We start from the raw sequence: 72,089 nt of genomic DNA, 5'->3' as shown, positions 1-72,089 counted from the left end.
CAATAAATGGAAGAGGCATTTCATGCCAAATTTTTCCAATTGGAGCCAAAAGTTTCCATGGCAGACTTGGCAAGGTTGAGTCAAAGGCCTGAAAAAAAGGCTACTTAGTTTATTGCCAGATTTAAAAGGGCTCAAAATAAATGTAGAATCATTTTGCCAGAGCTAGAATTCGTAAGATTGGCTCAAAATGGCTTAGAATTTAGGCTTCGAAAGAAGTTTGACTCAACAGAGTTCAAGGACTTAGTGGAACTGACTTACAAAGTATCTAGATATGAAACATTACTAGAAGAAGAGCAAGATCGAAATAATGCATCATATAAGACATACTACAAAGATCCTAACTATGAGATTGATGCAGCAGAGATTGTGGGGAAAGAGCCTATGATCTGTGAAGCATTAATTCATAAGGATACGACAATTGACCAGCAATTTAAAAAGAAAGATCTCCACAAGAAATATTCTTTCGATTTAACTAAGGCAGATGACATTTTTGATCCTTTGCTTACGGCCAACTTCCTTAAGTTACCAAAAGGGGTTAAAATTCCATCTCTTGATGAACTTAAAGGAAAAGTATATTGTAAATGGCATAATTCTTGGTCACACTCGACTAAAAACTGTGTTGTTTTTTGAGACAGGATCCAAGAACAAATTCGGAAAGGGAGTTTGAAATTCCCAGCCAAAGCTGAAAAGGCCATAGGGATCGATAGTAATCCATTTCCAGAAAATTGGAGAGGTGGCAGCCAATGTCATTATGCCAGATTTTCAGAACTTGTCTTTGAAAGAATTGGAAGAAGTCAATGAACAGATACATGTGGCCAACCAGACAGCAATCAAGAAAGACACTAGAGATCTACCAGCTATTGGACAAGGTTTCTCACAGCAGAGGGAAGACTTTGAGAAAGAAGCATTGGATGACGATTTCATAAAAGCAGCTGTAATGCAAAGGATGTGTCCTAGGTGCAGACTAAGCTACAAATGGCTGAAAGGACTCTCGACTGATGGGAAGCAGTACTACAAGGATGTGCAGAGACGTCCTAAACCAACCAATGCTTACAATAAAAGGCCATATCCATCTAGCGTCAGGCAGCAGCCCTTGAGGGTTGAACCAACAGTTGATAGGATGCATTTCAAAGGCAAGAAGCCCTTACATGAATCCAGGCCAGCTAATTATTACAAAACGGAAAGCAGTCATTTTGGGAGGAGATTGGAGAGAAGTCCAGTTTATGGGATTAAAACCAGAGATTGGTCCCCTAAACTAGCCTCACGCAAGACAGAAAGTGGACACCTTCATCGAAGGCCGGAGTTAGACCCAAAGCATGAAGTCAGGACCAAGCAGTGGCCTTCATGGCTAGCTTCGAGGAAAGCTTCGAAGGAAAAAGGAAATAGTTCCACGGCAGGGTCAATAAGTTCATGGGTACCTGGGTTCCCAGACTGGTTTGTAATGTAGAACAAACCTAGGAAAGTGTTTACCTAGAGAGAGGTTGCTGGAAACCAAGGTAGGATGGTCAGACCTCCTTTGGTGGCTCCGAACAATTGGGTCTTGCTTAAGCACCCAAAAACAAAGGAACCAGATATGGTCCCCGTGATTTCTAGATCACAAAGGAGAAAAATTCAGCGTAGATACACTCAGTACCAACGAGACTTCAAAGAAAATGAAGAAAATTCTTTATTGGCACAGACAGAAGGAAAGAAGAATTCAAAGTCAGACCCTACTCCAAAACCAACTCTACAAGGCAAAATGGGTTGCAACAGAAAACAGTTGGCCAAAGTTCATTCTGAACTAAGAGCCAGGGAGAAGTCCAGTTTAGCGGGATTAGAGAAGGCACTAATAGAAAATGACAGCGAACTAGAGACGGAAGTTGGTTTAAGCCAAAAGAAAGAAATGGTTGAGGAAGAAATGTTCGAAGCCTTTATGGCTGAACAAACGTTCCTGGTTAAAAAAACAGTCGTGACAAACCATTCAAAGGATAAAGTACTAGAAAGCGGCGCGGAGGATGCTTTTGGAGTGACTGAATAAGGTGACCAAAAGGAGAAGCAGACATAGCCGGCCATCCAATTTGGCTCGGTGTCAGTGAACATGGTACACATACTACCGCATGAATTCCAAGCTGGAGATGAGAATCAAGAGGGGCAAGAAATTGACCCAATTCCAATCTCTAGTGAAGACTCACAAGTGAGTATGGTATAAGATAATTCTGGAATGATTACCCCAATGGAAACTGAGTATGAGAGTGAAGAAGTGGTAAGTATTAACTTCTCATATCCTTTTGAATATCCCTCGAATTCTATGACACAGCATGTTAAGCCTTTGTATATTAAGGCCTTCTTCGATTGGATACAGTTGAACCGAGTCTTAGTGGATAATGGGGCAGCGGTGAACTTACTACCGAAATCTTCCTTGAAGAAATTAGGGAAAAAAAATCTCAGGTTAATCCCAACCAGTACAACCATTGCTGGTTTTGCTGGGGACAAACAGATGGCCCAGGGAATTCTACCTATCAACTTGAGTGTGGGAACTAGGGATTGCATGACGGCGTTTTTCGTCATTGACAGCAATGCGAAGTACAATGCTTTACTTGGTAGAGATTGGATCCACACTAACAAATGTGTGCCTTCCTCTTTGCATCAAAAAATGATAATGGCTCTAAGCAATGGGGAGACGGAGGAAATTGATGTAGATCCTCAACCTTTCGTAGCTTGCGCAGACTTCGCAGAAGCCAAGTTGTATATTGAGGGAGTGACACTGCTCAGTATACTGATAAAATCTGATGGCTCAGCCAAAGTAACAGCTGATGAGGAAGTGACACACCTGAAGTACTTAGTCTAGGAGAGTGCTGATGAAGAGGTGGTCGTTAAAGATGACAATGATGCCTGGTTATAGGCAGCAAGATGAAGCACAAGAAGCCAAGTCTTTGGCTTTAATTAAGTTTTTAATATTGGATGTAAAGTCAATAGTCCAGAAAGTACGGGAGCAAGAGAAAGAAGTCATGATAATTGGCTACAAGCAGGAGCAGCAACAAGCCAGAGTTTTGACCCTTGATAAATACTGTGCATTGGACATAGAGACAAAAGTCCAAGAAATACAGGAAGAAGAAGCCTTGTGAACAGACTTCGTCTATGAGGAGGAGGGTAAAGAGGTTGAATCAAAGAACCTAGGAACAGAACGCAGCAAGGAGATTGCATCGAAGTCAAAAGGAATCAAAAAAGGAGTTCCAGTAAGTACTCAGATACAAGACCCTTTAGAATAAATAAATTTAGGGAAAGGTTCTGTACAACAACCCATTTATATAAGTGCTCGGTTGAATACTCTTGACAGGAGCCAGTTGTTAGTTATACTGAGGAGATATAAAGATTGCTTTGTATGGTCTTATAATGAACTACCAGGATTGGATAGGTTATTAGTGGAACATAGACTTCCTATGAAGCCTAACTTCAAGCCATACAAACAAAAACCAAGAAGAATGGGTCCAGAAGTGATCCAGAAAGTTAAAGAAGAAATTCTTAGATTACTCAAGGCAAGCTTTATCAGGACAGCCAGGTATGTTGAATGGCTATCTAATATTGTGCCTATAGTTAAGAAGAATGGCAAAATGAGGGTATGCATCGATTTTAGAAACCTAAATCTAGCAACTCCAAAAGATGAATATCCTATGCCTATAGTAGATTTGCTAGTGGACAGTTCAGCAGGGTATCAAATTTTATCAATGATGGATGGGCACTCTGGTTACAACTAGATCTGCATTGCGGAGGAGGATGTTCACAAGACAGCATTCAGGTGTCCTGGGAAAATTGGGACCTTCGAATGGGTTAAAATGCCATTTGGCCTAAAAAATGCTGAGGCCACATATCAGAGGGCTATGAACACTATCTTTTATGACCTTATTGGAGGGTATTTGGAGTGTTATATTGATGACATTGTAGTTAAATCTCAATCTATGGAGGAACATCAGTTTCACCTAGAAGCAGCCTTTGAAAGAATGAGAAAGTTCAAATTGAAGCTTAATCCTCTTAAGTGTGTTTTTGGCGTATCATCTGGAAACTTCTTGGGCTATGTAGTACACAAGAAAGGAATACAGATTGACCAGAATAAAGCCAAAGCCATCATTGAAGCCAGACCTCCATCAAGTAAGAAAGAATTACAAAAGTTCCTTGGACAGGTTAATTTTCTTCGAAGATTCATTTCTAACACTGCAGGGAAAACTGAAGTATTTTCTTCCTTATTAAGGCTGAAGATGAAGAGGAATTTCTGTGGACAGCGGAGCATCAAATTGCTTTCGAAGGAATCAAAGCCTACTTGGCCAACCCTCCAGTACTAATGCCACCAAATAGCGATAAGCCATTGAAGTTATATATAGCTGCAGCAGAAGATTCATTGGGAGCTTTCTTAGCCCAAGACAATGAAAAAGGCAAGGAGTAAGCTGTTTATTACCTTAGTAGGTTTTTAAATTCTTATGAATGTAAATATTCAGCTGTAGAAAAGCTTTGCCTTGCGCTGTATTTTGCTGCAATGAAATTAAGATATTACCTTTTGCCTACAACTGTCTTGGTAATTGCAACCACAGATTTGGTTAAATATATGTTATCTAGACCTATGTTGAGGGGAAGAATTGGCAAATGGGTATTAGCCTTGTCAGAATTTCACTTAGAATATGTTCCCCAAAAGGCAGTGAAAGGACAAGTTTTAGCCAATTTTTTGGCAGACCATCTGTCACGACCCAAACCTGCCCCTATGGGTTTAGTACCATAACCGGCCAGTAATCCAAGATTACCGAAGGCCTGCTTAACAGTAATACAGTAATACAGAGTACAGGGGCTGGCGGAAGCCAATACAGTAATTAAACAATGTCCAATGAGCTGTGATAGTCTGTATGCCAAAAAGACTTTTCATTCATATATATACAGTCGGACAAAACAGTATGTACATATATACAATCATTCAGTTCAGGGACCTAATCCTTATTAACCAGTACAGTATAGTAAACAAAATAGTTACATAGACAGAAGGGGGAACTAAAACACCCCCAAGCCGTAACTGATAGGCTCGGAACCTCGCAGTGAGGCACAGTGGTTGGCTTGACAAAATTGGAGTTTACCCTGACGCTTCTAACCACGGTCTGGTGCCTGTACGCCTACATATATATATAAGCAGTGAGCAAAAGCCCAGTGAATAACACAATGTATAAAGGGGTTAAGAATGAATGTCCTTACAGTAATGAAAACTGTTCGTTTATTCAGTATATCAGTCATTCAGTCATATGTGGTACATCCATTAGCATAACAGTACAGTAAACAGTAGGTCTTAAAAGACCGAACAGTAAATGATGGCCATCAATCAGTAAACAGTAGTGGTTCCAACAAGGGAACCGACAGAGATCTCTGTAACAGTAACAGTCAGTAACAGTAGTTGCTAAGGATGCCACAATACAGTCAGAATAGAGGACATACATTCATTCCATTAACAGTATCAATTTAGAAACAGTACAGTTCAATTGTTCGGAAGATAATCATTTTTGAACATATCTTTACACAGTTGTTACTCACAGAGTTCTGGGCTACAGTAAAGCTAGAGCACGTTCCCAGTCGCCAACCCTACACAGTTACAGATTGAACACACACTAAGCTACACAGTTGGGAAAGATAATAACTTAATCCCTAATTTGCCTCGGTGTGGTTCTACTTCTATATCCTCATTAAGATGCCTTAAACTAGGCCTAATAATGCCTAGGATGAGATGAGGATAAAAAGATGTACTTTAAAAGCATTTTCAGAATTTTTAGAAAACAGGGGTTACGCTCGAGCGTAGGTTTCTCAGCTTGAGCGGACATGCAGATAAGGGTTTCCGCTCGAGTGTAGACTTACCCGCTCGAGCGTTATGCAAAATAGTCAAAAGTGTTGGATAGGTGAAAATCACGCTCGATTGGGCGCTCGACACCCACTTGAGCATGTGACACAATGTCCCGCTCGAGCGTCAATTATTCCACTCGAGCGAACTTCAAAACAGAACAAAATGCTGGGAGCACGATTTCCACGCTCGAGCGCCAGTCACCCCGCTCGAGCGTGAGTCCAAATTCTGAAAATTCTAGGTTTGAACCTCAAGCTCAAAACCAAGTTTTAAAACATAAATTTCGATCCTCTTGGGCCAATTTTCCAGAAAACATCCCAAAACTCATAGTTTAACATGATTCCAAAGCTCAATTGTAAAATCAAAGCCCAACGGTGTTTCAAACAACTCAATTTCAAACCAATCTTCAAGAATATGAAAAACATGCAACATGCATGAACTTAAATCATTCCAAAACTTAAATACAAGCTCAAATGAGCTAACTCTTACAAAAACAAGATGAAATCAGGGTTTATGATCAAAACATGGACATGCATGTGACAATTTGCCATGAAAACAACTTAAAATTCATCAATACAACCATGCATGCATGAAGTAAGTTATAATTCAACATGTGAAGCTATTTCATGACTTAATCCACTAAATTTGACAAGAATCATGTAAGAACAAGTTCAATTCACAAACAAGAGGGTAATTACACTACCTTAGGTCTTGAATTAGAGGTATGGAGGCTCAATGTTGCAAGTTTCCTACAATATCCTCAAGATTCTAAGCAAATCCCTCAAGAATACATCAACTCTCTCTCACTCTCTATCTTGGTCGGTTGGCTTCTCAAACGTGGTTGAACAAATGTGTGTCTAAGTGTAATAAGGCTCAACATGTTGAGGTAGTGGCCACTAGAGATGGCAAAATAGTAATTAAGTCTAAGTTGTGCAATTATCAATAATTAACCTAATTTAATAATACCAAATCACATTTTAAATAAATATGCCATAAAATCACATTAATTCTAAGGATCACAAATCATCAATCAATTTCAGACTCGGCCGCCGATAAGGCCTTCAATTCGCAATTTAAACACAAAGGCATGAACAGATAATTATACAGTCAACAGATAGACATACAATTAAACAGATATACTTAATCAATTTAGTTCTAGATTTCAGTCAATCAGTTTAGTACTTCAATCAATTCAGTTACCAATCATAATCGGTCATAGTTTAGCAAACAGTGACGAAGGTTGTTACACCATCCATCTCAAACAGAGAGTCAAAAGATAATGGAACTTGGTATGGCTAGTGTCGAGCCATGACAAATGTGGTTCGATGGATCGAAAGCCAATGGCCTAACTGGAATTGGTATAGTGATTAAGTCACCACAAGGAATAGAAACCACACACGGTTTCAGAGTGGATGAAACTACTTGTTCTAATAATCAAGCTGAATATGAGGCCTTGATAGTGGGATTGGAAATTCTTATTGGATTACAAGTACATGCAGTTGACATATTTAGAGATTCTCAATTGGTGGTTAACCAAGTGAAAGGGATTTTTAAATGTCAAAGTATAAGCATGTTGCCATATTGTGTTGTCGCATTACATTTGCTCTCTCAATTTCAAATAGCAAATGTAACCCATGTTCCAAGATTCTTGAATAATAGAGCTAATGATGTGGCTCAGAAAGCCTCGAATTTCAAGAGGAATGATGGTACCCAACGAGACATAAGCCAAACAACATACTAGAAATCTATACCACCCTTAAATAAAAGGAATATGGTCCTGGAAGTCAATCATAATGATTTACAGGAACAAGATTGGAGGCATCCAATAATACAGTACATGGCTGGCCCATCCTCAAAGGCCAGCAGAAGAATCAAATTGCAATCTATGTAATACATCATATATAACAATGATCTCTACAAAAGGGGGGGTGATGGTCTATTGTTGGAATGTTTAAGACCAAAAGAAGCATTAACAGCTATGACTGAGGTTCATGAAGGCATCTGTGGTACACATCAGCCTGGTGTAAAAATGAGATGGATGCTTCGAAGACATTCCTATTATTGGCCAACTATCCTTAAAGACTGCATAGAATACGCAAAGGGTTGCCAGGCATGTCAAAAGCATGGTACAATAAGGCTTGTGCCCATAACTGACCTGCATGCAGTAGTAAAGCCTTGGCCATTCAGAGGATGGGCCATGGATATGATGGAAAAAATACATACACCCTCTTCGAAGCATCATTGTTTCATTTTGGTGGCTATTGATTATTTCACCAAATGGGTCGAAGCTAAGCCATACAAGGCTGTAGACCAAACTAAGGTCATTGGGTTCATCAGGGATTTGATCCATAGGTTTGGCATCCCGCAAACCATAACTGTTGATAATGGGACTGTGTTTGATGGAAAAATGGTGAGGTCTTTTGTGGCTGAGTTTGGAATTAGCCTTATTAATTCCACCCCCTATTATGCACAAGCTAACGGCCAGGCTGAATCATCCAATAAATCCTTGAAGAAAGGAATACAAAAGGTTGTGGAAGACAATCCTAGGGATTGGCATAACTTGTTGTTGGATGTATTGTGGGCTTATAGAACTTCTCCAAGGTCAAGCGCAGGAGTTACTCCTTATGCCTTGGTGTATGGGCATGATGTTGTATTGCCTGTGGAAATTAATGTTAAGTCTTTGAGGGTAAGATGCCAAGACCAGCTAGATTCTGAGCAATACCATCAGAGTATGTGCTTAGAATTAGGAGGAATAGATGAGGCCAGAATTCTGGCATTAAATAGCATTCTCTTGCAAAAGAAGAAAGGAGCCAAAATTTACAATAAGAAAGTCAAGCACATTGGCTTTGATGAAGGTGATTTGGTGTGGAAAACTATACTCCCAATAGGTATTAAAAGCCATAAGTTTGGTAAATAGTCACCTAACTAGGAAGGACCATATCAAATTCATAGAGTCCGGCCTTTTGGGGCATACCATTTAAGAAATTTGAATGGATACGTACATCCCAAAAAGATCAATGGCAGATATTTGAAGCCTTATTTTCCAACTATCTGGGAAACACAAGGAGTAGAATGAATGTCAAGCAAAAGAACACAAGAGTACTCAAATGATAAATCAGAATTTGTTTTTCTTCATAAAGAGTCAAATACATTCTGCCATAAATTGGCCCAAAAATCATTACAATGCCTTAATTGTTCTTTTACAACAGACTTCCTATTCTTAAATGAGGGAGCCAATTGAATGGCCGTGGTCATTTCTTGCTTTCGATCGGCCAATCCTTGGTTGGTGATCTGCAATTTTGTGTCAGTTCGAATTAAGGCTTGATTCACTACAGACAGCTCCTCCTCAAGTTGAGCTTTCTTCTCCAGTGGTTGAGTTCGAAAATGAGAGACAGAGGAATGTTGTTCCTTCAGCACTGAGACTTCAAAATGTACTGCGGAAACAAAGCTCTGATCCCTCGCTAATCTCTCCTCTGCAACCTTGGCAGTATGACAAATGTTGATATAAAAGTCAATAGTAGCTGCTGCCTGAGATAGATGACTTGAGATAGTCATGCTGGATAGCTCAACAGCTTTGCAGCACTGCAGGAAGCCATTTCTTATTATAGACCTTTGTAAAGCCTCGAAAAGAATCCTTGAAAAAGATATCAGTAATTCCAGACAGCTGTCTAAATCCATCAGAGGTGCAGAAGGCTTCCTACTGGAGGAAGAGGAGCCCTCAAGAATTTCTAACAGGGATTCAACTAGTACCAACGGCTCAGCCTCATCATTAGTTATTGGAGAGGTCGAGGCTATGTCGAAGAGACTAGCTAGTCTTGCTTCAAAGACATCTACTTCGTCCATGAGCATGAGGGGTGCAGAAAGAGTAGTGGTAGAAGACATAGAGGATTGCATAGGGATGGAGGAAATGGATGGAACATTTTCAGCAGTCTCTATGGTCCTAGCCACCAATATGTCAAGGGAAGAAGGGCTGGAAGTAGATAAAGGTAATAAACCATGGGTTGGAGAGCCACCAGCACCCTCTTTTGGGGAATCAACTATCATCTGAGATAGAGTAATAGTTGGAATTTCCTTAGGGGGGGAAAGAGCAAGGCTCGGAAAAGAATCGAATAAAGGTAGATCGAAAGATAAGAAAGTGAGATATGGATTCAATCCAAAAGAAAGAGATGCAGGAATGCTTGACCTCAAGGAGGATACATTGAATGTAGGCCTAGAGAGTGGGAGTATTATCTGAATGGTCTTCACATTTTGCATCTGATCAGCCTCAATTGAAACTGAGAGAGTTCTCATTGAAAGAGTAAGCTCAGGATTTGTTGCTGCAAAAGAAGAGAAGGACAAAGTGATGTCAAAGCTCAATACCCACAAGATTAACAAGGAAAAACAGTAGAGGCTTTAAAGAAGTTACTTGTTTCAGAAGTGACAGTAGCAGTAGGAGAGCTTCGAAGAGAGTAGTGATCAGCAACGTGTTGTCTTCTTGCAGCATCTCTTTGAAGTGCATTAGCAGTAGCAGCTTTGTTTCTTAAAATTGCTGCTGCTGTCTCTTCTCAGCTCTCTCAAAGACAATTATGGCCTTGGAATGCTCTCGTTCCACTGCCTTAGCAGCTGCCTCATGTATAGGGTCTTCAACAAAATCAGAAGGAGAGATAGTCATCTTCCTTCTCCTTTTTCTTTGTGCAGGCATTGAATGTTCTTCCTCAACTTCTTTCTCTCCAGTTTGGGATTCAGATTCTTCAGAAGTGAGTTCCTTCACTCTGACCATTGTCTCATGCATGGGGTCTTGAACCAAGCCAGAAGAAGGGACAACTACTCTTTTTATTCTTTTTAGGGGAGACTCTTGCTCTTGGGTTAACTCTTCTTTTGCTTTTTCTTCTTCTTCTACTTGCACCTCAAAGACTTCCTTCTCAGGCTCAAGTAAAAGTCTCATTTTCTTTTGTTGCTTTGCTTTTGAGGAGATTTAGAGCTTGAATCTTTTGAGGAGAGTCTCCCTATGAGGTACCTACACCACATTGACAAAAGGAAGAACTAAAGATAAGACTGAAAGCATTATAAAGAAGGTAAAAGAGAAGAGATGAGAGTATATACCTTTCTTCGAGGTGGCCCGAGTAACTCTAAGAGTGGAGGCAGACACAGGAACTAGAGTGGTCAGAACAGTGGAAAAAGTAGCAGCTTCAGCTCCTTTACGCTTGGGTACATCTAACACCGTCAGTAGGTCTTGAGGGGGAATGGCCAGGTGCACTTCCATATTGGTCACCCACCAATTTTGGTATCTCTTCAAACTGTTACCTTGGGAAAAGAAGGGGATATACTCAAAATCGATCAAGTCCTGTATAAATTTGGAAGTTGCCTCTTCTAGTCTGGAACTTCGAACTTTCACATCCCTTGTGGTAAGACTTAGATTGGTGTTACTACAGAGAGGTATTGGGACCCCTTGAGTGAAGCCAAATTGTCTAGCAAATTGTGCAGGACAATAGGGCTCAGCAATGCATTTGTAAGCTCTGGGGTTCATGGTCCCAATGAATAATTTTCTGAAAATTAAAATGGAGGCCCATATATCCTTGTGAACAGGTGAAGTACAGAGCCTATCACTTAGGAAATTCTTCAACCAAAGTGGGCCGATAGTAGTGGGTTCGAAGGGACGAAAACAGTAGGAAAGACGAGAAGTTGAAAGTTGGTGGAAGAAAGAGAAGTAAAAAACAAAAGTAGAAGGATAAAGAGAAGCATTGGGTAGCCTCATGCCATGAGTAGGAGGATCTGGTTCAAAAAATTTAAGGCATTTGGATTGTAACTCGGGGAAATAAACAAAAAGCCAAAGCTGAAGAATCCAAATCGGTCCCCCTTGATTGACATCTAAGGGTTTCTCACAAAAAAGAGAGTATGCTCTGTATACGTGACCTAGAACGTATGGGGCTAAAGCCACTCTCTTCTGTAAAACAAGGGCTTTGGCAAGAGGGGTAAATTCAGGCATAATTCTTTGAGAAGAAGTGCAGAGAAGGAACTTGCAAAGCCAATATAATAAGAAAAAAAAGAATTCCCTATCGGTCACAAGACCCTCCCTTCTATTCTCAGCCTTGACAAAGTCACTATAGGATGAGTTAAGAGAGGGGAGGAAAAAAGGGACTGCTAGGTCAGGATAATCTGGTCCAATGAGAGTTCCAATGGGAGATAATCCTAAAAGATGGCAAATGTCAAGAACAGTAGGGGCCATCATCCAATATCTGAATTGGAAGAAATTAAAAATAGAATTCCAAAAGCACAGAGCAGCAAGAACTAAAAAGGGGTCCTCTGAAATGGTTAACCTGGATAATCGAAGGGCATCGAGGAGGTAGAGTTCTTGAAGGTCCAGGTCCTACTAGGGACAACTCGATCATACCATTCTTGCCACTCCAGTCTCACCGTGGGCCAGCATTGGTGGGGGCGATTCGTTTTCCAATTCCTCCAGTCAAGGCCACCTTCGTAAAGAAGACAATGGTCTTCCAGACGAGGGTATAGAGCTAGAAGCTCAATAGGAATCTCCTTGAATATGGGACCAAGCACATAGTCTTGTTGCACATGACGACGAGGAATGAAGATGCGTCCGTCGATGGCACTTTTCGCCCTAGCTTTGTACTTTTCACATTCTGCATCAATGAGCCTTTTCAGGGCTACAAATGGGCTCGCGCGCTCTACAACTGGCACTTTCAATGAGGAGGAAGCCATTGATAAAACACTTTTTCAAAGGATGAAGCTGGAAAAGGGAGTAGAAAGAAGTGGGAGACGAATAGAGGTGAAGGGTTTTGTATGTTGAGCGAGCAAGTGATTTCAGAATGTGGAATAAAAGGATTTCAAAAGCCTTTATATCTGAAAGATATATCGCGTAAATTCGTTAAGTACTAAAAGTACGATTACGAAGAATTTCCTTCAATATTGATACTCTTGGAGGGAAAAAACATATCCCAGATGTTGATACCAGCTTCGAAGTAAAATGTTTGGCTTCGAAGCCAGATTTTGGCGCCAAAAGTAAAAAAACAGCTACTTCGAAACTAAGAAGCCAGCTTCGATGCACATTCCATGCTTAAGAATGTAAGAATACTCAAATATTCATTTACTTAGAAGGGGATTAAAGACCTATTTTTGGGCTTCTTAATGAAAACAATGACCTTCGAAGTGAAACTTAAGAACCCGTGAGGATGGAAATTGGTGTTCAAAACATAACACACTAGATTTTGGCGCCAAAAGTCCAATAACAACGGCTTTGAAACTAAGAGCCGGCTTCGAAGCGAATTCCGTACTCAATGGATACAAGAATGCTCAAGTATTCGCTTACTTCAAAAGGACTAAAGACCTGTTTCAGATTTCTCAATGACAGTGATGTTCTTCGAAGTAAAATTAGAAATTCCTTGGAAAGAGAAATTGGCATTCGAAACATCGAAACCCATAGTTGGTTTATATATATATTCAGAAAAGTTGACTTTTTGAACTAAAACAGTGCAGCCCTCAAAAGGAGCTCCCGTATTTTTGAAAATATGGACTGTTGTTCAAAATGAAAAGATCAATTTAGAACTGATTAATCTGCATTCCCTAAATTGGAAAAGTTCATGGTCGTGTTGTTAGTATTCATTTTAAACGATCGAATCCAGGTTCGAAGGAAAAGATTGTTCAGTTCGAAGCTCTGAAATTGCTTTTAAAGACAAATAAAGACAAGATCAAACCATATCAAATAAAGAGAAGTCTTGTATTAAAGCAAAAGCAGTTACATCGAATGACCCTATTTGGGTACAAACTTAAGCTCATAAAAATAAGGAATGGAATAAATAACAAGATCATGAAATTTAGTCCAGCTATAATCAATGAATTTCTATTCTTTCTTTATTCTGTCCTCTATGTCTTCTAACATTGGCTGCATGAGTTGATGAGCTCTCACTTCATAAAAGAGTTCTTCAGCCTTTATTTCGAAAGCTGTTTCTCTCAATCCTTGTTCCAATTCGTCCATCTCTAAGTCATCCCAGTACGCAGAATCTTTGTTCTTAAAATCATCGAATTCTTCAATGAAGTTTTTTGCTTCGTACTGGGCGTGAATTCGAAGGGACGAAAGTTGGTCTAAAGATCGTGTAGTGGCCATAGAGGTCCGATGCCAGTGGAGAAGCAACAGAAGTTGGTCCAAAAATATGTAAAGTTCTACTTGGGCAAGAGGATTGAGAACATGACCCCGAGTCAGAATATCACAAGCCCATCGAAGGTTCTTGAGAGGAACTTCGTCCTCAAGAACATTGAAGGGCAAATGAGATAAAGCTGCAAGTAGAAGTAGAGCTTATTTCCGTTCAGCAGGAGTGGGGGAAGGTGGAGGCTTGTAAGGTGGAAAGATCTTATCTATAGAGAGGACAAGCCTTAATCTCTCTATCCAACAAGGATTGGGCAGAGGAGAAGGTGTGGATGCTTCTATTTCAGGAGGTAGAACAAGGGTAGAAGGAACAAGGGCATTAATATAATCAAGCCAGTTAGAAGAACAAATCTTCGCCTTCTGGGCTAAGAATGATGGATTGTACCCTTGTGCCTCTTCTAGGCGTCGGGTGGCGTGCACTATCTTTGTAGGCATGGAGGATGTATACCATGCCACAAGCATATTCTCCTCCAAATTGCGTCGATGATCAATGGGCACGTAAGGATAGACCACCGAGCTTCGTGCATAAGAAGGGAACTCTAAAGGGTCAGTAAATTCGACAAAGTGATGGTTAATTCGTTTCCTCAAATCACAACACTCAGGTTTTGACCAACTTGTCCAGTCGGAAGCACCAGAAGAGGAAGAAGTCACAACCTTGTCCTATGTAGAGGATTGTGAAGAAGAATTTCCCATGTCCATATTTGCAACTTTTTGAATTAAAGGATTGAGAGCAATTTGTTCGTAGTCCAAGGGTGAGACAGAAGAAGAACCTCCCATGTCCATATTTGTGAGTTTCTGGATCGAAGGGTTAAGGGCAATATGTTCGAAGTCCAAGGATTGAAAATTTGCAAAGGCATCCATGACTTGAATATAGAAAGGTGGGTAAAGGTGGCTAATAAATGCATGGGCGTTCTTTCGAGGAGGAACAGCATCGACATATGACTCTTCGTGTGCTCGATTGTTGGAGGAAAAAATTAATTCGGCCATGAAATGTATCAGTCTGTTCGAATGCTAAGACGGTGGAAGTGTTCAAAGGATTAAACGAGAGTTTAATACAGATGGTGAGTGACAGTTGCATTTCTGGAAAGATGCAAAATCCATGCACGTTCTAAGACGTGGGAAAAAGACCCTGCTCCACTAATATCACCAAGTATTGGGTATATTAGTGCGAGGGGTAATGTTGGCTGCATATTTTATACAAGCCAGTTACAATTTGACGCGTGGCAAAGTAAGGGTAATATGGGGACACCATTCAAGTCTTTGATCTTGATCGTACACGTGACAGTTGATATTGGTTGTTATGAGATCTGAGTAGCAGTGAATCAACAAAGAGATGCAAAGTGATGTGGCATCAGCGGTTATTCTTATTTAAATTCAAATTTAGGAGGGAAGCTTAATTACAAATGATGGCATAGTGGAGCTAATTTTGAGGCTACATAATCAGCGATCATGGGGGAGCAGTTTGACGGTTGGAAATACAGTTCAACTGTCATCTTTGAGCAATATAAATAGCAGAGAAGGCCCTGGAAAAAGCTCCCGGGACTCAGATCTAAAAAACCAGTCTTATTCTACTTTACTTTTACATACCCTGTTCTTTACATTACAGTACTTCAAATTCCGCACCGCATTTTCATTCATAGGAGTAGTTTCAAATAGATTGTCGCTTCGAATCATTGTAAGTTTTTCCTTGATTTTCTTTATTTGATTGGTATTCTGTTTAAATTCTCTTAAATCAAGCCACCAGTAAAAGTCCTCTTCATTGAGGCTAAGAGAACTAAAACACAGTCATCTGATAATTGGTTGGCAATTAAATTTCTGTAAGGACTAAATTAATCCTTACTGGCACGCTCGCAATCACAATAATAATCTTCGAAAGCCAAAAAGCCAACAATATCACTCCCTGATGTTTGATAAATTACACTAACCCCCTTGTTATTGTAATTATTTAGACAAAATGAAAATATTGAACTCATATACTTTCTCTTTTCTTACTTTGCTTAGTTTTTTTTTTCTTTACCTTTTCTTTTGCTCTACTTTTTTTTTCAATGTAATTTTTTCTGTTCTTCTACTTGGAGTTGTTGCATTTTTATATAAGTTGGGGGTTTGTGAAATGAGAGTATTAACCATAGAGATAAAAATGTAATTGTTAAAACGTCAGGGAGTGAGATGTAATTGAACCGAATTTCAAAAACTGTTAGTGTACTTTACCCAAAAAAAAAAAAAAAAAAAAAAAATCGCCTAAAAGGAACTTTTGAAAAATCTAAAACCAACCTTTCATTTTGAGGACAAGTTTTGAAAATTATAAAAATAGTTAAAAAATTAAAAAAATTATTCAAAAAGTTAAAAAATTATTTAAAAAATAATAATAAAAAGATTCTATTTCCTATATATTTTTTGCAAGTTTTTTTTTATAAAAAATAAAAAAATATTCAAAATATATTATTTTTTCATTTTATATATTTAGGATAAATTATAAATATACCCTTGAGATTTGATTAAAATACGAATCATCCATATAGTTTTAGAAATTACATTCTACCCCAGAGGTTTTTAATTTCATAACAAATCACCCTTTTTATTCATAAATTATCAAGTCAATTAACAATTTTTAATAATATTAGAAACATGTTTCAATTAATAATTTAAGTAATTTTATTAATGTATATGAGAGCAATTATGAATTTTATTTTTTTAAAATTAATTTTGTTAAATAAAAATTTTTGATAATGAGATATTTATAATTTTTTTTCAAATCATTAGAGGTAATATATATTTTAAATAAATCTCAAATAATATATTTATAATTTATCTTATATTTTAATTAATTTTTTTTAAAAAAATAATCTATTTTCAAACCAAACTATGTTGGAAAAGTTGTTAAAAAATAAAAAAAAAGTTACTAAAAGGTGAAAAATTCATTTAAAAAAAAAAATCATAAAAAAGTCGCATCCCAAGCCAGCGTAATAAACAAGCGCAGCAGTGATTTAGAACCCTCAACAAGCGTAACTGCTAATACGGAGAGGGAGAGAGAGAGAGAGAGAGAGATGGCAGGGTTGCTAGCATGGGCAGCGGATGTGGTAGGAGGAGGTAGCAACGACGAAGAAGACGATTCCAGCAGCATTCCAATCCCACTCTTATTCACTCCTCAACAACAACACTACTCCATTGAGTTGGGTCTCAAATCAGCTTCCCTTAGCCGTTCTATCGAAGATCTACGGCTCACACTCCCTTCCCATCACATCTCCCTACGCCTCCCCCATCTCCACGCTCACTCCCTCGCCTCCAATGCCGCTCTCGCCCTCCAATTCGACTCTCACTCCTCCACCAGACAACAGGTACTTGCTCAATTTCACACCTTTCTCATCTGGCTCCCCAATTTCTTCTTTTTCTCACTTGGGTATTTCAATTTTATTGCAATTCTTGAAATGATCATTCCGTTCTACTTCATTCCAGTCACAAGTTCCTCTAGTGTGTGTCTCAATGTCTAATGCAGTTTCTTTTCTGTACCATGTTGGGTTGCAATTCTTCAACAAATGGATTGATTTTGGCCAAGGAGAATTGAGCTAATAAAAATAATCCTGAAAGTTATGCTGAGTTTTTAATCTATCTTTGTTGGGAGGACAATTAACAAGTAGCAGAATTCAGTTCATGATTATACTTAATTCGAATCAGAACGTGCTGTGCTGTGGTTTCTGGGCTTGTATATGCAGTTGGCTAGTTAACAAGTTTTGGCCCCAAGTCTGACCTTTTTGGCTCTAATCTTTTTGGCTAGGCACAATTGAGAGAGACTACGTTGCAAGAAGAAAATATTGCCTTTGAAAAGGTTATATCCAATTGCGAGGATAAAATACAGGAGAGGTTGCAAGAAGCAGAATTACTTCGAGCTAAGTTAAAGGTTAGAGCTAAAGTTTCAAAACTTCATTCTAAATGTCAGTGTTCTTAGTTGCCTTCTGTTTGAGAAATACTATAGTTATGTCAACATGTTTCAAGTGTTTGTAATTATGCTATGATAGAAAAATTATTTGAACATAAGTTGGCATAGTTTTAGAGAAAATCTTGTTCTGAAATATTTGATTACATTTACTAGCTAGCAGCCACTTTAGGTGGAAGTGGAAACCAATTAAATATGATCTCTCATCTTTTTGATGCAAACCATAATAGGAGTTTTCTAATCTATGTATAAAGCCATCTATCTGACCTAACTTGTCCTACATTCTCAACCTAGATTCAAACAAGCACAAAACCAAAACTAAGAGGTCTCAAATCCCTGAATAATGTTAATTTAACCAGCGATTTCCACCCTAAACATGGGTTTAAGTCTCACATATACGAGTCCTCAAACTGTATACTTACAGATGCATACTCATAGTTCAATTTCAACTTAAATTTTATCATGCTCATCAAATTCATGTTTCAACCACTGGTCTCAAGTCTTGTATCATCAAACCAAAATCTTAACATGAAACTAGGTCTATTCATACATGGTTCTCAAACGTGAGTTTGAATTCGTACATGCATATAGTTTACCTCAAATTCTACCAATTCATGCAGTTTTTATGAGTTTAATAAGTTTCTGTTCTAATTTATAACAAGAATGTAAACATATAGGATTTCTTATCTTAAAACCAATTCTTCACAATTTCCCTTTTTCCTCTCTCTCTCTCTCTCTCTCTCTCCATAAAGAATGTACACCAAAATGAGAGACTTATACTCTCTTAAAACCAATTCTTGTCTTGAAACCCATTCTTCTAGTCTCGCATGCCATAAGGCACATGAGTTTGCATTGCATGTGCAAGGTGTCCTCCCCACATGCTCCCATATGTCATGCTACTTGGGCTAAATTATACCCTCATTAAGCTAGTTTATCATGTTTAATCATGCATCTAATTGACCAAATATGAAATTATGCTCATGAAATTGCTATAAATTCAAAATAAATCCAACCATCATTTTAGTTTCTTGTGGCCCTTGCCCAAAATTTCATGATTTACTTGATTAAAACTTACCAAACCCAAAAATTAAGATTCTCGAGATTCCTAAGGTCTAAATTATTTATTAGGAGTAGGAAATTCTTCCCAATTCAAGCATATGCATAAATTTCAAAGAACTTTGTGTGTTCATGGATCACTCTTGCTATGAGATAGGCCCTATGTGTGCCACCAAATCTCCCTTATCATGGCCTTCACCCTCCACGTGGCAAGCCCTTAAGGATGCAATGACATCGCCTAAGCAATTTATTCTTTCCCATAGGGCACCTAGTGTTTTAAAAGGCGCGCCCATGAAGTGCTTACGCGTGAGGCGACTTAGAGAGCTTGAGGCGAGGTGCAATAGGAAAGGCGCATTTGAGGTGCTTGAGGTGCGCGCCTTAGGCTTAGACGAGACAGATGCCTCATGCGCTTTATTTAAAATTTTGCTCCATCCTTATTCTTTGTGTGTGTAACCATATGGAATTACAATCCCTTGAATGTAAATGTAAACACATGCTTTGAGTCCCAATTTTCATATGAAAAAAAGCTCTAGGCATTAACTAAAAGCTCTGAGATTGCAAGATGAATATATGGCTTTGGGATTCCTTTTAATGTAGTAAATTACAATAGTTTCGGGCCAACGATTGAAGCTATCGGGCAATTTGGTCCCGATTTAAAATTAAAACCACTAAGTTATTATGTGGTGTGAGTTCCTTATCTAAAAAAAGAAACGAATCACGTTAATAAATTGATAAAGAAAGATAAATAATATAGGACAAAATAATATTGAATGTTATTTTTGAGAAAATTTTGAAACGTTGAAGTTATTCTTCATGATTTTTGGAATATTGAATGTAGTTCTTTTTTTGTTTTTTTGAAATTCTAAGAATATTTGTTTTATGTTAAAAACTTCGGTGAGACGTGCGTTTCACCTTGCTCCTCATACTTAAGCTCCAGGAGACATTAGCACCTCAATGTGCCTAGAGCTTTTTAAAACACTGGGGCACTCGAGGAGTGGCGAGGAGTGGAAGAGAGGTTATCAGTTAGTGAGAGAGTCTTGTCATCGAAGTAGAGAAAGAATATGATAGAAAAGATGATCTTTACATTACATGAACATCCAGGACCCTATCAATAAGGATGTCCATGTCAGTGTTTTTTAAGGCGAAAAACGAACCGAGGCGACAAGGTCTCCTAACGCCTAAGCACGAGGCGACGAGGCGAGACGAGGGCTTCATCGAATCGAGGTGACCACAAACGATATTTTTTTAAAAATAAATAGTATAGACAAAAATATAAATATTTTCAAGAACCATCATGCATTTATCATTCCAAATATTAAATATCCATAAACAATAGAAAATATCCAACAAAGACAATAAAATCAAACAATTCAAAGGTTCTAAAAATCATCTTCAACATCAAGCAAATGAACTTCTTCATTATCATTGGCTTCATCATATCCCTCCGCATCTTCTTCCTCTCCCCCATCTGAAATTGACTCTTCCTCATCAATAAGTTGTAATCTAGGCCTAGCTGCTGATTTTGAAGTTGAACGATCCCTTTCTATTGCCCTTGTTGATCTAGTTCTTTGGCTACTTTCCTCAACTCCAGCAGCTCTAGCAACATCATTCCATGTCAAAGTATCATTCTCAAAGATAAGTTCCTCCTCCATCCTCCCAATCAATCACTCGTTACTTTCATCAATATCATCAATATCTGTCAAAGCGATGGGATCAATCGTGTCATGGGAATTGTATCGACATATCAATGCTCTATTATATTTGACAAATACCAAGTCATTCAGACGTTTTTGAGCTAACCCATTTCTCTTTTTGGTGTGAATTTGTAAAAATTCAAACCAAATAAAAATATTCAAATTGTTATCTAGGTATTGATAAATTTATAGGTATTCATATTCACTATATTTTAAAATAGGTACTCACATGTTCAAACACACTCCAATTCCGCTCACACCCAGATGAACTACAAGTTAGACTAAGAATTTTGATGGCAAATGTTTGCAAATGTGGCGTTTCAAAACCATATGCACTCCACCAATCAGGTGTTGATTATAACTAATTAATTAGAAAAAATATTTAAAATATAAAAAACTAACTAAAATTACTTAAGTATAAAATATAGATCACCTGGTGCCTTTGTAGTTCTTTGTCTAATGGCCAAAGCCATCCCAAAGAGACCTTCAGCTTTCTTATAGGTAGTCAACTCTGCGCAAACTTTATCTTGTGTCTTATTGTTTGGGACCAACCTTTGTATGCATTTATATAGGCCTGACATGACTTCCTTATCTTTCTCAATATTCGGATTTGCGTAAAATACTCTGGGTTTAAATAATACCCAGCTGCATGCAAAGGCCTAAGCAATTGAACATTCCATCTATTGTCAATTATTTCAAAAAACTCCTTGTACTTCTCTTCATTTCTATTAAATGATTTTGCAATGGCTTCTTTAGCCCTATCCATTGCCTCATAAATATATCCTATGGGAGGCTTTCTCTCACCATCAACCAATCGCAGCACACGAATAAGAGGACTTGATATTTTGAGGGCATAAAGAATAGTGTTCCAAAAAGAAGGCATTATGACTTGTGCTATCTTTTTACCCCGTGGTTCCTTCGCTCATTTGCTTGTGGTCCATTCCTCTGAAGTGAACATCTTCTTCAAGTTAGTTTGTTGTTGATGAATCCTTGATAAAGTTAGAAAAGCAGTTGCAAATCAAGTTTTTGCTGACTTTATCAAATCGTTGCATTGGGTAAATTGCCTCATCATATTCAACAAACCAGAGCGGTTCACAATATAACCATGCACCGCAATTGCCTTTTCAAATGTCTTGTTAAAGTTGAGAATTTTGAAAGTGTCCTCCAACATCAAGTCCAAGCAATGAGTTGCATATGGTATCCAATACAAATGTGGCCGCTTTGCCTCCAAAAACTTCTCTATTACAAGTTAAAAAAAAAAAGAACGAGTTTTTAGGCTTTGTTTGTCATCCTCTAAAAAAGTAAAAAAGCCAAAAAGTCATTATCCTATTTAAGTCACATCGTCTTGTTTATGTCACATCACCACTCTACCACATCATTTCAAACCCAACCCATATTTCATAAAAAGTCAAAAAGTGCACTTATTTAGAATATCCCAAACAACCCCTTAATATGAGAATTGCATATTCATATTGTAAGTACTAAGTACATGTATACTACTAAGTTATTAATCGGCCAACACATTTGCTGAGGCACTATCTGTAACAACTTGAACCACGTTGGCTTCAACAATACGCTCCACAAAGTTGTCAAGCAATTCAAACATTTTATTTGCATCCTTGGATAAGCTAGAAGCATCAATGGATTCAATAAACATTGATCCTCTTAGGCAATTAATCAAAAAATTAATTAATGCCCTGTTTCTTTTGTCCTTCCACCCATCGACCATTAAAGAGCATCCATATGTTACCCAATCTTTTTTATGATTCTCCATGGTCTTATTAGTGTGGTCTACCACTTTCTGCAAATAAGGAACTCGCACCTCATGGTAGCTTGGTGGTTTCATGCCAAGACCATATTGCCCAAAAGCTTCAACCATTGGCCCAAAACTATTGTAGTTCACAACATTGAAAAGTATACCTGTATCATACATCCACCTTGAAAACCAAACAAGAGCCCGATCTCTCAACACCGTATTGCTAGGATCATTATCATCAATTCTTGTTTGCTTCCCCTTGGCTTTACAATTTTGCACCACAACTTCCGGATCAGGTACACATCCATAGGTCCCTTTTGCTTTGGTTGTTTGGAAGCAACAGATTTGGAGGAGCTACTTCCTTGTTGTCGATGGGTAGAACCTTGAGTAGGAACAGGCCTTTTACCATGTTGATTTATCTCAACAATTCATCATCATCATCATCATCATCATCATCATCTTCATCTTCATCATTATCCATCTCATCAAAATCAGGAACCATCCTCAATTGGACCTTTGATTGACTTTTTTGAGACATATAGTCTTTAATCTCATCTTTGACATGAGATGCACATTTTTTACAAGCAACAACATTTTTATAACCACCAGCAAGATGTTGCTTGACTCGGTAAACACCGCCATTCATTTCTTTGTCACAAAAGTTGCAAATGAACTTTGAAAGGTCTTGGGGATTTACCATCCATGAATATTGTCATGCCGGATTTTTTTTACTGTCACTCGACTTCGACATCTAATTCTAACCAACCAAGCAATTTAATGTTACGAAACGAAGAAACAATTAAAGTGCAAAGAAATAAACAGTTTCAGCATAAAGAAATTAAAGAACAACATATTTTTAGCAGCAAAATAATTAAAAAAATTTCAGTAAATAATTGAAAATTTTCAGCAAAATTAGTTGAAATTTTTTTAGCAAAATAATTATATAATTAATACAGCAAAACAATTGTAAAATAACACAACAAAATAATTAAACAATTACAAAATCAATTTAGTAAAATTAATTGAAAAAAATTTCAGCAAAATAAATAAAAAGAGAAACAAAAACAAGAACTAGGAGAGAGAGAAAAAAAAAAAAAGGGTCTGCTTACAGAAATAGAGTAGAGTTCTTCAAAGCAGAGTCGAAAAAAAAAAGATGAAGAAAGGAAGAAAAAAAGAAGACGAAGAAAAGAAGACGAAGACGAAGACGAAGACGCAGCAGCAGGAGAAGTAAGGAAGAAGAAACAGGTACTCACCTCTGATAATCGACTGGAACAATGTTCGAAGAAGGAAGAAGAAGACGCAGGTAATCAATGAGGCCGTTTGAAGCAAATGTCGACTGGAATGAAGTCGACTTAGGGTTTCGACTTCTTATTTAGTAGAAAGCAATTATGAAGTGCAACGCATGTCCACAAATAGCACAAAAGTCATCCAAATGAAGGGCCTGGATCTTTCGAACTGAAATTAGACAAAAATTGGTGAAGCCTCGCTTCGCATCGCCTCTCGCTTTGCATCGCCTCTCGCTTCGCATCGCCTCTCGCTTCGTTGCCTAAGCCTCGCTTCATGCGCTTCGACTTCGCCTCACCATTTCACCTCGCCTCAGTGAGTATGAAGCGCTACATCCTCGCCTCGCCTCGCCTCGCTTAGTGCTTAGGCGAGTGCTTAGTCGTGCCTCTGATAACACTGGTCCATGTAATGTAAAGATCATCTTTTCTATCATCTTCTTTCTCTACTTCGATGACATGACTCTCTCTCACCGATAACATCTCTTCCTTTAAGGTCACCTTGGTTCTGTTTTTGTTCGGCTCCGGCTACTTCTGTTCATTGAAATGACTACCATATTCCAATAGGTCCCCAATTAACCATATTACTTGCCATTGCCCACAAATTCCAGATATAAAATCAGTACATTTGACCCAAATAGCACTTGTTAAATAGTTATAAATTTTTGGTACACAAGAAATCTTATAAATACTAACTTGTCATTGGAAAAGTAATACCTAGGGTATTACATATATGTTCTGTGAAGACAAAAATTTTCCTTCCCTTTAGAAACTCTACACTTTTTGTTCTATCCTTTCAAAACAGAGTGATTCTAACTTTGTAAGAAATAATGTATAGAGAAAGAGAGAGAATAAATTGTATGTATTATTATTGATTGATATATTGATATCTATTACAATGATTCATGATTCCTATATATAGAAGAGGGTGAGTGTGTAGTAGGTAAGGAGTAGGTGAAGTGGAGGTGGTAGTGGTGTAGTGGGTTAGGTTTAGTGGAGTAGGTGAGGTGGTAGTGGTGTAGTGGGTTAGGTTTAGTGGAGTAGGTGAGGTGGTAGTGGTGTAGTGGGTTAGGTTTAGTGGAGTAGGTTTAAGTGGGTGAAGTAGGTGGAGAGTAGGTGGATTTTAACAGCCCCCCGCAAACTCAAGGGGGATAGGAATTAACCAACTTGAGTTTGGAGAGAGTAACAAAACAAGAAAATACATAAAAATAAAAAAGGATAGGAGACACTGTATGGTGGTGTCAGACCGTTGGTGAAGACAGTTTATGGGGTCATGTCGGACCGTTGTAGAAGACAGTTTATGGGGTCATGTCGGACCGTTGTAGAAGACATTTTATGTTGTGACAGTTTACGGAGTCTTGCTGGACCCTTGTAGAAACTAACCGGAATCAAAGTCGGGACAGTTTACAGAGTCTTGTCGGACCCTTGTAGAAACTAACCGGAATCTATGTCGGGACAGTTTACAGAGTCTTGTCGGACCCTTGTAGAAACTAACCGGAATCTATGTCGGGACAGTTTACAGAGTCTTGTCGGACCCTTGTAGAAACTAACCGGAATCTATGCCGGGACAGTTTACAGAGTCTTGTCGGACCCATAAAGGAGCTAACCGGAATCAAATGTCGGGACAGTTTACAGAGTCTTGTCGGACCCCTAAAAAATCGCACCCTCAAAAGGTGTGCCCAATCTTTCAAAAGGCGTGCCATCAAAAAACGTGCCCAATCCATAAAAAGGTGTGCCATCAAAAGGCGTGCCCAATTCATCAAAAGGTGTGCCGGACATGATGGCGAGGCACGTGGGCGCCTTGGCTTGCGCGCCCGTTTGTCGTCTGGCGGCAAGTGGCGCGCGATACGCGTGGCTGCCTCGGCTATTTAACCAAGACGAAGGCTGAGGCTGAGGCATACCATTCTGAAACCTCTGAAACCAACCCTTCGCTGAAAAACTCTGCCTCTTCGGAGAGAGAAAATCTGTAACACTCTGTTGCCCAGAAAAATGGCCTCTTCTTCCCGGAGTCTGCTCACTCTCTTTCCCGACCTGAACGAGTCAACAAGAGAGATAACTGGTGCGGTGGCCAGTGAACCTCAACCAAACACCGCTGGTTTTGCTCCGTTGAACTTTCCGATGCGGTCTGTGGAGCAAAAAATGGCAGGGCAAACAGATATTGAAGCCAATCAATATACACTGAAGTCATGTGTGGAAACCATGACTGCGGTTACAAATTTGTCGAACCGGCTGCAGAGTAGGACAAATGAGGTGCAGCATTTGAACGGCCAACTGGCTCTGCTCCAGCGCATGTATAAGGATGCGCGAGCAGAGATAAGCGTGTTAAGGGCAGAAAACAAGGAGCTGAAGCGGAAGGCCACCGTGATGTTCCGATTTGGAGGTCCGCCGTATGCTGCAGTGGAGGAGCAGGGTGTAGTGATCATGCCCAGTGGAGTGGGAAACACGGAGGCAACACCGGCAAGGGCCGCCCAAGACGGTGGCAAGAAGAAAAGACCGGCGGAATAGGCGAGAAGAAAAATCCCACTGTTCCGATTTGTGTTGGTTGTGTTTTGTTTTGTTTTGTGTTTTTTTATTTTTATTTTATTTTTATTTTTTTTTTATTTTTTATGGTGTAAAATGCTGATCGGGGTTGATCCCCGGCATGAAGAAATGACAAGTTTGTAAAATGTTGTTTTTTTTTTTTTTTTTTTTTTTTTTTTTTTTTTTTTTTTGGGAGTGTTTTGTTGAAAAAATAAAAATAAAATGAAAGAAAACAAGGGAGAAAGAAAATAGATAAAAAATATTTATAGATGGATTATATGAAAAACATCAGTGCGATTGTTTCAAAATAAAGTGGGGTATTTAAAAAAGAGGAAAAGTGACTTGGAAAAAATAAATAAAAATAAGTGATTTTTGAAATCAAATGGAGGAGAGAGAGGGACAAACCCATGTGATAAAGTGGAGAGAGAATGAGTGGAGTATGGTAAGGGTTTCATCCAAAGCCAAAATTCCTGCAGCGAATCACTTCGCAAATCCTAGCATGAGCTTTTTCTCTTTCCAGGCTTATTCATGAATTTCCTGGTGATTTCAAGAGCCTCTGGTGGCATTGTGGCAGAGAACACCCCAACCTGGATTTTGGGTGGCAGCAACTGAGAACACCCCAACCTGGATTTTGGGTGGCAGCAACTGGAAAATATCATAGATCTGATTTTTAAAAACCTCGTGACAGCATTTCATCAGCTTCATCCAAGACAAACATTTTGATGTAAACAGGGCGAAGTGATTGTCTCCGCAACATGTCAAACACACGACCAGGAGTACCAACAACAACATGAACCCCACTGGAGAGAATGCGCTGATCTTCGCGCACACTAGTCCCTCCAACACAAGCATGAACCTTCACACTTTGCTGGGCAAGTTCAAGAGTGGGTGGAAGAACCAAAGCTTGGCACTCAACCAAGCTATAATCTAGCTGCTGCAGAATTCCAGAGCAGAATGTTGCAGGGTTTCCAGTTCCAGACTGTCTCGTCATATGAGGTGAAGAATTCTTCTCCATCAGCCTCACACATGACTACAGTTGCACAAATCTTTGTTGATTTTATCAGCGGAATAGGTTGAGGTCCGGCGGACGGCTAAGGTGAGGTTGCCGCCCGCCGGGGAAGCGAAAAATACTAGGTGTTAAACCAGCTCTGATACCATGTAAGAAATAATGTATAGAGAAAGAGAGAGAATAAATTGTATGTATTATTATTGATTGATATATTGATATCTATTACAATGATTCATGATTCCTATATATAGAAGAGGGTGAGTGTGTAGTAGGTAAGGAGTAGGTGAAGTGGAGGTGGTAGTGGTGTAGTGGGTTAGGTTTAGTGGAGTAGGTGAGGTGGTAGTGGTGTAGTGGGTTAGGTTTAGTGGAGTAGGTGAGGTGGTAGTGGTGTAGTGGGTTAGGTTTAGTGGAGTAGGTTTAAGTGGGTGAAGTAGGTGGAGAGTAGGTGGATTTTAACAAACTTTCTGTAATCCCATCACAAAACCAAGTGTGGGAAACTCTATTCTCAGTTGTCCTACATCCATAACCTTTGAATTATGAGGAGTTTTATATTTTCAAACTCAAATATTTGTTGAGTTCTTTGTTTTTCTTTCGGTAGAGCTTTTGGCAGGCTTTTGTGAGTGGTGGCTCTTGTGCTATTTTAATGCAATTTGTGTTTATTTTTCCCTTCTAAGTTCCTTAGCCTTGGACACTTTTGAAGAATCTCGTATTCAAATTTTGTTAGCTTATTGTTTTCAGTTTGTTTAATCCTTGGCATCCTCGTTGAGTCCAAACTAAAGTATAGAGGCTTACAGAAAACAGACTTGGCTGAGAAAAATCTGAAGACTGAGTTGGAAAATGCGCTGGCTGCATTGGATGTCAGGAAATCTAGAAAATCTGGTGAATTGTTGATTGATTCGAAAACTGCGGTTTTAGCCCAAGAAGACACAAAAGCTTCAGAATATGCTCTACTGGACAAGTTAGAGAACAAGAAAAAAGAACTGGTCTGTTACTTAAAATTATCTTCATTGTTTTTTCATTTTTTCCCTTCTTTAAAATCATTTTTTTAGTTGTTGAAAGCTTCTTATCTTCTCAGTGTTCAACAGAAGAGATGATTCAAGAATTGGAGAAGAAATGGGCACAGGTCCAAGAGAATGCACTGAAGCAGCTTTCTTCAGGTATTTTACATCATCAAGTAATTTTAGTTTTTGTAACTGATTTGAACTTTCACTGCACAATTGATGGGCAATAATGAAATCTTTCTTAATTTGGTTTTATAAAGATTTCCTTGTAATATCTCCTTCCAGAATCATTGTTTGATGAAGATGGATATGGGTTGTGGATAAGTCGCAAATAAATTGTAACTTAATTTAATAAAAAAAAAAAGACTGTGAATGAACAGTTGACATAGCATGGAAAACTTTGACCTATTCCCTTCTGCTTGATTTTAGTGAAATAGAACTGTCAGTAGTTACGTAAGCTAATAACAAATATTTTACTTTGGAAGTCATATTTTTTAAGCTGTTTAACTTGTTGCAATTCCTTCAGCTCAGAGAGAGAAAATATTGGATAGACAGCTTCACAGCCTAATTGAACAACTGGCCGCAAAGCAGGTATGATTAATCTATAGTGAATTTGCTTTATATTAAATCTTTTGCTGATGTGCCTTCCTGAGAAACTTATCTTATTCTTTCCTTCCTTGTAGGCCCAAGCAGAGGGGCTAGTCAGTGAAATCCATCTCAAGGATGTGGAGCTAGAAAAGTTAAATGGGCTGTGGAGGGGGCTTGAGGTGAATACAGCCAGGAATCGGTTTGGAACAAGCAACTCTGAGAAGGGATCTCTTTCCTCTGATTACATTGTTGATCTTCATCAAAGGCCTTCTTATCACATCAGTGGCCGAACTGAGAACCAACAGAGGCTCATGCTACTCAGGTCGGCTTTCGTGCTCTACATTTTAGCCCTGCACATTTTGGTCTTCATCAAGCTTTCGTTCTAAAGTTCTTTCTGAATGTATTGTTTACATAATGTAAACGTTTCTCATGTATATTTGATGAAACACTAATTTCCTTCTGATTTACTCTTGTATATTGAAAATAATTATCTCTTAGCATTAGGAGAATAGAGTACAGTAGGGAAAATAACCACTTGAAAAAAAAAACATATTGTAAAATTCTCGATTTGCAGAAGTGTATGGAGGTCTGACAATTAAATTTCAGCGGCACATCTAGATTTTTGCTGAAACCTTCTCTTTTTGGTTGAGGTAAATCATTATACACTATCAAACTGTTAACTAAAGTCTTATGAATTTTGATTGTTGAATCATAGTTGCGACCATAAGATAGAAGTTATCACCATGAGGTTATTGTAAAGTAATGCTAACCGAGGCTAAGTGTTTCTAAAAAAAACACTGACCTGTCAGTTTTGTTTTGTAGCGGCTAATTCTCAATCCCATCTATGTCTTCTCTTTGGGAGAAAATCCATTAGTTTGTAAGTATATTTGTACGTGTTTTACCACCATTTTAGCCAAAGATTATTATTTTTTAAATTATTCAGCTTTTGTTTCCATTCCCAGTCTCATTTGCTGCAAGAAGATTACAAACAGATTATTGACAGATCCACCCAAGAGCTCTAACGGCACGCTTCATCCTGAAAATCAACTATAAATTATTTCTAACTATATAAAATAGGATCTCACTATCCTTTAAATTGACTGTCTTGTTTGTACTGATAGCTGCCAAGCATTTCTGGATTGCTTCATTCTTGCTCTGTTGATCCTTTCCTTGCTGTGACATATTCCTTGATCTTCAATGCTCTCCTTTGAAATATCAAATCTGTAAACATAGGTGCTGGATCATTTTTTTATAAATATTTTTAACAGCTTCACTGTGGGACGTAATTAGTGATGGTATTTAGGTTATCTTTTCCTTCTTTAATTAATATATACTTCATCAACTCAATGTCTGGACTCCCAAAATTGAACCCTAAACTTTATACTCTAAACTAAGTATCCAGTCTCCCAAAGTTGATACAGTTGTGTTGATGGTTGATCACGCATCGAGTCTTATTTGTGTAATAAGGCCCATTGGGATATGGAACCTATTCATATTATAATTTCTGTTGCTGTTGAGAGCTGTTATCTTCCCAATTAGGGTTTAGAAGCACAATATCTTCATCTGAATAATCTTATTCTAAAATAGTGTATTTAACCCCTTCGAACAATCTTATTCGAAGTATTCTTATGGCATGCTTTTCGTTTAAAGTTTTTCTTCGATAATTTTATGCTAATGTTCACTCAATTTGATTCCAAAATTAGCCATAAAATTATGTATAGGACTAATTATGTAAGGGCAATCTTAAATCTAATATTAGAAAATCCTATAAAGAATTGTCATCTCAAGGGGGTTATGCTGATAAAAAAAATATCATTAATTTTTTAGATAAGAAATTTAATTAGATATTTTTAGATTGATTAATATGGGTTATATTAGTGACAGATAGATGTCATTTCAAAGATGCTAATCTAAAGAAAAACTGGTACAACTTGCCTGTCACCACAGATCATAATCATATTAAATTATTTGTATAATGAAAATGAAAATTTCAATTTATATTTAGAATTTTTGTTTCAGATATAATTTCTAATTATTAATTAAAGTAAATATGATCCAGACCTGCAACTGCCTTGGTTAATATGATCCGGACCTGCCAACTGCCTTGGTTAATATGATTGCTATAACATGGTATTAGAGCTAGATCTTGAGTGGTTTTTTGGTACAAGTCTCCGTTCGGAGTCTCTATTTTCTCGTCTTGATCATCTCTCTACACCTTTCTTCACATGCAACCAGGCAGCATAAAGACTTGTCCCATATGGCCTCACCACATCACCCAAATTCGGTTCATATAATCTAAAGCCCCTCCATCTATTCTCAATTGATATTTTTGGGTTAAACGCCTAAAAAATTCTAACAAGAATAATTTAAGATTATATATCGTGTAATTGTTCTATGCTTCCTGTTGAAATACTAATGCTATTTTGAATATTTGAAATGCATATTACTGTATTAGGTTCAACAATGTTACATATACTGTTTTTGTGCACAACTTTAATGAATGTGTGAGTAGTTTTATTGGATCCTTTTCAATGCTTTAGAGTTAAACTTGAATGATCAATTGTGGAATAATATAGTAGTGGCAAAACAAGTACATCCCTAACAGACTTTCTTTTCCTTTTGTTAGGTAGCTTTTGTTTTTTTAAGCTCAGAGTATATACCTTATTAGATTATTATTCATGCAAATGATTAACAAATAATGCATGGCTTTAAACTAAACACATTTTGTTTTGTCGTTTGAACATTATTTTCATCTGTCGGTACAAATAATGCCCTTTTAATTAAACATATTGAGGACAGAACTAAAAACAAGTGTCATTCTCATTACAATTTAAAATGAGAGTTTGTTTATCAATATGCAATTATTGTGCTCTTCATTGTCTTTACTCTTTTATTTCATGATTAAAAGTAAAAAAAATAATTAAATGTGTTGGCTAGCCAAACTATTATAGTGTACTCGTGATGTATCTATGTCTTAAAACAATTTATGGTTTTCGAGGCTATTTTGTTATTTTTGATAACTTATTTTGTTGTTTTATTTAAAGCTATTGTCAAGCCAAATACTAGTCAATGTAGGATTATTTTTGTTTACTATTATTTAACTCTTTATTTTTTTTGGGTCAATAAATAAGAAATAGTTTACAGATATCATGAGAACACTGAACGTTCAATTATATTAGAAAATTTAATAACACAATATGACACAATTGATGTAACCAGAGGCTTGGGCCAATAGTGTCGCATATGCTTCGAAAAGCTCATGTTTAATTAGAAACATGCCAATGGCCAAAACTCACATTGAAATGTTTAACAGTTTATAGTTTCTGAATTTGAGCCCAACTAAAATTTGTCATTTTTGATAATTTTATATTTTTGATAATTTAATTCGTGTTTAGCAAGAAAACTGCTTAGTTTGCTGTTTCTTAATCTTGTTAAGAGTCTTTTATTATTATGAATAATAATGTAAGCCTGAAGGTATTTAGAGAGTGTTAGGATTATTATTAAAATTTGAAAGAGTTCATTTTCCTTGCGTGTTTTATATTTCGTATATTCTTAGAATCAAAATGCAAATGAATTAGTGACAGCCCATATCCACATGTAGAATTATTCTTTTGGACACGACAACATCTACAAATTGTTGCTAGACATTCAAATAGAAACTATGTAATTGCAACTGTATGAAAAACATAGGATGAATTAAAATTCTTATGAAATTTTTTTCTAGTATGAATCAAACAAATTTCTATCAATTGATCAACAAGTTGAAATATCATCGACATTTACATGGTATATTGATTGTATCACGGATATTGATACATATCACAATATTGTTATTTGAAGCGAAGCGTTTATTTTTCCATCTTCAACATCTGAATCAAAAATTCATTCCACGTGTCGATAGGACCCGGCATGCACCAGTGGACACAGTCAGCAATAGTCTTGTTCTCCTCTGGCCAGTGCCCATAATGGTTAGGGTGACCATCTGGTCTCATCATCATTGCCTTTGTAGTATCTAACAACCTAAATCTCAACCCTTTCTTCCTCCCTCTCCTCTCCGCCGCTTTTAGCTCCTTTACTTGAGTATTGTACATCTCCAAATTATACCAATCCGACCTTACTTGTTGCTTTGTAAACGGCCTTGTTCTCTCACACCGCCCTCCGTTGTTCCACTCTCCTTGCTCATAGTGTGATGGCGAAAACGCCCTTAGAAAAACTATCCCTTTAAAGTTATGAAGGCCCAAAAGGGTCCTAAAGGCTGTTCTGAACGCCCTCTTGTACCCATAGAATATGATGAGATCGGTGACGTTTTTTTTATTGCATGCATAGCATCCGATGATTTTGCCCTTTTCATAGTACATGAATGGCCGGAAGAACCATTGGCCACCGGAGAGGATGACAATGTCGACATTTTTTATCTGAGAGGTCCAAGCCGAGTCAGGTTCGTCTAGGTACAGGTTCATGAGAATGCCTTGAGGGTTGGTTTCCTCAGACTTGACGAGGAGGGGGGACCACAGGGCTATTATGGTAAAATTGTAATCGATGTAGAGCCACCGTCTGAATCTTGTGTCTGGTGTATAGGAAACGTCTACAGGATTGGTTGCCTGAGAAATACAGAGATGAGTTTAATTGGGTGCATGGGATGAATGCATACGATTTATCAAATAAGAAAAGTAACCAATATGTACCTTCTTTGATATGCAATTAACCAATTAATATGTACCTTCTTTGTTATACAATGAAGTATACAACAATACTATGAAAAGTTATGTGTTCAAATTTCGAAGAGATTAAACATCAAAATTTTTGTACTTTTTTTTTGGTTTATGTATTTATTTATTTTTTTGGTTTTTTTTTTTTTGGGGGGGGGGGGGGGGGTGGATTTTCTTGCCGCCCATGTAAGTGATAGTGTAACAAGGCACCGCACAGAAAAGTGTTTAGAGTCCACACCTTCTTAACTACTTCATTCCCTCAATGTTAAATGCATCATATAAGAAATCAGGAGACTTGAAAATTTTAAAATCTTCAAGGAAACTTTAATTTTAAATATTTTATCACATGATGACGCCTTACTACTATGCCACTCACACAAGGCAATAGCAATTCCAGCAACATGAGTTTCAGAAAATCTAATTATTATTCGGGTGACGTTTCTGTTAACCATATTCATTTAATTACCACCTGGATTATGTCTTTAAATTCCTTTTGCAAGTGTCCAAGATGTAGTTCTGACTGTTTGCTTTGTGCCCAACGTACATGTCCTACTAAGCTCTGCACCCAAGTTCTTGTCACTCTCTTGTATGTTTTTCGAATAATTATTCAATAATCTCTGACCATCATGTAATATTGTTTGTGGTGTTTCAATTTAGTCACGTAGCAAAAATTTTTACAAGTCAGTCATGTTGATTCACCTAGGTAGTGAAGAATCAAAAGAAGACATAGTTAGTATATGTTGTATTTTTTATTAACCAAAAGTACTATGTAGCTAATGCCACTTAATACACTCAGAGTATTTAATAATTTGTCATATTCCTCACTCTTGTATGAGTTCTTCCATGTTGTCAATTGCAAGTAGTATTCTATCCAAAAAACCCACCCCACCCTACCTACTTTGCCCGAGAAGAGAACACAAAAAAGGAAAATTTGTTGATACATGCACATCAAGGTTGATTAACACTTTAGATAATTTGTATATAATGAATGTGAATTATTAAGAAAGAGTCTATATACAAATAATTAAATTACGAAAAGTATTAAGAATGTATATGTGATATTGTGCTGATATATATATATATATATATATATATATATTCTTGATACTTTATTGTAATTTAATTTTGTATATCTAGACTTTCTCAAATTGTAATGTACATTTGACAAAGAGTAATGCCAAATATAAACAGATTATTTATTTATTTATTACTAGACATGAAGTTAATAGGATCCATACTAAAAAATACACGTGAGACTCAGTACCTTTTTTGCTTTCGATTTTTTTTCTTCTCATTATTATTTATTTTTAGAAAGACATAATTGCTAGCATTTTATGCTGAGAAATGATCTACCAACATAATTTTTAAACAAAAAATCTATTTAGAATGGTGTGACAACAATATTTTTGAATTTATGAACCACAATGACCAGTGTTATAACTTCAAATCAGAAAGACACATCATTATGTACAAAAATTTTTGTTTGAACTACTTCAAAATTAGACTAGAAAGGCTTTGTTTTGTGCAGCTTATTAAGTTGCTTATAGCTTTTCATATCTTGGGAATATCTGTAAGAATATTTAGGACAATTTTTGTTTATAGCCTACGATAAAGAAGTTGAAAAGTTCTGAGGGAAGATGGTTTTTAACTTCTGTTTTCCAATTATTAACTCATAGCTTGAACAAGCCTCCCTGGGATGCTTGAATGGCAACGTACCATTTCATGCAAACTATCACACACACTACACAAACAGAGTGAAATAGGGCAACTTACACTAGCTAAGAGGCACACCAGCGACTGCATTTGGTTCCTACCCACCGAGTCCCCAACGAAGGCCAAACTCTTCCCTCTAACTATCTCCAAAAACTTCACAGCATCAAAAAGAGGCAGCTCACACTCATCTGGTTTCCACCTCCATTTCAAGAAATCGTTGTCCGGTCTCCCATACTTCATACAGTTTTGCCTGTCGTCGATTACACACTTTGTTTCATTTGTGTAATAAGGCCCCTTCGGATATGGAACCCAGTTCCCCTTAAAAATATCACAGCCTTGTTCCAAGCCAACACTTGTTGAAGCATTAGTAACAATCTGACTACTAGTCTGCAATGACGATGACAATGGATTGTCTGAACCATTGTTAACCTTTAGAGGCCACAATGGGTTTTTTGAATCATTGGTAGGGATCGTAACACTGGTATCAATATGAAGAGACTGCAATGGTGAGGGAGAGTTGTTTTCTGATTGGATAGGGATTGACCCATTATTGTCGATGATCTCAAGAGACTGCAATGGTGAGGAGGGGTTGTTTTTCGGGTGGATAGGGGTTGAACCATTGTTGTTGATGATCTCAAGAGACTGCAATGGTGAAGAAGGGTTGTTTGTCTGGTGGGTAGGGATTGAACCATTGTTGTTGATGATCTCAAGAGGCTGCAATGGTGAGGAGGGGTTGTTTTTCTGGTGGATAGGGATTGAATTTGAGCCATTGTTATTGATGATCTCTAGAGACTGCAATGGTGAAGACGTGTTGTTTTTCTGGTGGATAGGGGTTGAACCATCGTTGTTGATGATTTCAAGAGACGTCAATGGTGAATAGGGGTTGTTTGTCAGTTGGATAGGGATTGAACCATTATTGTCGATGATCTCAAGCGACGGCAATGATGAAGAGGGGTTGTTTTTTGAGTGGATAGGGATTGAATTTGAGCCGTTGTTGTTGATGATCTCTAGAGAGGGCAAGAGGGAAGGTGAAGTGTCATATATGTAGCAGAGAGGGATTGTGGTGAGGAGAAGTAAGGTTAGGATTGGCAGGACAATGTTTTTGGAGATACTGGGAAACTCAATTGCTTTGAACTTCATTTTTAGAGGAACTGTGAAGGAAGAAGAGAAACTATGATTCTTCTGGTTTATACCATGGCTAGCAGGATGGACCAGTACTACTATGTAAATTAGTAGGTATCTGTCTAAGCTAGGTGGTTTTTTTAATAGTTGCAAGAGAACTGCCAACCAATGATGTAGAAAAAAAAAAAAAAAAGACAATAGTAATCCATTTTTGTTCAAAGATAAAAGAATAACTCACCCAAGTATGTATGTTTCGTGGATACTCAGTTGTTTAGAAAACCATGTAAGTACTTTCTTTTGATTTTTCTTCAAAGCTAGTTGTGTGATCCTCTTGGTATGGAAACAAATTAATCATAAAGAAGAAAACTAATCATAATTTTTTTTTTTAATTCTTTTAATCTTTTGTATAAGGTAGGATGTTAGCGAGTTATTAGTTAAATTATAATGCAAGTCGATATTTCTCTGTATAGACTCGAACTTAGAACTTCACACTCGCACCTAAGTGCTTTCTCAAAATCACTTGGGTTCTACTCTGTGTCACATATGAAAAGTTTAATTAAATCACAAAAAATATTTAAAATATATATATCGCCTTGATGTGACCTATTTCTGGTGAAAACAATGAGAATGCATTTTTTTTTTTTGGGTATATAGATATAGTTTTAATCATTAGGAATTGGAATTGGACAAGGTGGAGATTAATGCAAATATAAAATAAATAATAGCATTAGAGTGTCGGTACAAAAGCATCTTGTAATGTAACATCATAATAATATTATGTGAAGAAGAATAAAATCCGAATTGTAAGCCCACATCCCACCAGCCTGGATGTTTGGACCACCCTTGTAAATATTATATTAGTATAATGTTACGTTAATACAGTTTATTGTGAATTAAAATTTGGGATTGCATTATTAATGCAACTTGCAGGATATGAATTTTGGTGGGACTGGGAATTATGCTATACGTAAACTTATTTTTTTATTAATTTTTGTTATTATTTGACACAAGATTATTGAGTGTTAAAATAACTTAAATATATGTGGGACCATTGATTTTGTGTCTAAAAGAATTTTCAAAAATAAAAATAGGTGGATTAGATTCATTTTGCGTTTACTTAATCTATATATATTTCAGACTGAGCACTTTTTGATTATGTATTGACATTGTTTGATGCAATTTATAGTGGTTCTTTATGTGGTGTTTGGGAAGTTTGTGTTTGGTTTTTTTTTTTTTTTTTGATTTTTTTCGCTAAAAGACAAATTTTTTGTAAAATCAAAAAAAAACAAATGCAAACAAAGCATCACATGCAACCCCATAATCATTTTACTTTTTCTCTCACAAACATTACATTCAATCACAAAAAAAACTCAACTATCTTCTCAAACACCAAAATTTTTTTCTCCAATAATAACCTACAACTAAAAAAAATCTACATAAAAATCCACTTCTCAAACACCCACACATATATAGCAGGTTTTTTCCCCCCCTTTTTGGGGGTGAATTTTGTATTGAAGTGCTTGGTACAATTTTTGTTTAGAACTTGTGAGTCCAAATAACTTAAATATAAAGAGATTAATAATTGTGAAATATATATCACAAATGAATCTTCTAATATTGCTTAGAAGAAACTTGAAAAATTTATCAATAAATTCTATTTTGAGAAATAGTGATCCATTTAGTAGGTGTTTGGCATGTATTAAAAAATTACACATTTTTTAATTTTATATACATATACTTATTTGGGTCATATCAACCAACATCTTCTCTCTACTTTTTTATCAATTTTTTCTACTTTTTACACTTTTTTTTTATATAAAGAGTCAAAAAGTGTACTTATTTAGAACATCTTAAACCACCCCTTAGGATTTTTTTTATAGACTAATTGGTCCCATTGATTTTGAAAAGATAGATTTAATATATTATTTAAAAATTGGATTTACGGTTATACCCTTATTTTTATTATGTTTTCTTTTCTTTTTTTCTAGGGTAAATTACAAATATGCCATTGAGGTTTGCTTAAAATACGGATTATCTCATGTGGTTTGAAAAATTACAAATACTTCTCTGTTAGAATTTTTTATTTAACAAAATTAATTGAAAAAGTAAAATTTCTAACTGTTTACCTATACAATAATAAAATTATTTGAATTATTAATTGAAATAAAGTTTTAACATTATTAAAAACTATTAATTAACTTGATGATTTATTAATAAAAAGACCTATTTGTTATGAAATTAAAAACACTAGGGGGCATTATGTAATTTCTAGAACCACATGGGGTGATTTGTAATTTAATTAAACTTCAGGGGGTGTGTTTGTAATTTACCCATTTTTCTATTGTGCTAGAAGAGTTAGGTATACAATCTATGAGAATCAAATTTGAGATGAATTTTTATATGAGAATCTTTTTTATTTAAAAAATATTTCAAAAAAATAAAAAATAAAAAAAACTTGAAATATGAGATTCTTTAAATATTTCAAGAGAATGTGAGATTCTTCAAACATTTCAAAAAGAGTACAAAAACTCCTTAGTAAGTTTTGGACAAATTTATAATTGTTATATTAGAGTGTTACATTATTAGAGTGATACATTAGAGTGTTACGCTTTTGTTCGTAATGTGAGATTTGTTACAGAATGAGAGAAAATTCAAAACTTTTTTAGTGCGGATTGCCTAAATGTGTAATTTCACATTTGAAGAAACCTACTTTTATCACTAAAAAATTAAACCCAAACATGTAAGTGACTATCATTTTGTGTAATTTTCATTTTAATAAAATTTTTAAGTTCATGAGAAAAAAAAAAAGGAGACTGAATAATTTATAAAATTACATTTTAAAATTTATTGATACTTCACTCACGAAACTTTCCTATTACTTTCTATACCTCCTGATTTGAGGAGGTTGATTTTTATTTTGTATCCTCTCACAGGTACGATGGTTCCATGAAGGAAGAGAATCATGTGTCAATTGGGCAAGTATTTTATTTTTATTAATTAATAGGATATTAAATATAACCATGAAAAAAATAATTATATTAAGTTAGACAGTTATAAGGAAAAATTATAAATAAATGGGATAATCTTAAATAATTGCACTACAAGTGATTTGTTTTTAGTGCAAGTCTGATATATCGAAAAGATTTGAACCATCATACAAATAAAATTATTTTACTATTCTCTCACTCAAATGCAATTTTCCCTAGTTATAATCTAAAAACATATAATTAGAAGCTAAACAATGCTTACAAGAAAAATATTTTATGATAAAAAAAAAATAGAAAGAACAATTCAATACAATGAGGTGTTTGGTGTGGATTGTAAGAGGTGATTATAACTTATTTTAATTTAAGAATCTGTGTTAGACTGTTTGATGCAGCTTCTGCTTATAGTTTTTTAAGTAGAAATAATTTAAATAAGTTGAGAAAAGTTAATTATATAGAAAGTGTGGAATGAATGCTTTTAGTTTTTACTTTCTGATTATCAACTTTTAACTTGTAACAAAATTGCACCAAACAGCACTAATAAAGAACTCTGAAAATGAGAGAAAAATAATTAGTCTTTACTTCGGATTTGTTCCCATATAGAAGTGTACATAAATAATTAATTGAATTAACTCAATTGATTGTCAATTGGGTAAATATACTTACATTATAATAATGACACGAAGGTATAAATTTATAATGAATTTTGTCATTATAATAATGACAAGAAGGTATAAATTTATAATGAATTTTGTCAATATATTTCGTTTTTGAATAAAATTCTGAATCCTTTTTCTAATATGTTTGTGGATTTCTTTATAATGTAAATGTCAAGGGCAAGAACGTAGCTGTCACTATGCATGGACCACGGTGGTATTGGGTTTTCTTTAATAGTGTGGTATAACAAGTACTAGCTTCCAAAAAAACCAGAACCAAACAGCCGTAAGGCAAAAAGACAAAGAAAACAATACAAACACAATATCATGAGAACCTCAAACAACAGAGCAATATTCCTATCCATAATGTACAACCAGTCATAATGTACTTATATCCTATAATTTATACTTATTTAAAATTTTTAATTATCTTAATTAGTCTTTAAATTTCAAGTCAAGTTATAATTGAGTTTAGTCTTGTAACGTCGTTTAAAAATCGATGGAGAAATCAAAGTGAAGGAATTGAAATGTGATTTTGATAAAAGTAAAAGAGTATTAATGAATACAATTTTGATCAAAGTATAGGGATGTTAAGTATAATCAGGCTTTATTTGTCAATTATATATTTTAGTCAAAAAGTTAAAAAGTCACTATATGTTGTCATATCACACTCTCTACTTTTTTATACATCTTTTCATAAAAAGTCAAAAAGTTATTAAAATAACATGTTCCCAAACAAGACCTTAATCCTGTCAAGTGCTGTTTTCTATTAGCTTTTAAAGTGCCTTCATATACTTATAGAGTAATGCTATAAACACTAATTAGTGTACGAACTAACACACCACTAAGATACAATATTAGGTAAGGAATAATACTATATGTACTAATTGGTATACCAATTATTGTACTAATGGATGATGTGGCATAATTTTAGAGGTTTTGGGTGTTTGTAATTTGTATAATATGTGGGGTTATAGTTTTGAAATGACAATGTCACAGCATACTTTGGTACACTAATTGATACCAATTAGTACGTGTAGTACCATCGTTAAGTGAGACCATGTTAATTAATAGAACTCACATTTATGTCTTGTGTTAATTTGCACACTAATTGTAACTTGACTCAAAACTTGGAGTTGATTGAGATATATTAAAAAGTCAAGGGGCAAATGATTTGTTTGGTGCAATTTTTCCCAAGTTGAAAATTGATAATTCAAAAGTGGAAACTAAGGCCATGTTTGTTTCTATGCTTGAGTGGTCGGATTGGACTATCATGACTGTGGGTCCCACCAACAGCATGTTTGGTTGTGAAATGGAAGGACAAATTGAAAGTCCAAGGGTTTAGTAATCTTCCTCAGTAAGGGGATTAATTTGGCTGAGTTTTGGGTGAGATTAGGAAATAGTGAGAGGATTACGTCTATTTTATTTAATTTTTTTTAGGGTAAATTACATTTACCTCCCCTGAGGTTTCTGACAAATACAGGGACCTCCCCTGTGGTTTGAATAATTACAGTTACCTCCCTTACTTTACCTGACAATGTCAAAATTTTTCCATTCTGTCTATTTTGCACAAACGGCGTTAGTATCATATAGAAAATTACCATATTACCCTTGTTTTTGCCTACAAAAAGACAAAAAGCCATATGTTCAACCATAACCATAAAACCCTTTGTTCACTGCCATTGCCCGTGATTTACTAACGCAATCATAAAATAAAATAATTTAAAAATATTTATAATAAAAATTATACATTTAAAATAAAAAATAATTTTTTTTAAAATTTTTAATATTTAAAAAATATATTTAAAATATTAAAAAATACAACACATAAATGTATGAAATATAATGCACATTAAAATAAATATAAAATATTTACCCTAAAAAAATAAATTCGAAAAATTTCAAAATTTATAACCGAACAAATTTCTCTTTTCAAAATTCATAACTCAAAATACGACTCCACACTCAAATCATTATTATAAAAATAATTTTAAAAAATAAAATAATTTTTTCTTTTAAAATAAAGTTTTGGAAAAAAGTTTTGAATTGAGTTTTAAATATATGTTTGGTTATGAGTTTTTGAAAATAATTTTTGAATTGAATTTTGAGTAAAAACATGTTCCGATTTTTTTTTTTATTTTTAGAAACATGTTTGGCTTTCTTTTAGAATCACAATTACAATTAGAAAATTTCAAAAATCTTTTCAAAGCTCATAAAGTCTTAACCAAATATATAACTCAAAACTCATAACCAAACTTATGTTAAATTTATAATTTTTATTTTAAATATATAGTTTTTATTTTAAATATTTTATTTTATTTTATAAATATACTTTTAAATATTTTAATTTTTTTGTTATGTGTTTTGTTATGATTTGAGTGTAGAGTTTTGAAAATAATGTGGAGTTTCGAGTTATGTGTTTGGTTTAAAAATAATTTTTGAATTGAGTTTTATGGTTGTGTTGGTCAATTCAAAAATTATTTTCAAAAATCATAACCAAACACAAACTTAAAAAAAATACAAACTTATGTTAAATATTAAAAAAATTTAAAAATTTTATTTTTTTGAAAAATATATAATTTTTATTTTAAATATATAGTTTTTATTTTAAATATTTTATTTTATTTTATAAATATACTTTTAAATATTTTAATTTTTTTGTTATGTGTTTTGTTATGATTTGAGTGTAGAGTTTTGAAAATAATGTGAAGTTTCGAGTTATGTGTTTGGTTTAAAAATAATTTTTGAATTGAGTTTTATGGTTGTGTTGGTCAATTAAAAAATTATTTTCAAAAATCATAACCAAACACAAACTTAAAAAAAATACAAACTTATGTTAAATATTAAAAAAATTTAAAAATTTTATTTTTTAAAAAAATATATAATTTTTATTTTAAATATATAGTTTTTATTTTAAATATTTTATTTTATTTTATATATATATTTTTAAATATTTTAATTTTTTTGTTATGTGTTTTATTATGATTTGAGTGTAGAGTTTTGAAAATAGTGTAGAGTTTTGAGTTATGTATTTGGTTTGAAAATAATTTTTGAATTGAGTTTTATGGTTGTATTGGTCAATTCAAAAATTATTTTCAAAACTCATATTCAAACACAAACTTACAAAAAATACAAACTTAAGTTAAATATATATTTTTTAAATATTTGAAAATTTAAAAAAAAAAATTTTTAAAAAAATATATAATTTTTATTTTAAATATATAGTTTTTATTTAAAATATTTTATTTTATTTTATAAATATATTGTTAAATATTTTAATTTTTTTGTTATGTGTTTTGTTATGATTTGAGCACAGAGTTTTGAAAATAGTGTGGAGTTTCGAGTTATGTGTTTGGTTATGAGGTTTGAATATAATCTTTGAATTGAGTTTTAAGTTATGTGTTTGGTTACAATTTGAGTGTGAAATTGTGTTTTGAGTTTAAAATATTAAAATTAAAAAATTAAAATATTTACAAAATAAAATAAAATATTTAAATAAAATTATATATTTAAAATAAAAAAAAATTAATTTTTTTTTTCAGTTCTTGAATTGGGCACTTGAGGGCATTATAGACATTTTAGTGCTTACATTTTGATGACATCAGCAGGGTCGGTTAGGTGTATAAACGACGGTCAAATTTTGAGAGAATCTTGACATTGTCAGGTAAAGTAGGGGAGATTACTGTAATTATTCAAACTACAGAGGAGGTCCCTGTATTTGTCAGAAACCTTAGGGGAGGTAAATGTAATTTACCCTTTTTTTAAATTTTTTTTATCAAGTGCACTTATTTGTTTTAATATTTGTTTTAGTTTTTTTTAATATAAAAATATTTTTTTTATTTATTTTATATAAAAATAATTTAACAATCCCATCACTAACCATCTCTCATACTGTCAGTAAAACAAACACACTTTTACTTAATCCCCTTACTAATAATTCTCACATTAACAATCTCTTCACTAACTATTCTCTCACTAACAATCTCATCCAACTTAATTCGCCAAACAAATGTGGCCTAAAAGTAATCATTCTTCAACTTCTAGATAATTAACTTCTTTAAGTTTTTTCAATCTCATAAATTCTAAGTACAAATTGTGCCAAATAAATTAGTATAGACTCCTTAAAAAAAAAAAAACTCTATAATTTGCACCAAACAAAACCAAAGCGGATTGGATTAAAATGAAAGACTGCAAAATGAAATTTACCTTTATTCTTTGGTACCAATTATTTATTTATTTATTTTTTTTTTTCAAAGAGAGAAAAAGTCATATGTCCAATTGATTGGCACTGCAATTGAGTCATTTAGCTGCAAAAAGGCAGTTTTACGTAATTGAAAATTTTCATGCCTAATACATTACATCAAGCACTGCCCATGCATGACATGTAATATTCAAACTGATATGTAAACATATACGCATATATATCTATAATGATCAGATGATATGTTCCCATGTAAGGTATGACGAGACCTATGTTTTTAGAAAACATTAATATCCTAATGAATTGCGTATTGGTATGCACGTTTTGAAATATGATGCACTTTCGTTTCAAAATGATAAATTTAATGATCTAAAACGATTTCCAAATTTTTTTCTATTATATTTCCTTAAATGTTAACTTGGGAGAAAAAAATCACATATATGAACTAAAATTTAAGGTGGATTTTGTTTTGACAAGGCAAAAAATAAAAAATGAATCATAATTTTCATAAAAATGATTTCCTACATGAAAGAACAAAAAATTGTATTGGATACTTAATTATTAAAAGAAAATTATTTTAAAAGTATTTTAAATTCTTAAGTATAATATATATAAGTCTACTCCTATCCTAATATATTTTAGACCATATGACGTATTATATTTCTATTTCCATTCCTATTCCGTGTACTGAAACAATTCAAATTCTAAATAACATAGGATGAGACCCCTCATCTTCCAATTAAAAACTACAAGTTTGTCATTGGGTCAAATTCCAACAAAAGGAGAAATAGAGAAAAATAATTCACTGTGTTTGGTTTGAGTTTTCTGGATTAAGTTTTTTAAAAGTTGAATTTTTTGATTTTCGTATTTTTTTTGTTTTTAGTGAATATTTTTAAAATTTTAAACATTTTTTTTTTACTTTTTTAGATGCACCTTACTTAGATGTGTCTAAAAAGTAAAAAAATTGTGAAAAAATATTTTAAAAAATTAAGAAATACATAAAGATACAAAAAATGTACTAAATTCTTGTATTTTTTGTATTTTTGGTATTTAGTGAATTTTTAAAAGATTTTTTTTACAATTTTTTTTACTTTTTAGGTGTATTTATGTTAGATGTGTCTAAAAAGTAAAAAATTTGCATAAAATATTAAAAAAATTCAGTAAAAACAAAAAAACACGAAAAATAAGAGTGTAGAATTTTCTGAAAATTATTTTTAAAAAATGAGAACCAAGCAAAGTGAATGTTTTTGTAGGTGGGATTTCCCAAAGAGATTGACTTGTGGATTATTAGTCTGGTGGGGTGTAAAAATGACCCACAAGCCATTCAAAGTCCGCTTGCGGTCTGAGCCCGGCTCGATTGAGCCTGGGTATAGGCCCGAGCTCAAGCCCAGCCCGGGAACTTATGCTTGGGCCTAGGCCATGTGTTTTGGAGCCCAACCCAGCCTGTGAGCTAGGCTTGGCCCATTGGTCTGCTCAAGGCCCACTCAAAACCTGACCTGTCTTGAGGCCCAGTGTTATTTTTGGTGAAAAAAAAAAAAATTTTGGTTAAAAAAATAAAAAAATAAAATAAAAATGTTCAGCCTCGGGCCAAGCCTGAGCCTAGGCCCAGTCTGTCGGCCCATCTCTTGAGCTTGAATCTAATTTTCTGGCCCATGAGCTGGCCTGGCCCGACCTAAATTTTGACGAAAACCTGTGCGGCCCAATAAGGCTGACCGGGGCCAAATTTACATCCCTCGGCCTACTACATATTTCATTTTTATAATTCTAGATTATTAATGAAAAACATATCTAATAATCAGAACTATGTAATTTATCATTAAATAAATGTATGAACAATATATTTTTGAAATAAATTATGAAAGAATTATAAAGAAATCATGTAATTACAATTATAGAACCACATTGGTTTATATGATTTTATATGAATGAGAAGATGAACATATCCGATTTGTTAAATTGGGCCACATGTTGGCTTTCTAACTATTGTTAGGCTAGTGGTTTATTTCATATGATATATATTTATCATATTTATAATTATTTTTGTATCGATTGACAAAAAAAAAATGAACATATTTGATTGTTAAATTGGGCCACATGGTGGTATTTAAAAAAAATTAAAAATAAATTAGTGATAAATTTTATAAATATTAATAATTTAAATATTAGATTTTTTCACAAATAATTTTGAAAGTTTCACTTAATTGTAAATTTCCCAAACATTTACCTTCATTAAATTCTCAAAAAAAAAAAAAAAACAACTTTTATGAATTTATCCCTTGTTTTCATGATGATTTTTTTAAAAAAACTTTTAGACATGTTTTGTATTTGTAAAATGATCCTTTTTTTCCCTTTTTTTTTTTTTGTAGCTATAAAATAATCATTCGGTATTACTAATGATGCATAGAAATTTGTCAAACTGATGAATGATTGAGATATTTTGTATTTTATTTGTTAGTTTCGATTTATTTTAAATTTATTTGTGTCAGTTTTTATTGAAATATGACATGAGAAGAGTATAATTGAATTATATTTTTTAAAAATATTTGTATTAATAAATTGGGACATTACAAATTGAAAATCTAAAGCAAAGGCTTTGTTGCCTTATGCTAGGGAGGACCCTAATATGACCGTTAAAACATTACATTAAATAAACTTATTAGATAGGTTACAAACCTATAGAATATTGAAATTGAAAACTGAAAAATCTAAAATAGTTAGAATTAGCTATATGGATACTCCTTCATTTCATTACTCCAAAATGAAATTTGATATACCACTAAAAAGCTCAAAAAAAATTATCATAACGATCCAAACCTCGGTTATTCTCATCCTAATTTCTCTCTATCTCCATAAGAATTTGCTTTTTGAGGTTAATTCAACAAATTTTGGATTGTTAGAGCAGAGATGTGATATGTTTAATGGAACTTGGGTTCCATATTCTAATGGACCTTATTACACAAACGAAACTGAGTGTCTGATCGATGATCGACAAAACTGTATGAAGTTTGGAAGACTGGACACCGAGTTCTTGAAATGGAGGTGGAAGCCAGATGACTGTGAGCTACCCATGTTTGATGGAGCTGAGTTCTTGGAGATTGTTAGAGGGAAGTCTATGGCATTTATTGGGGACTCACTTAGCAGAAATCAAATCGAATCACTTGTGTGCCTTTTAGCTTCTGTAAGTTATGCATTATATGTTTGGCACGATAAGTTAACACGATTCAAATCAAACACGATAAGTTAACACGATTCAAATCAAACACAGGTAGTGATTAGAGATAATATATATAAAAAATAAAAGGAAGTCGGATTGGTATTAGATCTGTGTAACTTGAATTTGACTCGGATAACTAACTCAAAAAAGGATTAGTTACACAATTTAAGTAAAGAAGTGTGATGACATATTTGAATAGCTTACGTAACTCTATCTAGTTGAATAAAAGAAACATGCAAAATAAAATTTTGGAATCAATAGTGAGGATCTTTTTGTTTATTATTTCGGAGTGAATCTAATAAATGAAGAAATAAGTAAAAACAAATAGAGTTTAGTTCTTTGAAATTTGGAAAATAAAATTGAGTAGAAATTGAACATTTTTATCAATACCTTCATTCAGTAGAGATTAATTTCATAAAATTTCTGACTTGTGGGGAAAAAAAAAAAAAAAAAAAAAAACTTAAATGTATCCATCCATTTGATATTTTTAACGGAGGTAGAAGAATTTTGATACGATATATTATCACAACATGAAATTAAAATGACACACAAGATAACACAACAAAATAAACAGGTAGACTATCATGATGGGCACGATTTCTAGCCACGAATAATAGATTGTCTTCGATTCAGATTGTAATTGCCATATACTTTTCAGGTGGCTCGTCCTGTGAATGTATCAAATGTACAAGACATAAGGTTCAAACACTGGCTCTACTTGGAATACAATTTCACACTATCAATCCTATGGACCACTCACTTGGTTAGAGCCTCAGATTTGGACCCAACTGGTGACTCCCACAAGTCCCCCATGAATCTCCACCTAGACCAGGTTGACTTAGCCTGGGCTTCTCACATTCAAGATTATGATTATCTCATAATCTCAGTTGGACAATGGTTTTCAATTCCACTAATCTACTATCACAATAACCAAGTCATTGGGTGTCACAAATGCAATATCAAAAACGTCACAAAAATGTCTCAATACTATGGATTTAGGATGGCTCATCAAACGGCCTTCAAAACTCTTCTGAATCGCCCAAAGGGGACAATGGGGATAGTTTTTCTGAGGACGATCTCTCCGGCCCACTTTGAGAATGGGGAGTGGAATACTGGAGGGTATTGCGTGAGGACGAGGCCGTTTAGAAGGAGAGAAAAGAAGGTGGAGGGGTATATTAGGGAGTTTTATGAGGCTCAAATAGGGGAGTTTTGGGAGGCAAAGAGGGAAGGTAGAGAAAGGGGTTTGAAATTTAGGTTGTTGGATACTACAGAGGCGATGGCGATGAGGCCAGATGGCCACCCAAACTATAACGGGCAATCGCCACGTGGGAATGTGTCAGTGGCTGATTGTGTGCACTGGTGCTTGCCGGGTCCGATCGACACGTGGAATGAGTTGTTGCTACAAATGTTAAAGAGGGAAAGTGCTGAATCAAGCGATTCAAAGCTTCTGTAAAATGTTTCATACAAATGAGACAGATATGGAATAACTATAACAAGATTCCAAATCTTTTTTTTTTTTTTTTTTTTTCTTTCTGTTTTTTTGTTTTTGTTTTTGTTTATTGATGTACAAAATTGTAACTACAAATTTGCAATCATATTTATTTAAATATGTTAGATTTTTTAGTCTTCAATTCTTCTTTATTCTGAATTTAGGTGGCATTGTTGCTGCTGCAGAGCTCAAAACAGAGGATTAAAAACGGAGGAGTTTTCAAACTAAAGACTATTTTTCTTTTTTCTTTTTTTAATTCAAATGTCACATTGCAACACTTTGTTTATTTTATTTATTTATTTTAATAGATATACAAAACAGCTTCTAGATTCTCAAGAAGAAATCTATAGAACCAAATTTCTTGAAAATTCAAACATTCATATGTTTTAAATTTAAATGTTATAGAAATATACTCACAATTCCTTGAAATACTGACATGGCTAAATTACTCCAACATTTCTTAAGATTTGAAAAAAAAAATATAATAAGTTGTATATTTGGCATAATTACACTGACTACCTTTTTACTAAGGTCAAAAGTAACGGAACTAATATAAATGGTGATTAAGAAGGTAAAATATACATTTCAGTGTAAAAGATATGATAATATTATTTTTTTTATTTATTTGATTAACGAATTACTGATGAAAAAGAAATTAAGTATTATGTAAATTAAAATCTTAAAAATACAATACTTCAGTATTCAACAATAAAAATTGAAAATTATTAAATTTTGAGAACTTAATTTTTAGTTTTATACCATGAGCAAAAAATAATATACAACCAATTTGTTAGAATTCTTACATTTATTAGGAGGCAGTTCGATAGATTAAAAATTCCAAAATTTTAAGCCCACTTTATTTGAAAACACATTCAACAATTTTCATGTTAAAAAAAAAAAAAAAAATTATTTTAAAGATGAGTAAAATATTTACCCTCATTAATTTTCAGGTGAACCCCTATAGTAAGAAATCAATTCTGAAATTAATTTGGAACTGATTCTTAACAAAATTAAATCTAATTAACATGACTGTTAGAACATTCAATTAAATATACCTATTATGTTACAAACCTATTAAATAATGTAACTAACCATAGTATAATCTTAAAACAAATTAGATTTAACTATGGTAATCACTTACACAACCCTAGTAGTATATGTTCCATATCATCACATCAAAAATTAATCTTTGGCTAGCTAGTAGACCAAAAATTATGCTCCATTTTTTTTCCTTAGTTCTTATTAACTCCTTGTGATCTTCACTTTTGAGTTAATAAAATTCTTTTTTTGCCAATTAAAAAAAAACAACCACCTGTAAATGCAAAGTTTCTTCTTTCAAACATTCCTCAAATGAAGTTCAATCTCTTGCAGCTTCCCAGTTGGAAGAACTCACGAAACAGCTCAAAAAATGCAAAACTATTCATATTAATCTTCGTTCTTCTCACCATAATCTCTATTTGTCCACACAAGAATTCACATTTTTTGCGAATTTCTCAAGAGATCGATACCAATATTGTCAAACAACTTTATCCCGAGATTAATGCTAATGACACGATAAGAATAAAAAAGATAAGTAAAAAATGTGACATGTTTAAGGGAGATTGGGTTCCATATCCGGAGGGGCCTTATTACACGAATGAGACTAAATGTTTGATGGATAATCGACAGAATTGCATGAAATTTGGAAGACCGGACACTGAGTTCATGAAGTGGAGGTGGAAACCGGACGAATGCGAGTTGCCTCTGTTTGACTCGGCTCGGTTTTTAGAGCTTGTTAGGGGGAAGGCTATGGCGTTTATTGGGGACTCGGTTGCAAGAAACCACCTGCAGTCACTGGTTTGCCTATTGACTAGTGTAAGTGCTCTCAACGAACTTATAATTATCATTAGGGAAAATTACACGTCTCCCTAATTTGTCTCCAGTATTAATGGAAAATGGCCTGCACCCCACTGGGGGTGACCCCAGGGCCCCATTGGGCTCTGATTGGTGTATTTTTCTGTTCTTTTTTTGAACCAATGACCAGCCTCCACGTGTGTGGGGTGGTGGGAGTGAGACTTTACTGGGAGTCTCAATCAAAGTTGAATATTAATTTGGTTTTTGCAGTTTCAATTATTATTAATTTTTTTTAAAAAAGTTTTTACGCTATTGATTTAGTCCAATTAATAATATCTATTAAAAATTGAATAGAAATGAAGGGTAAAATGGTTCATTCTAAAAAAAGGGAAGGGGCAGTTCAAAATGGTTGCTAGCTTCTTAATCACTTTGAAAATAGTAAATGAATTATTTTCCCGTTGATTTTAGTTCAATTTTTGAAAGGGAATTATTAATTTGACTAAATTGACAAGATACAAAAAATTTAAGAATGAAATTGATGCAACAAACATTATAAAGACTAAATTGATACAAAAGATAAATTACAGAACTACGAGTGTAATTTGCTCAAATTCACTATAGTATTAGTATGCATTCAATTGAAAGAAGGGTTAATTTTACTATTAGTCCTTAAAAGGATGCATTTTGTATTATTTTAAGTTACAACATTTTAATTGTGTCAATTTTATCTCTAAAGTATTAAATATGCCTCAAAATGGTACCCCTGCCTAATGCTATGGCTATTTATTGTCAGAATTAGGGGTATTTTTTAGACAAAAATTATGCCTTCAAGAAAAAAGAAGAATAGTTACACTTTTTTTTTTTTTTTTTTGTGTAATTTTTTATTTTATAAATTATTCTTGATTCTGATGATGAATATTGACAGTATCATGCCATGAAGACCATTTTAACAGACATTGAATACTTTGAAAATGAAATTGATATAATTAAAAAAAATTTGACTAAAATTACACAAAAGTCATACATGAAAAACTAGTAGTGTAGCCTAGAAATAATTGCTTATCTTCCATTAATGTGTTAGCTAGCTAGTCAATTAATCCCAATTAATGTTCTATGTCAGGTGACACGTCCCTTAGACATAGCAGTTGTATTGGAATCATCTGAAAGATGGTTCTACACCGATTACAATTTCACAATAGCCCATCTATGGACCACCCATTTGGTTCAAGCCAGCCAAGGCATCGAACCATACAACAAGGTCCCTTCAAATCTCACCCTCGACAAGCCCGATGAGACCTGGTCCGCTGAGATCGAAAACTTTGATTTCGTCATCATCTCGGCCGAACACTGGTTCTTGAGGCCGTTAACCTACTATGAAAATGGCAAGTTTGTCGGTTGTCACATTTGCAGCAAACAGAACGACACATATTTTGACGTGTACTATGCGTACAGGACAGCCTTTCGAACTTCCTTTAATACCCTTCTGACAAAATTTAAGGGGATAACTTTTCTGAGGACAATTACTGGGACTCACGTAAATCATAAGAAGAAGTGGAGTGAGGACGGAGATTGTGAGAGAACAAGGCCGTTTAGTAGGCATGAAGCGAAGCTAGATGAGGTGGTTTTGAAGTTGTATTCGATACAATTGGATGAGTTTAGGGTTGCGGAGAAGAAAGGGAGGAAAAAGGGGTTGAGATTTAGGGTTTTGAATGTAACTGAGCCGATGACGATGAGGCCAGATGGGCATCCGAACCGGTACGGACATTGGCCACATGAGAAGGTCCGGAGGCCGGATTGTCTACATTGGTGCTTGCCTGGTCCTATTGATGTCTGGAATGAAATGTTGCTTCAAATGATAGAGATGGAAAACGAAAGATAATCAATCTATGAAAAGTCTTAGCGATATGTGACTGGCATTAAAATCAGACAAAATTTTGATTGAATTTAGCCTTTCAATTGTTTATCTTTTCTTTTGATTTTTGACTATGTAATTGTAATTTTTTGGACATCATATTCTTCAAATTAACTAGAAGGTTTTAGACACTTTTTTTTTTTTTGGGGGGAGGGGGGAGGGGGATGGAAAATGAAACATAATCAATCTATGGGAAAGTCTCAGCGATATGTAACTGGCATTAAAATCAGACAAAATTTTGATTGAATTTTAGCCTTTCAATTGTTTTTCTTTTCTTTTGATTTTTGACTATGTAATTGTAATTTTTTGGACATCATATTCTTCAAATTAACTAGAAGGTTTCAGAGACTTTTTTTTTTTTGGGGGGGGGGGGGAGATGGAAAATGAAAGATAATCAATCCATGGGAAAGTCTCAGCAATATGTGACTGGCATTAAAATCAGACAAAATTTTAATTGAATTTTAGCCTTTCAATTGTTTTTCTTTTCTTTTGATTTTTGACTGTAATTGTAATTTTTTGGCCATCATATTCTTCAAATTAACTAGAAGGTTTCAGAGACTTTTTTTTTTTTTTTTGGGGGGGGGGGGGGGGGGTTGGGGGGGTGGGGGGTGTGGTGTTTGGTGTATTGTCAACTAAAACTGACTGCTCATTTTGGTGATGGTTTCAAAGGCCATGGTCAATGAAAATACTACTTACCTATTTTCTCTCCTTATACTGGCAACATGAAAAATGAACAAAAATTAATTACATTGACAATCATTTTAATTTGCTTTTTATATTAAAATGATGGGTAAATTACACAGACTATGTAATTGCAATTTTTTGGACATCATATTCTTCAAATTAACTAGAAGGTTTCAGAGACTTTTTTTTTTTGGGGGGGGGGGGGAGGGGGGGGGGGGGCAGTTGGGTGGTGCAGTTTTCTTTGGTGTATTGTCAACTAAAACTGTCTATTCATTTTGGTGATGGTTTTAAAGGCCATGGTCAATGAAAATACTACTTACCTATTTTCTCTCTTTATACTGGCAACATGAAAAATGAACAAAAATTAATTACATTGACAATCCTTTTAATTTGCTTTTTATATTAAAGCGATTCATATAATTTCATTTTGTAACAAGTTTGACCTTCAATTATACAAACGGATTCAAATTAAAAAGTGGTGAGAAACATTATCGAATTCTCAGTCTAAAAAACTCTGATTCTCTGTCCTAATTTATTCACAATCATAAGAAGAGACCTGGTCTACTGAGATCGAAAACTTTGATTTCATCATCATCTCTGTCAAACACTGGTTCTTGAGGCCGTTAACCTACTATGAAAATGGTAAGTTCGTTGGTTGTCACATTTGCAACAAACAGAACGACACATATTTTGACGTGTACTATGCGTACAGGACAACTTTTCGAACTTCCTTTAATACCCTTCTATCAAAATTTAAGGGAATAAATTTTTTGAGGACAATTGCTAGGACTCACGTAAATCATAAGAAGAAGTGGGGTGAGGACGGAGATTGTGAGAGAACAAGGCCGTTTAGTAAGCGTGAAGTGAAGCTAGATGAGGTGGTTTTGAGGTTGTATTCAATACAACTGGACGAGTTTAGGGTTGAGGAGAGGGAAGGGGGGAAAAAGGGGTTGAGATTTAGGGTTTTGAATGTAACTGAGCCGATGACGATGAGGCCAGATGGGCATCCGAACCGGTACGGACATTGGCCACATGAGAAGGTCCGGAGGCCGGATTGTCTACATTGGTGCTTGCCTGGTCCTATTGATGGTTGGAATGAAATGTTGCTTCAAATGATAGAGATGGAAAATGAAAGATAATCAATCTATAGGAAAGTCTCAGCGATATGTGACTGGCATTAAAATCAGACAAAATTTTGATTGAATTTTAGCCTTTCAATTGTTTTTCTTTTCTTTTGATTTTTGACTATGTAATTGCAATTTTTTGGACATCATATTCTTCAAATTAATTAGAAGGTTTCAGAGACTTTTTTTTTTTGGGAGAGGGGGGGGGGGGGTTGGGTGGTGGAGTTTTCTATGGTGTATTGTTAACTAAAACTGTCTATTCATTTTGGTGATGGTTTCAAAGGCCATGGTCAATGAAAATACTACTTACCTATTTTCTCTCTTTATACTGGCAACATGAAAAATGAACAAAAATTAATTACATTGACAATCCTTTTAATTTGCTTTTTATATTAAAACGATTCATATAATTTCATTTTGTAACAAGTTTGACCTTCAATTATACAATTTGTATTTAACGGATTCAAATTAAAAAGTGGTGAGAAGCATTATCGAATTCTCAGTCTAAAAAACTCTGTTTCTCTGTCCTAATTTATTCACAATCATAAGATCATATCGAAATCTTAAAACATAGAAATTTTAAAGTATGATTAAACGACTATTAATGAATTGAAATAAACGACATATGAATTTTATAACAAAAAATCAGTACCTGGTGACCTTTTCTTTTTTTTAAGATAGAAGTAAAATTTCAAAACAAACTAAGGAAGAGGAAGACCAGAAGCCTCCTTCGCAATCAACATATTGAGAGGTGGACAATCCTCAATCCATGTTCGAAAATAAGCCAATTCCACTGCTATATTGACAAGAAGATGAGCCACTAAGTTACCATCGCGGTGTACATGGGATATCTAGTGACCTTAAACAATAGGATTATCATTATTTTTAGTCATTAATAATCTCCTCCATTTAAAATTACCGGCACATGATACAAATTATAACATATCCATAAACAACAATTAGGAGGCACTGACAACACACCTCTAAAGCAATTAAAAAAAATATGTATCATTATATATATAAAACAGGAAAAAAGAAAAGAAAAGAAAAGAAAAGAAAAGAAAAAGTGAGTGGGAATCTAACTCATCCTCTCTTTCTTCCCCCTCCTCTCAACACTCTCCTCATAAGACCTCCTACCCTCCCTCTTCAGCATCTCAAGCAACAAATCACTCCAAGTATCAATAGGTCCAGGCAAGCACCAATGCACACAATCATTATACAATGTCACATTCTCATGTGCCCAATGTCCATAAATACTAGGATGCCCATCTGGCCTCAACAGCATTGCTTGTGTTGTATCAAGCAATCTATACCTCAACCCTTTCTCTCTCCCCTTTCTCTCTCCAACCCTGTACTCCTCGACTTGTGTCATATAAAGCTCCAAATCTTCACCCTCCAATTGCTTCTCATTGCTCAAAAAAGGCCTTTTCCTCACACAATTCCCACCTTGGTTCCACAAACCTCCTTCAAAATGTGATGGTGCAAAAGTCCTTAAATATGTTATTCCCTTAAAGTCCTTTAAATTATTGATTGCCTTAAAAGCTGTTCTAAAAGCCCTTCTAAAACCATAGTACATTGGGAGGTCTGTGATGTTGTCCAGCTGGCAGAAGCGGCAGCCGACGAGGTGGCGGTTTTCGTAGTAGAGGGCGGGGCGGTAGAACCAATGGCCAGCGGAGATGATGACGTAGTCAAATTCGGAGATTTGAGTGGTCCACGTGTTGTCGGGCTCATCGAGGTAGAGGTTGAAGAGGCCCGTTTGGGTTGGGCCGTTTGGGTCGGCCTCTTGGGTTTTGATTAAAAAGGGTGTCCAGAATGTGGCCATGGTGAAGTTGTAGGATGTGTATTTCCAGCGTTTGAAGTGTTCATCTGGTGTGTAGGACACATCTATAGGGTACTCTGCCTGGGAAAAAAAAAAAAGGAAGAAAAAATTGTGATTTTTTAAAATTAATTGATCAAATAACAATAAGAATCGAGTTGATTAATTTGAGCTAAGAATTAATACACTTAATCAAGATGAGTAAGACACTAAACTAAGACAAAAATAAACCAAGAATCTAATAATTAAACACAGAAAAATACAGAAGATTTATGTACAGAATATGGTCATGCTCAAGGTTGTTGTGGTTTCACCATAATCTGAAAGAGTTATAATATAGTAGTACAGAGATGTAAAAATTAGTCAAAATTATGAAATACCAAAAATATTTCACATAAGGAATGGTTTCTCTAGTTGATGATTTTAGAGGAGTATTATTGATGTATAATAGCCCGTAATCTATTTTGATTATTTGAGTCATTCATCATGTATGATTTATTGATATATTATTTATACTCCTATAAAAAATAAGATTAATCAACCATAAGAAGTCACTTGATTTGTTTTGCAAGAATGAACAGTAAGTACAAAAAAAAATAATATATATATATATATATATATAATTCGATAGTGTTGATATTACTCTTTGATCAATTTGATATGAATAATCTGCTGAAAAAGTCTGTTTGAATAATTCAAATTACTTGGAGCAATCAAGCAAGAAAAGGTCAACCTTCCACTAACCAAGAAGAGGGAGACATATGTGTGGGACCCTTTTGTTTTGTGTGATGGATAAAGTGAATATTTCTGAACCATTAAAAACTTTTTCATTGATTAATGGATGGTCTTCAAAACTTGATCTTGATTTTATGAGTAACAACTATTATTAGTGGACCTGCTCATGACAGCATTTTTGTTTTTTTCAGTCATAGTGTCTCAATCATATTAAAGAATATATATAATATGTGGTTATACCAACCCAATATAATAATTATATCCATAGAGTGGGTAGGGGGTTTATTTTAGCCACCAAATCTCTGAATATGGCAAAGGCCTCTTAACAACAAATCTTAAAAATATGAAAATAGATCAGCACACCACGTTGCATGCCAGGCTTTGATTCTCTAAAATGTGTCATCAAGTCCTCATATTATCATCTATTTATAATAGTATATCATATATAGATCCATTAATCATACTTAGAAGTAGGTTAAAAGTCCATTTCTAACTTTTAACTCACTTCTCTCTCTCACAAAAAAAATTTAAAAACTTCAAAAAATAACTTTTAATTATCTTTCCAAAAAATGGTAGGAATGTCCAAAAACAATCTGACATATTCTAAGCTGGCATTAGATCTATTGTTCATGAGTTTTGGAATAATCTAAGCTGGCAATAGACTTTTTTTTTGTTTTTTTTAATTATCTAATCTTTCATGTTAAAGTCACAAGTGGCCTATGTGCCATGAAAATTTATGTCTTTTTGTTTGTTGTTTCATGTCTCCTTTCAGGGCAATATTCTCTTAAACAGGAGGGAGTTATTTGAGGAACAAAATAGAAATATTCATCTTGCACAATACCAGAAAAAGGTATGTTTTTCCTTAAAAAAGTCAAAAAGTTAAAATCAAATTTTATTTATTTTTAACTTTCTAAACGCATTAATAAAAAAAGTTACTAAAAAATCAATCCAAACAGCTACTTTCTAGATGGATATAATGAAGATTTCCATTATTTTATTATATCATTAATTATATGTTTTTATTCTAAATTCAGAACAATTAAGGAAGAATTTAAAATTCAAAATGACATCATAATTATAAACTATTGATTTTGAATTATATTACTTATTTTAACCGTATACCTTGGAATGAAAATTTCCATGTAATAGAGATGATTTAAATCATCTTGCTTAAACCTTTATTTAAGTTGCGTTTTGGTGATTTATATTGTGAATTTTCAATTAATAAAACAAGAAGAACCTATATGTACAATTTTACTCATAATTAAGTGATTCCTTTCTTTTTTGGTTGGACCATCTTGAGAATGATAAGGACAGTCCTTCCTAAAAAAAAAAAAAAAAAAGGACAGTCCCGATTTTAAGTTTAACTTTAGAATAGTGCTTGGGACCCCCTTTTGGGGGTCACCCCCTCACCCCTTTGCCACGTGGCAGGGGGTGATTGGTGGAGCAGGAAAAAAAAGAAAAAGAAAAAGAAAAGGTGACCAATGAGAGAGAGAGGGGGTCAAAGGGGTGGGGAAAAAAGGGGATGGATCATTACTCTTAACTTTATGATACAATTTTTTTTTTTTTTTTAATTTATAAGATTGTCATGACTTTAATAATAATAATAATAATAATAATAATACTAATAATTAAAGAACCAATATGCAAAATTTTAACCACACATCACGTGCATGAGCCGGGCCATCATCCTCGTATAAAAAATTAGTCAATTACCATTTCAAGATTGGAACAAATAATTAAGTAATTAATAAAGTAATATTAATTTATGTTACCCAACATTCAAGTGAGATCTAGGGGTGAGCATGGTCCGGATTGGACCGGATTGAGGTAAAATCAGAACTAATTCGTTATCTACGGTTCTTGAAAAATTGAAACCAATCCAATCCGTTTAAATCATGAAACCAATCCGAACCAATCCATTTAAATACGGATTGGATCGGTTTAGGACTACGGATTCACATAATTAAATAACAAATATATATATATATATATAACACTTTAATTTCATAAAAATATAAACGTAGCGCTATATCAGTTCCACAATAACAACATGTTTTTCTATAATAGTGACATACTGCTCTAGAATTTAAACAACCATAAGAAAACTAGTTTCATCATAAGTATTTAGACCATTACAAATCAAAACTAAAAATTAACAAACAAAAGTAATAAAAGAAGATATTATACGGTTTTAGGTTTGAGTTTAGATTTTATATAGAATAAGAGAAGATACTATGGAGGAGGATGTATAATAAAAATATAGACTATTTGTATACGGTCCGGATCGGTTCCAATCCGGAATCGTGGGGTTCAATCCGGAACCAATCTGTGGACTACGGATTTTTAATTCTTCAATCCGGAACCGAACCGCGGATTCAAAAAATCAATCCAAACCTATCGAATTGGACTGGACTGCATCAGATTACAGATTTCACGGATTCCTTACTCAGCCCTAGTGAGATCTAGTTACTTTCCCCCTAGTGATGGCCACCAAAGATCCTCTAGAGTGAAATTTTCCTAAAGTTTCCTAGAGTGCTATATTGTGTGGTTGAGATTTACTGGTAAGTCACATCAGAAAAATTGATGTGACTTGCCAGTAAATCTGAACCACGCAATATAGCACTTTAGGAAACTTTAGAGAAAAATCACTCTAGAGGATCCTTGCTCAGTGATGGCCGGACTGGAATCTTTTATTTTTTTGCATGTGGATTTTTATCAAGTTTGAATATGAATTTTGATTGTGTTGTTTTGGTTCCTGCGTTTATCATTGGTCTCCTTTCAATAATTTGAAATTTTATTTTGTAGAATCTTCTGCATATACTTTTTATAAAAAAAAAAAATTAGTTGATTTAATAATTATAATTTTTATTTTATTTTATTGTATTTGTTCCTAAAAAAATGGACGCATATTTTTTGAAATAAAGCATCAATTTTTTTAGAGACAAACACAATGAAATAAAAATATTACAATTATTGTATAGGCTTAATTTTTTTCATACATAATATACATAGAGGGTCATACAAAATAAACGATTTGAATCATTAAAATCCAACCCCATTTTTTAGATTATCTAAAAAAAATATTCCACACACTAATTAATTTAAAAAAAAAAAAACCTGAAATTTTTACCTCACCCAACATGTATTAGTTGAGATATGACACCATAGTGTTTACCTAAACCTTGAACCGCATGTGGGTTTCGGTGAACGAACCTTTTCAAAAGTATTTCACATTAATTACACTTTTGGTCTTAATAAATATGATTTTTTTTATTAGTTTGGTCTTAACATTTTAATTGTGTCAATTTCATTATTGAATTATCAACTATGTTGAAATAGTCTCCATGACAAATGTCGGTAATATTTCAGAGATACTTTTCAAACAGAAAATTACATCTCGTAAATAAATTATAAAAAAAGGTCCTCTACAATGCAGCATCAAATGGCCCAGAAATATCTTTGAAACTTCTTCAGTGGTACAATTAAAGGCTTGCTATGGCCAAAAAAAATAAAATAACAACGCATATGAAACTCAATTTTGAGTAATTCAATGGATGGCCATATTATAGCTAAAATTTGAAAACCTTCTTTGTTTCCACATTTCTTATAAAGGGACTCACATTCAATATTTTTATATGTCATTTTTTTTTTTGAATAATTAAAGAATTAACGTTTACACTTTTAAAGTAATATTGCTAAAATATATCATTTTCACACTATTTATTAGTCAAATATAACAATAACTAGCCATTTTAACTATCAATTCTCTAAAAACAAAAATTGAATTTTTTTTTTTTAAAAGGTACTGAATTTTATTATTTTTTATTTTTTGTGTTCAAAAAGTATCTTTGATAATAGTGAAAACATCCGTCATGTGGGAATCATTTTCACACACACATGTACCAATTTTTTTTTTTTTTTTTTTTGGGATCGAACACCCACATGTACTACTTTGGAGATGGATTCAAAACAAGTGTTAGGGACGAAAAGACCCTTCTAAACAAGTGTTGAATGGTGATAGATATAAGTATAATTATTCAGTAATTTCGAAACATGGACACGTGGTATATTATAATATTGTGATTGATGGAGAATGTGGGTAGGTGGGGTATTGTGTTGGGCGATTGGAAAATATGAGAGGATATATTGAATGATGATTGGTTAAGGAGTATAGGCACGTGATACTCTGAAAACATTGAATAATTTTCCTAGAAATAAACAAAAAAATGTCATCTATCATAAATTTTTTATTTTGAAAATTAATGCAAAAATAAATATATGATATAGATTTAAAATTTGAAGGACATATAAATTACGCCTAGAATAATTATAATTCATATAACATGTATGATATAGATTTAAAATTTGTGGGACATAAATTAATACCTAGAATAATTATAATTCATTAATATACTTTTTTGATTAATTTTTGGAAAGATTATAATTTAGTATACTTTTAAGAAAATAATTACATATTCATTGAAAATTTTGTAAAATTAATTATTAATATTAATAAAATTTACTATTGATCTGTAATTATTTTTTAAAAATACACTATTTTATAATTTTTTCTACGTATGTAATATTGTCGATATAAACAAGGAGGATGGTGATGATGCTTACCCTGGACAAGAGACATATCAATGACTGCATTTGATTCCTGCCCACAGAATCACCAACAAAGGCCAAAGACTTGCCTCTAACAATGTCCAAGAACTGAAATGGGTTGAAAACAGGAAGATCACACCCATCTGGTTTCCACTTCCATTTCATGAACCCATTGTCTGGTCTCCCATACTTCATGCAATTTTGGTGCTCATGGATTGCCCAACATGTTGTGTTTGTGTAGTATGGTGCATCTGAATTTGGAACCCATTCACCACTGAAGATGTCACACTTTTCATTTGTGACTGTTTTTATTGAATCTGAATCATCAACAGTAGGGTCATATGGAGAAGTTGGTTGTGAAATGTTCTTTAGAGTGTACCCTAGTAAAGGGTAGTAGAGAGGGATGATTGTGAAGAGGACTACTGTTATGGCTACTAGGATAAGTATCTTTGGGGTCTTTTGAAGCGTTTGGTTTTTCACAAAGGGAAGCTCCATTGTTTGGAGCTTCATTGGAGAGATCTACACGGAAGAGAGACAGAGAGACAGAAAGAAAGGGAGAGAGAGACTAGGGAGGCATCAACAAGGAAACATAGCATACTCATATATGGAAGTGTGCCATGTTCCAAATAAAACAAGGTGGTTTTACATGTTGAGGCTTTAATTAAGAGAAATACTTCACATCTAGAAAAATTATTCAGTATCATAAATTAGTAAGAATAATGTTATATGCATTGAAAATTTGTGTATATGATATACAAAAGCCCTCACATAAGAGTGGGTCTCACATATGTGTCCGCTCTACTCGCATGTGAAAGTTTTTGTACATTCTATGCACAAATTTTCTATATAAATAGTATTTCTCAATTAATGACCATATTTGTTATTAATGTGACTCATATTTTCTTAATTTTAAATGGGTAAATTATAAATACATCTCCTGACATTTGATTAAAATATAAATCGCCCCCTGTGGTTCTGAAAATTACATTTCATCCCATGAGATTTTTAATTTTATAACAAATCGTCCATTTTATTAATAAATTATCGAGTCAATTAACAATTTTTAATGATGTTAGAAATATGTTTCAATTTATAATTTAGATAATTTTATTATTGTATAGGAGAGAAATTATGAATTTCATTTTTTCAGTTAATTTTGCTAAATAAAAAATTATGACAAGGAGATATTCGTAATTTTTCAAATCATATGAGGCAATTTATACTTTAAGAAAATTTCAAGGAGTGTATTTGTAATTTATCCATTTTAAATTTATAGTATATACCTCATTTTAAAAATAAGTTTTAAGATAAAAATTCATAATACATAATACTTTTGTTTAACTAACGAAGTTATCCGTATCTCTGTAACAATTTAAAATATTAGATAAGTCATTGGTGAACAATTTATAATGATATGGAAACAAACAATTATTTTTATGTTCGAATCTCTCGTAGTGTGTGAGGGAAGAAAATAGATGTTGTGTATAACGGACTTAATAATTATAATATCGGTATGTGTTTACTTCGTTTATGGAAGAGAGTTTGGCCATATTAAAATCTTTAATAATAATGTTACTTTTCTTTTTAACAATTTACGATTTTAAATAAATGTGTGATTGACGATTTATCGTTTGGTTTGATTGCATATTATGACGACTTAAAAAAATAAAATAAAATTATATATCTTTTTTGGGTTAGTTAAAAAAAAAAAAATCAAGGTTTCATATGTTTTTCACTTTAAACTCCTTTGTTTCAATTTCGATAAATTAAACTCTAGAGTTTTATCCGTATTTTAACGTACCCCCTCCGTCCATCTCCGTCTGTGTAAGGTAACGAAGAATGAAGCATTAGGGTTAAAGTGAAAGACACGTGAAACATTGTGAGTTTTTTTGTAATTAATCCTTTTTTGTTTTTATTGATTTTAATTTTTTTTTTAAATGGTTAATTACAACAACAAAAAAAAAAACTCTAAGGTTTCATGCATTTTTCACTTTAAACCCCAGAGTTTCATTCTCTGTTACCTTACACAGACGGAGATGGACAGATGAGGCACATTGAAACACAGATAAAACTCTAAGGTTCAATTTATCGAAATTGAAATATTAGGATTTAAAGTAAAAAATATGTGACACTTTGAGATTTTTTTTGTAATTAACCAAACTTTTTTTATGCAACACATCTCAAAGCAAAATTCCCAATTTAACCCAAACAAATCATGTTCACTAATTTATTCCAAGGATCCCTTCTATTTTTAGGTTTATGATTGATTTGCTTCTTCTTCTTCTTTTTATTTATTTATTTATTTATTTTTAGGTAGTTAGATTTGTTAGTAAAGTTAATATATCACCTAAAGGGTCGCCACTACTTCATCAGCTCAAATCCCTGACCACCTTTTCTCACTACATCCTAAGGTGCAGTTAGACGCCAACTTACTACAAAGGTTTTGGCTTATGATTGGTTTGCTTCACAAATCAATAAAATGTAACTATCCTTTTTATGAAATTATATATATATATATATATATTATTGTTGATAAGATGATAAAGGAGGTATAGTTCTCAAGACAGACAAATTATAACCAACCAAATTACACTTTATGATTAATGATCAGAGGGCAAGTATAATTTTTAATTCTTATGGAGTTCTCTAAATTTATTGCTAGGCTAATTATATTTATTTATAGTTCATGATATTTTTATATTGTGTTAATTTTACTAACAAATTAATATCTTATAATCTTGACCAAAAAAAGAAAAAGAAAAAATCAATTTAGTTGATAACATAAAAGTTAGACTTAAATTAGAGGACACAACAGTTATTGACTCTACTCAAAGTGATTTGGGGGTTGAGATCCAATTTGAAATGATCCACACACCTTTTTGGATGGATCAATTTGTCCTTGATTTTTGTCTAATTTATTACTAAATGTTATTAATTAAACTAAATTAACACAATATTAAAGGAAAAAAAAGTTGATAGAAATAAAATTACGAAAGCCAAATTGACATAAAAAAATAAATTACAAAGACCAGAGTATAATTTACCCTTTATTATTTTATTACACATGAAGATGACCCTTTCTTTAACCAAAATTGCAAGGAGAAGGAAAATAAATGAGGTGGGCAAGGGGGTTAACTAAAATTTATCAAAATTACTGTCTTAAACCTAGGTAAGATGTAATTACAAAATAAAGTAAACTATCAATAGGTCCTAATAGTTGAACTTAATTCCTATCAAATCGTATTAAAAATAAGTCCTAGTACAATGGTCACTAAAAATAATTTTTTGTGATGATTTTTTACATATGTTGCTAAAAATTGATAATTAGTGACTTATTTTGTCACTATTTTTATAAATTGTCTTTAAAATTTATAGTTAATAATTTTTTTTTGTGACGAATTTTTCAAACTATGCTGAAAGTTAAAAATTAGTGACTTTTTTGTGACAATTTTTTAAACTGTCATTAAAACTTATAAGTAGTGACATTTTTTGTGACAAAATTTTCAAACTGTCGTTAAAAATTAACAATTAGTGATATTTTTTAATAGTGTATGATGAAAATTGTGATTAATTATTATAAGACATATTGAATAATGATTCTATTTATTAGAACCTACACATAAGTCTTTCTAAAAAATATTGAGTTGTACACGCATGCAATTCATGGTTGTACGTTTGTTTTGCATTGTGTCGCTTGATTAGATCATCGTCAGTTTGGTGTAATATCTAAGTCTAGCTTTAAATTCTATATGTAAAACGTCAAATGCAATGCTTAGATGACAGATAAGCTTGGGCTTCTCTTTCAACATGCAAACCAGAATTTCATTCCGTCATTATCATCCATAAATATTTGAGAAAATTCAACACTCCCTCAATTTATAATTTTTACCCAATAATTTGGGCAAAATTTTGTTGTATGCACTAGAATGGAAATTAGTTCTCAACCGATCGACAGTGTCACCTGCATCCTCAACATAATATATATTACAAATGTGGGCACATACGATGTATGTGACTATGGTAGTTATTTGAAGCAATTTAGATTGAAGAGAATTGAAGCAGTTTAGCTCTCATAATAGTTATCTTGTGTTGGAGTATTTTGCCAAAATAAAAAAACGTAACAAAGTTATGCCAATTTAAGTGCAGGTTTATATGATAGTACGAGAAGCGGTGATACACACGATGTGTGTGCATAAGATGGTTTTATTCTAATGAAATAAGGTTGTGAAGAGTACGATTGAATTCGAATCTGAAAATTGAAATAGTTTTTGAGTCATGTAGTTAATGCAAAATTTTAATCTTCAGCTTTACCCCCAAAATTTGTGAAACAGATCAGGTATTTGTGAGGGCGAAATTGGTAACAAAAATAGTGTGATAGAGTTCTCACCAACTTTAGTTCTCTCACGCTATAATATAATAAAATATATAATATATTAGAAGTGGTGACACACGTAATGTATATGTACATAAAGATAGAATTATGAAAAGTTGAATTGAATTCAAAATTTGCAGATTTTGAATTTAAAATCTAAAGTAATTTGTTAAAAAAAAAAAAAAAAAAAAATTGATGATAGTGAATTTTTTTCTTCTTTCCCTGAAGTTGGATTTCATTGATAGACAAAAACAAATACATCAAGAGTGATTATCCCTCACTCTAGAAGGAATTATAGTCCAAGTCTAGTGTTTCAAACCTGAACACTCGAACATCCAATAACCGTAACCCGCAACATACTACGACCATCAACAAACAACCATAATCACAATATACTGCGGCTACCAACCAACCCATACTTGCAACATACTATGGCCACCAACAATATAGACAAACTGCAACCTCCCCGGAAAAGGAAGAAAAGCCTTCACAAATGAGGAAAAAAATAATAGAACAAAATACAAAAACACTAAAAAAATATCAAAAGACTAGATTCACACAACTCGTAGCGTAAGACTGATACGCAACTCTAGCATTGGCGTCAGATCTGTAGCCCACGAAGACGGTGGAAGCCTGGATGGTAGAAAACGTCATATCGAAGTGTAAAAGACCAGATTTAAGAGAAAAAACAAATCACCCACCTAGACTTAAAAGAAAGGGAAGGAAGAGGAGGATCGGATGTCACTATCCCTGTGACAACCCTCACCACTGATTAGTGCTAATCTATGATTAAGCATGTTAAGTGACTGATTGACTGAAATTCTGACTGATTGATTGAGTGTATTAGTTTGAATGCAAAACTATCTGTTTGACTGCTAAATGATCTGTTCATGTCTTATATTTTAAACTGCAAATTGAAGGCCTTATCGGCAGTCAAATCCGAAACTGATTAGTGTTTTATGCTAATTAGAATTTCTGTGATTTTATGGTATGTTTAATTGAAATGTGATTTGGAGCGATTAAATTAGATTAAATAATGTTAAATTACATTAGTTGCATTATTTACCTTTTTGCCACTTAGTGGCTTGACACTAGACCATTCCTTTTCTACCCCATTCATGTTGGTTACATCTTTTGTTCATCTCTGAGAGACCAAACCGACTAAAGAGAGAGAGAGTTAGAAGAGCTTTGGTTTCATCAAGAATTGCTTGGAAAAGTAGAAGAATTGAAGAGTAGATTGCATAATTGAGCTTCTAGACTTGAAATTGAAGACCTAAGGTAGGAGAATCATCTTCTTGAACTTGTATTTAAGTTGTATCTTGCATGTTTCATGAAAGTTTGGTGATTAGAGTCTAGAATTGGTTCAAAATATTGAATTGACGCTTATATCATGCATGCATGTATATATTGTTGAGTTTTAAGGTTGATTTCATGGAAATCCTCACATGCATGTCCATATTCTAGCATTGGTCCATGAATTCAGCATGTTTTAGAAGGATTGACTCATTTGTTCTTGTATTAGAAGCTTTGAAGTTGATTAAATTCATGCATGTTGCATGTACATCATGTTCTTGAAGTTTTGTTTGGAAATGGGTTCAATTGAATTACCTTTGGGCTTTGATTTTGCAAATTGATCTTTGAAACATGTCATATTATGAGTTTTAAAGTGTTTTTCAGAAAATTAGCTCAAAAGGATCGAATTTGATGCTTTAAATGTTGAGTTTCATGCTTGGAGACAAATTTGGAAATTCTAGATTTTAGATCCACGCTCGAGCGAGGAACTTTACGCTCGAGCGTACACTCTGAGTTCATGCAGTCTGCTCGAGTGAGTAAAGTAACGCTCGAGCGTGAAATGCGTGTATCTAGTACTTTGCATGTGTTTATAGTCCGCTCGAGCGAGGGAATGCACGCTCGAGCGAGGGAATGCATGCTCGAGCGAGGACTTGTGTCTCACGCTCGAGCGGGGTCGAGCACCCATTGAGCGTGAATTTCATGCATCCAGTACTTTTGCAGTCCGCTCGAGCGAAGAAAACCACGCTCGAGCGAGACCCCTGTTTTCTGAAATTTTGGAAAGTGTTTTTAAGTACATCTTTGCATCCTCATTCCATCCTAGGCATTCCTAGGCCATGTTTAAGGCATATTAATGAGGATATTGATGTAGAACCACACCGAGTCAAGATAGGGACTAAGTCATTGATTCCCAAGTGTGTAACTTAGCGTGTGTTCATCTTGTAACTGTGTAGGGTTGGCATCCGAGGACGCTCACTAGCCTATCTGTAGCCTAGAACTCTGTGAGTAACAATGCTGTAAAGATATATTCAATCATGAATATTTTCTTGATGATCAACTGTACTGCTTTCTGAAATGACATTTCTTACTGAATGAATGCTTGTCCTATTTGTGAACTGTATTCGTGGCATCCATAGCAATTTACTGTTACTGTACTGTACTGCTACTGTCACAGAGATCTCTGTTGGTTCCCATGTTTGGAACCACTACTGTTTACTGATATGATGGCCATCAATTAACTGTTCAGTCTATTAAGACCTACTATACTGTTTGCTATTGGATGTACCACTTATGACTGCTATGATCGAATAACTGATATACTGTTTAAATGACTGTTTTAAATACTGGAAAGACATTCATTCCTAACCTCTTTACGCATATGTTATTCACTGGGTTTTAGCTCACTGTTTATATATATATGTAGGTGTCTAAGCACCGGATCGGAGCTAAGAGCGTTGGGTTAAACTCCCTTTTTGTCAAGCCAACCGTTGTGCCTCACTTCGAGGTTACAAGTGCGTTAAGGCAAGGCTGCTTCGGGATGTTTTAGATTTCCCTTTCTGTCTCTGTTTTGTAATATTGTATAGACTTGTACTGTACTGTTATGGTAGGAATTTGGTCCCTCACCTGAATGCCTGTATATGATGTATGTACATACTGCTTTTGTTCCGAATGTGAATGTGTTATGAAAAGTCTTTTTGCATACAGACTGTCACAGCTCATTGGACATCTTTCATTTACTGTTTTGGCTTCCGCCAGCCCTTGTACTCTGTATTATTGTTATTGCTGTTAAGCAGGCCTTCGGTAATCACGGATTACTGGCTGGTTACGGTGCTAAACCCATATGGATGGGTCTAGGTCGTGACAGAGTGGTATCAGAGCGATATCAAACCACGAGTTATACCGCACACACATGTCCAAATGAGCTATAGGATGTCCTAGAAAAGTGAATAGGGCATTGCATGAGCATTGAAAAAGTGTGTATGGCCATGACATGAATATATGTGCTAATGTGTTAATATGTTTAAAGTATGCAACTGCCTATGTTTATTATTGCCATAATTGCCTATAGTGAAATGGAGAATGCAAGAACTACTGATGAAACTGAATCATCTGACGCCAGAATGACGAGATTAGAAAGAACAGTTGAATTGCTGACTGAGGCCTTGAGGCTACAACAGAACCAACAGCCCCCACCTCCTCCGGTACAGCCGGAACCGAATATGAATGATGATATAATTGCTCTAACGCAGAAGTTTAGTAAAATGAAACCACCGTCATTCCAAGAAGGCCTCGAATCGCTAAAGGTCGAAGCATGGGTCCTAGAGACCGAGAAATTGTTTGAAGTCTTTCCGTGTTCTGAAGCACACAAAGTGTTACCGGCTACCTTCACTTTACAAGAAGAGGCCAGAAGGTGGTGGATGCTTGTCTGTGACACCGACACTGTTATGACTTGGGCTCAGTTTAAGGGAGCCTTCTTTGAGAAATACTTCCCTCAGTGTGTCAGGGACCGCAAAGTGACTGAGTTTGAACAATTGAAACAAGGCACTATGTCTGTAGCTGAGTATGAATCGAAATTCACTGAACTCGCCAGTTATGCACCACACACGGTGATACCGATTACAAAAAGGCTAGGAAGTTTGAAGGCGGCCTTAATGTTGAAATCCTAGACAGAATCAATGTTTCTAAACTATTGAAATATGTAGATGTTCTTGACCGAGTAATAATGGCTGAGTCGAACATCGAGGCACTGAAACAGACTGAAACACTAGCGACCGAGTAGCGTGGTAAGAGACGAGGCTTCAAGTTTAAGAAAGGCCGGAACAGTTCATTGAATAAAAAGCAAAATACAGGGTCAACAACCAGTTCCAGTCAGGGAAATGGTTCTAAACCGCCCTGTTCTGTATGTGGTAAGAAACATGAAGGGGTTTGCTATAAAACATATGGTGCTTGTTACAGGTGTGGCAAGGTAGGCCACATGGTCAAAGATGCCCTTCTGCTCCTCAGGGCAATAGTAAAGCTGCAGCCAGCGCCGCAGCATCAACTGTTGCACGAAAACCTAATCCCAAAGCTACTGGAAAAGAGCCTATGAGGCAAGGCTGAGTGTTCGCACTCGTATCGGGAGATGTACAGAATACCGAGACCATTGTGTCAGGTATACTCTCAATTTGTGCTCAAAATGCATATGTTCTGATTGATTCGGGGTCTACACATTCATATGTATCGCATGCTTTTTCGCGAAAATTAAATAGACCACTGGAACCTATGAACTATCTGTTAGCTGTATCTTCACCTGTTGAGGGATCTATGACTTGTGCTTATATGTACCCTGCATGTGAAATTATTGTTGGGGATGTTCATTTGTATATTGATTTACTGCCTTTGAACATTGATCACTTTGATGTGATATTGGGAATGGACTGGTTAACGAAATATCATGCTACCATAGACTGTGTAACAAAAAAGTTGTTTTCCGTCCACTTGGACTGCTTGAATTTGTGTTTAACAGAGTTGGAGTAGTACCTCCCCCGTATTTAATTTCATCCATGAAAGCTTTTAAACTGATTAAAAAGGGGTGTTAAGGGTATCTGTATTGTGTATTGACTGTACCTACTAACGCTAAAATTGATGTGAACAGTATGCCTATAGTCAGAGAATTCCCAGATATTTTTCCAGATGATTTGCCAGGGAATTTGATTGATAGGGAGATTGAGTTCACCATTGATGTGATTCCAGGTACACAGCCAGTATCTAAAGCTCCTTACAGAATAGCACCTACTGAATTGAAAGAACTAAAAGTTCAGCTACAAGAGTTGTTAGATAAGAAGTTCATCAGGCCCAGTACTTCGCCATGGGGCGCTCCAGTTTTATTTGTAAAGAAGAAAGACGGCTCACTGAGACTTTGTATTGACTACCGTGAACTGAACAAGGTAACAGTGAAAAATAAATATCCATTGCCTCATATTGATGACTTATTTGATCAGTTACAGGGTGCCCAAGTTTTCTCTAAAATTGACCTTAGATCTGGATACCACCAGTTGAAAGTCAAGACAGGGGACATTGAAAAGACTGTCTTTCGAATGAGGTACGGACATTTCGAATTTCTTGTTATGCCTTTCAGAGTTACCAATGCACCTGCTGCATTTATGGACCTTATGAACATAATTTTCAAACCATACCTTGATGAATTTGTAGTTGTTTTCATAGATGACATTTTAATTTATTCCAAAAGTACGGAAGAACATGAACATCATTTGAGAACTGCCTTACAGACCCTAAGAGAACAGAAACTGTATGCTAAACTAACAAAATGTGAATTTTGGCTTGACATTGTTATGTTTTTCGGACATGTAATCAGTAAGGATGGAATTTCAGTTGATCCGCAGAAATTTGAAGTAGTAGTGAATTGGCCTAGATCGACAAATGTTACCGAAGTTGTGACGCCCAAAAAAAAAATTTTTTTTTTTTTTGAAACGTCATAAGATTTTAAATAACAATAACTTGCTAGATAAAATTTTAACTACTAGTTAGGAACTTTTAAGTTCTTACAAAGCCTAAGTCCAACGACAGAATAAAACTACAAGTTCACACACAACGTCACAACATAGTTTAATCCTAATACAAGGGATAACAGGATTTTATTCTGACAAAATATTGACTCTAAGTCAGCCAAGGTTCGATATTGGCAGCAGCTCCAATTTCAGCCTCAGTCCCTTCTTCAACATAATCTGGCATGAAACGCCAGGGCAACAAAATATATGCCATGAGTTTTGCAACACAGTAAGAAGACGTAACCAACCAACCATTCTTTTTA

The 72,089-nt window shown here is 34.4% G+C and overlaps 3 protein-coding genes, 1 long non-coding RNA gene and 2 pseudogenes across 5 annotated transcripts; 4 read left to right on the top strand and 2 right to left on the bottom strand.

Annotated features, from left to right (window-relative positions):
- The first annotated feature begins 16,914 nt into the window (after window positions 1–16,914).
- On the top strand, window positions 16,915–29,445 carry LOC114307983 (uncharacterized). The gene is made up of 6 exons (XM_028253475.2): window positions 16,915–17,314; window positions 17,752–17,874; window positions 28,020–28,208; window positions 28,301–28,382; window positions 28,753–28,817; window positions 28,910–29,445. Exons 1-6 carry the CDS (start codon window positions 17,024–17,026, stop codon window positions 29,198–29,200), a joined length of 1,041 nt encoding a protein of 346 aa, XP_028109276.2. The 5' UTR covers window positions 16,915–17,023; the 3' UTR covers window positions 29,201–29,445.
- Window positions 29,446–29,594: 149 nt separating this feature from the next.
- Window positions 29,595–30,100, top strand: LOC145789883 (uncharacterized). The gene is made up of 2 exons (XR_014328342.1): window positions 29,595–29,691; window positions 29,777–30,100. It is a non-coding gene; the product is annotated as an uncharacterized LOC145789883 (long non-coding RNA).
- A 2,340-nt stretch (window positions 30,101–32,440) lies between these two features.
- On the bottom strand, window positions 32,441–36,689 carry LOC114307982 (protein trichome birefringence-like 19). Its single transcript, XM_028253474.2, has 2 exons — window positions 35,297–36,689; window positions 32,441–33,415 (listed from the first exon to the last, which is right to left on the bottom strand). Exons 1-2 carry the CDS (start codon window positions 36,374–36,376, stop codon window positions 32,663–32,665), a joined length of 1,833 nt encoding a protein of 610 aa, XP_028109275.2. The 5' UTR covers window positions 36,377–36,689; the 3' UTR covers window positions 32,441–32,662.
- A 10,421-nt stretch (window positions 36,690–47,110) lies between these two features.
- On the top strand, window positions 47,111–49,044 carry LOC114311053 (protein trichome birefringence-like 19 pseudogene; annotated as a pseudogene). The gene is made up of 2 exons (XR_014365964.1): window positions 47,111–47,377; window positions 48,066–49,044. The product of XR_014365964.1 is annotated as a protein trichome birefringence-like 19 pseudogene (transcript).
- Window positions 49,045–50,555: 1,511 nt separating this feature from the next.
- On the top strand, window positions 50,556–52,614 carry LOC145824420 (protein trichome birefringence-like 19 pseudogene; annotated as a pseudogene).
- A 2,723-nt stretch (window positions 52,615–55,337) lies between these two features.
- LOC114311055 (protein trichome birefringence-like 19) lies at window positions 55,338–62,438 on the bottom strand. Its single transcript, XM_028257135.2, has 2 exons — window positions 61,633–62,438; window positions 55,338–56,355 (listed from the first exon to the last, which is right to left on the bottom strand). Exons 1-2 carry the CDS (start codon window positions 62,125–62,127, stop codon window positions 55,534–55,536), a joined length of 1,317 nt encoding a protein of 438 aa, XP_028112936.2. The 5' UTR covers window positions 62,128–62,438; the 3' UTR covers window positions 55,338–55,533.
- Between the last annotated feature and the right edge of the window lie 9,651 nt (window positions 62,439–72,089).

The sequence above is a fragment of the Camellia sinensis genome, chromosome 4 (genome assembly GCF_055761805.1).
Source record: "Camellia sinensis isolate YWXY chromosome 4, ASM5576180v1, whole genome shotgun sequence".
In the NCBI taxonomy this organism is placed as follows: domain Eukaryota; kingdom Viridiplantae; phylum Streptophyta; class Magnoliopsida; order Ericales; family Theaceae; genus Camellia; species Camellia sinensis.
Note: the sequence above shows the minus strand (reverse complement) of the source record. Positions and strands in the feature narration are given on the sequence as shown.

Coding starts and splice junctions, on each gene's coding strand:
- LOC114307982 (XM_028253474.2), bottom strand. CDS start 36,376: ATGAAGTTCAAAGCAATTGAGTTTCCCAGTATCTCCAAAAACATTGTC. Junction 33,416..35,296: donor TGGTGTGCCTCTTAGCTAGT/GTAAGTTGCCCT, acceptor TGTATTTCTCAG/GCAACCAATCCTGTAGACGT.
- LOC114307983 (XM_028253475.2), top strand. CDS start 17,024: ATGGCAGGGTTGCTAGCATGGGCAGCGGATGTGGTAGGAGGAGGTAGC. Junction 17,315..17,751: donor ACTCCTCCACCAGACAACAG/GTACTTGCTCAA, acceptor CTTTTTGGCTAG/GCACAATTGAGAGAGACTAC. Junction 28,383..28,752: donor ACTGAAGCAGCTTTCTTCAG/GTATTTTACATC, acceptor CAATTCCTTCAG/CTCAGAGAGAGAAAATATTG.
- LOC114311055 (XM_028257135.2), bottom strand. CDS start 62,127: ATGAAGCTCCAAACAATGGAGCTTCCCTTTGTGAAAAACCAAACGCTT. Junction 56,356..61,632: donor TGATATGTCTCTTGTCCAGG/GTAAGCATCATC, acceptor TTTTTTTCCCAG/GCAGAGTACCCTATAGATGT.